This window comes from Glycine soja, chromosome 15, assembly GCF_004193775.1.
Source record: "Glycine soja cultivar W05 chromosome 15, ASM419377v2, whole genome shotgun sequence".
NCBI lineage: Eukaryota > Viridiplantae > Streptophyta > Magnoliopsida > Fabales > Fabaceae > Glycine > Glycine soja.
Window position 1 is genome coordinate 7,194,729 of NC_041016.1, and position 72,089 is coordinate 7,266,817.

Here is a 72,089-nt window from a genome sequence, read left to right on the forward strand (position 1 = left end):
AGTCAGCTGCCTCCTTTTGGCCTCATTTTCGTTTTTCCCCTTCTCTCAAAACCCTTTCTTTTTCCCGCAGCCAACCAAACCAGTCTCAGAAAAACGACGATCTCGAACCCGTTCACCGTTGGATCGTCGTGAAATTTGAGTATCATGTTCGCAACACAATTCCGAGCATTCTCACCGTTGGGAATTTCGATATCATGTCTGAACTGAGAGAAAAACCCTTCGCATTGTAGCCTTTTTCTTTCCCGCAGAAACCCAGAGCTGTCTTGGTAAAACTACGATCCCGGTTTAGTTAACCGTTGGATTATTGTGAAATTTGGATATGTTGTTCGAAATTCAATTCCGCACGCTTCCACCGTTGGGATTTGCGAGATAATATTCGTGGAGGGAGAAAAAGGAATCGTATGAAGACAGTACAAGTGGAGGTTTCAATCTCTTCTCCGTCTCTCTGACGTTTGGGAATTCTATCGGAGCAGTCGGATGAATAATTGAAAGAATTTCCGGGAACCGCTAGAGATGTTGCTATCGCTGGCTGAAGACACGTGAACCCGCTTAGAGGTAAGGGATGAGTTATTCACAGTTGGGGATTAGTGAGAACATGTGTAGGGATCCTTAGAGGATTAAATTGGGATTTTATTTTGGAATGTTTGTTAAATTGCAATTTTTCCTTTATGATTATAAATAAAATATTGATGTCCTGATGAAAATTGCTTGATAAATTGTGCTCTCGATATTTGTATATTTGGACCTATGATTTGGATATAATTGTGTAATATTATTTGAGGGGTTTTAGTCCTCATGTTGTGATAGTCTTTTATATAAATTGTTATATTGAGGATATGAAATGATAATTCAAATTGTGAGTATGTGATGAATTGTAGAATAACATGTTGCTTTGAGATTATAATATTGTTATTGAGATTGAGTATAAGTGTAAAGTTGAACATGTGTTAATTTGTGAGATACGTGTAAACATGTGATGGTGGATTGTGACACTATGAGATGTGAAATTGTGAATGAGTTCTAGTTGTGGATAAGTGTGTAGTTAACACTTGATGTGAAATTACTTGTGTTGTAAGCCATGAATTGTACAATACCCGACCAGCGTTATCTTGAGAAAAGCGTTGATGCGCAGTGTTAAAGAGAAAATGTAGGTTTCCTATTTAGGAACCAGTGTTAAATCGTAGCGCAATTGTGTTGAACGTGTTTAAAACACGAGTGTAAGGTCGTGAGTATTGTATAATTCATGAGCAGTGTCTGCATGTAAAAAAAATTATTTTAGGGGTTGGACCTGAATCAGGAGGGAGAGGCCCTGACGGACTCTTCGGAGTGTAGGCCTTGGGGGTCACCGGGTTTGAGTGCTCCTTTAAGCCTATGCTGATCTCATATGGTTGGAGCATTCTCGCAAAACATCGTGACCCTGACTGGTCTCCCTATGATCTTACTTAGTGAGAGTGACCTGACAAACCCATTGTGTGGTGTGTCTTGTTATGTACTCCTAAGCGCCCCAGGGTGGTTTTTCACTGACATGGTACCACATTGCATATAGAATTGAGTCTTAGCATAACTATTGCATATGCTTGCTAATTGATGTGTTATTATATCTTGATCGAAGTGTGGGATTCTTGTGTAATGTGATTGATAATTGAAAAGTGAATTTTGAATGACGAAGTGGTGAAGTTACGTGAGCTATGTTTAAGCAAGTGGTATCTCATTTATATAATATGTATATTTAATTGTCTTGTTTCTCTATTAGTTAGGAATGTGATAACTCACTCCCTGTGTGTTGTTGTGTTTGGATCCTGTGATGATCTTGAACTTGTGTTCGGGGGAGCAGATGAATAGGTGGATGACTATGAAGAACCTAATGCTAGAGGACACGGGAACACCACGCTCTGATAGGATGTGACATTAGGATATAGGTTCTATATTAATTGTATGAGACTTATATGACTTTCTTTGAGTCGAGATGACTTTATTATTTATTTGGACAAGTTTGAATATGATGTAGAAGAAAGTGAACGTGAGCCTTTTACCCATTTGAAAAGCTTGTATTTAAAAATGTTTTAAAAATACTTTTAATTAATATTTGAATTTTTATTCCTTTATTAATATATATGTGAGGGGTAGAGGGTGTCACATTTAGTGGTATCAGAGCAGGTCGAACCTTTCGGCCAGTGTGTTATGTGCTTACCATATTCTGGTGTGCACTCTGTGTGGTTACTTATGAGTACTTTTGTTGAGCATGCTTGAATTTTTATTTGTATTTTCTCCTACATGATTAAATAAGACTTAATAATAATGCTTGTATGTGCCTTGCATCCTTAATGTTTGTTATACCATAAATCCACTGTTGAGTCATGAGTTATGAGACTGGCCATCTCTATAATTTGTGAAGTGCGGTTCGACATTATGGTAAGCCGTTAGGGGATGCAAGAAGCCTTGATACTGATGGATAATGCTTTAATGAGCCCTTATCTTCTTGCTTGTATGTTGTTAATAAACTTATTTCTATCTTGATGTGTGGATTAGTGTTGTGAAAACCTTTTGAACCATATATATATCTTGGATGAGTATGTCTTTCTTGATGTGTAAACGCATGACTACTTAACTCACTTTATTTTGTGTGTAGTCATGAATGTAGTAGTTGAAGTTTGTGATTCTTTAATACATCCTTATTAACTATTAAATTCTTACTTCTTATATGTACGTTGTATACTTATTATAAGAACCTTATAATTCTGGGTATGTTAGTAGTATGGTGTTTTGCCTTAATTGCATAGATAGTATGGTTGTTCGTGATTTCTTGTTCTTAGCAATGTTGATACTCTATAGTTCGATGACTCGTATCGAGATATATTTTATATAGAATACTCTTTTGACCATACCTTTTTATTCTAGTGTAAACTATTCTTTGTGTTGCGTACTTAAGTCGAGTAATTCGATTTCACTTGCAAGCTTGAGTATAATTCATTGTTTGTGTTATGAGCCTACATCAAATAATTGGATTATTGATGTTTCTGTCACGATCAAGTGATAGTTGATATCTCCATATGTGCGTACACTGTGATTATGTTTTCGTTTCTAGAATTCATTTGGAGTATCTACTGTTGATTCTAGATGAGTGATCCTTCTTGATTTAAAATTATAGTCTCCTAATCAATCGAGTGTTCATCTTATTATTGGCTGCTCATCTTCCAATCATGTCTAGTTAAACTGCTTGATAATCTTTCTTGTTGTTACTTCTAATACGAATAAAGAGAGACTTCGCCTTTGACAATCATGTTAAGATGTTTTGAGAGGAAATACTTGAGTAGACATGATCATTGTTACCTATAGACGAAAGTCAAACTTAGTAAGACGTGTACCTGTGTTCCTTGAGGATATGCTTAGTTACCACCTAAGTGCAAGATTGAGAATCTTATAAGTGTAGTACCCATAGAAACTTGTAACCGTAGTTCGTGGGAAATATCTAGTGTAGAGTTGTTGGAGAACATAGTCTAGTTGGAAAAGTTATGAAGTATAATTAAGAGGTTTAATGTGGAACCTTAAGAAGAGAGTAAGGTAGTTAGTAAGACATTAATTGTTAAGCATAGAAGGATTCAAGAGTGAGTGTTCTTGCGTAAGGTAGGTGACCTAAAAGATTATTGATGATAGTTGTATGATTAGCAAGATAAATATTAGTTCTTTTTACCTTAATATGGAAAAAGTTTGTTGATGCTTTAAGAAATACCTTAGTACCTATTGTGACCTCTATGTGTACCTGGTCATGTCATAATATGATTGATGTCTATGTGTGTTTGTGGAATGCGTGATAGGATCTCTCACCCTGAGTTAGCTCTTGTTGTGGTTTTGATGATTAGTGTTTAGTATGTTTCCAGTTAAGTTGAATTATGATGTGCATTATAAGGTTGTTATAGACCCTTGGACATCATGTTCCGAGCTAAGAGTTTTGTTATGCATTTTAGTTAGATGAAGATGACCCTTAAAGTATGCTACGTCTAGGTGAAAGATAACTACAAATCCTTCTTGGGCAGAAGTTGTTTTGAGATGAGAGGAAACCTAAGATTAAGATGAAATGCTCTTAACTAGTAGTCGAACCAAAAGGTTATTTTAGGACTCATTGGATTAACCTTAATGCTTGCTGGAGATGACTTAAGTAAGTTTAAGTTTTTGAGTGAGATCCTTGTAAGGAGTAAGCCATAAGTTCATAGAGAAGTCGACCACTGTAAATTATTGAGTGCTATCTTAGTCGCGTAGGTCCTTATTGGAGTAGTAAAATATTTGAAATAATTTTTAAGTTTAGAGGAGTGCTTGTAGGAGGACAAATAGTGATCAATGTTTCTTGACAACTTAAGACTTATGAAAAGATTTATCCTATATGTGAGTTAGAATAGGTAACCATGGGGTTCACCATAATATTTTGGGAGACATTACCGTTAGTTTGATACATTGTGAGGATCTTTGGAGCTGAATCCGAGATAAAAGAGATGTGTAAAATTCTCAAGAATCTTGTTGTGAGTTTAGTTTTAAATGTTAGAACTAGCTTAGTAGTTAGAGTTTGAATAGGAAACCGATGATATGACTAGTGTCCTAGTTATAGAGTTAGATATCGTAAACAACAGTTGAAATCTCAACTTCAAGTGCAAAGTTATAGGGTGACATGATGAGCATAAATGTGTGAAGATTACCTCAAGGTGAACAAACTTACAGAAGTAGGGAGTAATCTGTATTGCTTATCTAATTAGCACCCAGTTAGTATCAAGTAAGCAACCTTAGAGTTGAATCGTTACCATTCTTGAACCTAAGTGAGAGTTATGAGTCAAGTATACGAAAGTGAGAAAGATCATGTTGAAGGAAGAGGCTTAGACTCAAGGGTAGGCAAATCATGTATTCTCGATAGTCATCGTGAACTAGGATTGGTAGAGTGTGAGAGTCTCGAAACTCATTATCTTTCTTGAACCGTCCGATGTTCGAAAAAGAGTCGACCATGTGATCAGTCACGTCTCCTTGTGTTTGTTTGTTCTTTTCAATTTGTCATTAGTGTCTCCTATGATATTATTCTACTCCAAATAGTATGTCATTCACATTCTATTATAGTTGAGATGTCACTCTCGTGAGAAGACTTACTTATGTAATACTATCATTGAGTAAATGAGGATCACCGGATTTAATAGTTAAGTGCAGAGGAGTCTTGTGATCAGAGTAATAGAAAAAAAGTTTCAACTAGACACACATCTTGATATTGAGAATCATATGCGTGATATCTTTTTCTCGATCTTTCGGCAAGTTTCGGGGACGAAACTTCTTTTAAGAGGGGTGGAATTGTAACATCCCAATTTTTCGTAAATAAATTTAAAAAGCTTTTTAGTAATAAATAAATAAATATAGAGCAAATAATAGGCTGAGTACCCTAGGTATAAATAGTTATGTTAAGTCAGCTGCCTCCTTTTGGCCTCATTTTCGTTTTTCCCCTTCTCTCAAAACCCTTTCTTTTTCCCGCAGCCAACCAAACCAGTCTCAGAAAAACGACGATCTCGAACCCGTTCACCGTTGGATCGTCGTGAAATTTGAGTATCATGTTCGCAACACAATTCCGAGCATTCTCACCGTTGGGAATTTCGATATCATGTCTGAACTGAGAGAAAAACCCTTCGCATTGTAGCCTTTTTCTTTCCCGCAGAAACCCAGAGCTGTCTTGGTAAAACTACGATCCCGGTTTAGTTAACCGTTGGATTATTGTGAAATTTGGATATGTTGTTCGAAATTCAATTCCGCACGCTTCCACCGTTGGGATTTGCGAGATAATATTCGTGGAGGGAGAAAAAGGAATCGTATGAAGACAGTACAAGTGGAGGTTTCAATCTCTTCTCCGTCTCTCTGACGTTTGGGAATTCTATCGGAGCAGTCGGATGAATAATTGAAAGAATTTCCGGGAACCGCTAGAGATGTTGCTATCGCTGGCTGAAGACACGTGAACCCGCTTAGAGGTAAGGGATGAGTTATTCACAGTTGGGGATTAGTGAGAACATGTGTAGGGATCCTTAGAGGATTAAATTGGGATTTTATTTTGGAATGTTTGTTAAATTGCAATTTTTCCTTTATGATTATAAATAAAATATTGATGTCCTGATGAAAATTGCTTGATAAATTGTGCTCTCGATATTTGTATATTTGGACCTATGATTTGGATATAATTGTGTAATATTATTTGAGGGGTTTTAGTCCTCATGTTGTGATAGTCTTTTATATAAATTGTTATATTGAGGATATGAAATGATAATTCAAATTGTGAGTATGTGATGAATTGTAGAATAACATGTTGCTTTGAGATTATAATATTGTTATTGAGATTGAGTATAAGTGTAAAGTTGAACATGTGTTAATTTGTGAGATACGTGTAAACATGTGATGGTGGATTGTGACACTATGAGATGTGAAATTGTGAATGAGTTCTAGTTGTGGATAAGTGTGTAGTTAACACTTGATGTGAAATTACTTGTGTTGTAAGCCATGAATTGTACAATACCCGACCAGCGTTATCTTGAGAAAAGCGTTGATGCGCAGTGTTAAAGAGAAAATGTAGGTTTCCTATTTAGGAACCAGTGTTAAATCGTAGCGCAATTGTGTTGAACGTGTTTAAAACACGAGTGTAAGGTCGTGAGTATTGTATAATTCATGAGCAGTGTCTGCATGTAAAAAAAATTATTTTAGGGGTTGGACCTGAATCAGGAGGGAGAGGCCCTGACGGACTCTTCGGAGTGTAGGCCTTGGGGGTCACCGGGTTTGAGTGCTCCTTTAAGCCTATGCTGATCTCATATGGTTGGAGCATTCTCGCAAAACATCGTGACCCTGACTGGTCTCCCTATGATCTTACTTAGTGAGAGTGACCTGACAAACCCATTGTGTGGTGTGTCTTGTTATGTACTCCTAAGCGCCCCAGGGTGGTTTTTCACTGACATGGTACCACATTGCATATAGAATTGAGTCTTAGCATAACTATTGCATATGCTTGCTAATTGATGTGTTATTATATCTTGATCGAAGTGTGGGATTCTTGTGTAATGTGATTGATAATTGAAAAGTGAATTTTGAATGACGAAGTGGTGAAGTTACGTGAGCTATGTTTAAGCAAGTGGTATCTCATTTATATAATATGTATATTTAATTGTCTTGTTTCTCTATTAGTTAGGAATGTGATAACTCACTCCCTGTGTGTTGTTGTGTTTGGATCCTGTGATGATCTTGAACTTGTGTTCGGGGGAGCAGATGAATAGGTGGATGACTATGAAGAACCTAATGCTAGAGGACACGGGAACACCACGCTCTGATAGGATGTGACATTAGGATATAGGTTCTATATTAATTGTATGAGACTTATATGACTTTCTTTGAGTCGAGATGACTTTATTATTTATTTGGACAAGTTTGAATATGATGTAGAAGAAAGTGAACGTGAGCCTTTTACCCATTTGAAAAGCTTGTATTTAAAAATGTTTTAAAAATACTTTTAATTAATATTTGAATTTTTATTCCTTTATTAATATATATGTGAGGGGTAGAGGGTGTCACACTATCTAATAATTTTTCCTAACTTTGACAATTTGAACTCGAGCATATAATTAAATGTTTTAGAAGAGGGTACATGTTAGCAATATGATCTTTCACTATATGGTCATGATATGCAATACCATATAGTTAGCCCCATATTTCAGGTATGAATACGTTTTCCCTTGGTCTCAAATTTCAGATTGCATGACATGTGGCGTTCAAATTCTTTGGATGAGTTTGAATACAGGACTACGCCACTCACTAAGTGGTTGCCGTTCACTCAAAGAAATAAGTTCTGTCCACATTTTAAATGTGATGGCACTGCACAAAATTTGCCGTTCACTCCTTTTCTTTTCAGCAATAATTGATCCATTTGGCCCCTACACACCACGCGGTTCGAAAATTGGTTAATTATAATTGAAATAGACTTTAATTCCAAATAGATTATGTTCATAATGATAGGGTTTTGAATTCTAAAATTCCCAGTTTTTATTTATTTATTACCCTCCACTAAAAATTGCGTGACAATTGATTTTATTATAAAAAAACTAAAAAAGTATTATATATATATATATATATATATATATATATATATATATATATATATATATATATAAAGAAATCATGAGCAACTTTATTTCTATTCCTTATAATAAGAATTGTATAGAAAGATATGGAAGAAGTAGGAAGAAAGAGTGCCTTGAAAAAAAAAGTAGAAATAAAAAAGTTATGCAAGGAAATGAATCATCTCATTTTCGAATTGCACTCTATTTTTTTTTTATCTTGACATATATTATATAAATAGTGTTTTATGAAAATTATATAAAGAGAGAGAAATACAAAATTTACACATCATTTCTTTTGTGGAAATTCATCATATAATTTACATTTTTGATTCACGTCTTAGGAGTATTTTTTTAATTTAACTCATAACAATTAATAATGTGTTTTTTGAATAATGTGAAATATTTTCATTACTAATACCAATAATAACTATTTATAATTGGAAATTGTAATTAATAATTTCCATGAAACAAAATTATTAATTATATTTTCTAATTTCTGTGTAAAAACCTTAGTGGAAAAAAATGGAGGGAAGAACTTAATTGGAGAATAAAAAATTATTACCATAATTAAAAAAATAATTTTATATAAGATTTTTCTCTCTCCCTTGTTCTAAAGATAATAGAAGATGAATTAGATGAGTTTGACTTATTTTGTTGATGATATAATTACGCATCTTATGTATATATACAGAAATTCGTGTTAACAAAAACATTATAAATATTTGTTTAAAGCAATAGGTTCTCCACCTCTTAAAATACAGTATAGTTTTTTTATAATGAAATAATCTTTTATTGCACTTTTGTTTTTAATTTTGTAAAATGATTATTGTTTAGTTATTTTCTTTTTTCTTTAAAAAATATTAAATTATTGACTGCTTTCAAATGTATTTATTTTATTTTTCTAAATTTTAAGTGTTTATTATGTTTTAAAATATATTTTAGTCATTTTGTTTGTCATTTTTTTTTCTTAAAATATCAGATGTTTATAATATTTTTAAATACTCATGTAATATACTAAACTTTTACCATCTTAGATATTAAAACGTAATATTTATCGATTTTATCATTTAATTTCAATCGAAGAACTCCATCTTTAACAAATTAAATTTCTTCTTTCAATCACCTAGACCTCTCACTTAATAATTCGAATCCAGTTTTAGTGAGAGCAACTACATACTGGTGAAATATTTACTAATCTAATAATTGATCGTGTAGAAGAATATTTATATGTCTTCAATCAAAACACTGAATGAGAGATGTAAAGAAAGAAAAAAAAACCTTGTATTAATAAAGAAGAAGAGAAATTGAGCAAAGAAATAATTGGTGTGGATCTAGCTAGCTTAAAAATAAGCTTTGTAAAAGAAGTATTTACAGCCTGTAAAAGAAGTACACGATAGTACAAAAATCAATATTTAAAAAAAGGCGTGAAGTAGTAAACCTAATAATTAAGGATATTAAAGAAAGAAAGAAGTAATTAATTCTAAATAGAGTCTCTCCTCTCATACAAGAAAACAATTTTGATGATCAACTAGTGACGGTATGGCGATGCTTCTTGGACCCGATTCCTTCTCTTCTGAAGGAACCTTTGCAACGATTTTCTCATGGAAGGGCCAGTGCCAGGACTATACAATTGATTATTAGATTGCATCACTGTTGGTGAAGATGGCTCTGACCCAGTTGGTGTCCTCACTCTTTCCTCCAATTTTCTATTTGCAAGCATTAAAATCGATTTGGCCTGCACGTAATTCACGTATAAACCAACTTAGTATTATTAATTATTTTATTCCATGTATAAGTAAAAGAATATACACCTTATTAACTACAAAGAATTGACGTCATGCACATGAAATTCATCACACAGCGGTCTACTAATTTAACCGGTTTGATCTTAATTATTATTATAATAGAGAATATAACACAGCGACTTGAAAAAATAAAAGCAAGCACCAAGAGTATATGGTAAACACAAGTTGCGTGCAATTTTTTAAGTCAAAGAACAAGTCTACGGTGGGATTCGAATCATGAAGTTTCAAAGAAACTTTACAAGAGTATCAAATCAAAGTTGGGAGATATTTGTGAACACCAAACTTGCCCAGTTTCACATCAAACTCGTTCGAAAATGTCACCTACCGTTTTCTTTATCCTTTTGAATATCCTTAATTTTTCTTCTACTGGCTAATTTAACACCAACTTGTCGGCAACTACCATATCTTTTTAAAAATGTTTATGTCTCTCTCTCTCGGGTAAAAATTCCGTACCACGCGGTTTCAAGTTTCATGTGATTAATGCCCTTGTTTAGCATTATATTTATGATCATTTATATATTCTTAACTTTAATAGTGCCTGATTTGAAATAAAAAGGAAAAGAGAAACAGGAGTAAAAAATTTCTAAAGTTAGATTTTAAAAAAAAATTCATTAAAAAATTAATCTTTTAACAACTCATTTTACTTAAAATTCTATATGGCTTAATATCTCTTTCTAAAGTAAAGAGAACTCTTCAAAAAAAAAAAAGTTAAGAGAAGTATAAAATAAAACGCACCATTAATTTTTGCTTATGTGACTATAATTTGGAACTCTTAATTAAACACTCCTTTGCATCCTTTAAATATAAGTGTCCTTAATTTAATCTTCAAAACAATTTAGTTATAATTTTATTATAATTAAGTGTTATCGGATTCTTTTTGTTTGACTTAGAGAAATGAATATTGTAATTAAGCGACTAAGTTGATAACATTCTTACATTGTTCATAGGCTAAATCAATACTAAATCTTTTAAATACTAAAGTGGGGGAGGGGGGGGGGGGGGCAATAAAATTAATAACGGACAAATATGATGATGTTTAACATGATTAAGTGACTAAATTGGTAGGCTAAATCAGTACTAAAAATATTTTAAATTCTAAATTTATAAATTTTGTGGAACAAAATTTTGATTATTTTAGAAAAACAAAATTTAAATGGTGCTTGCATTTTTTTAGAGCACAAAATTCAAACCAAAATACTTATAGCTTAGAGTGCACCTACTTTGTCATTAGAATAAACCATTAAGTTCGACATAAAATAAATAAACCACTCAGTTGATCCCTGAATTTTTCTAACGCATATGCCTATTATATACTTCACACCTAATTGTAGTAATAATTCCCCGAACCTGATTTATTGGTCCAACTAGCGATAGGGTCTAATTACTAATTAACAATCACTACTAGAAAGATTAAAATTGATAACAAAATAATTTATTTACATTTAAAAAAAATCCATTAAAACTTTAATAACCCTAAAATTAGTAAATAATAATAATAATAATAATAATAATCACTAAATTTTATCACTAACTCTGAGTTTTTATAATGAATCAATGATGGCTATAATATACGTCTCCTTAGGAGCCAAGTCCAATAACAACGGCTTCCATTGTTCAGTATTGAGTAATTGTATTTCTAGATGAGTAATGATGGGTTATCCGTACCCATAATGGCTTACCAGAACATGACAACACATGCATTATCTATATATATCTGATTACATTGGTGAAACTATAGATATATCTACAATAACAGCTGATAACTATGGTGGCCTAATCCTATGACTTTTCATGTAATTACCCAAATGAGTTAGAAATACCAAAAAATTACACATACCTACGTAATAGCCATATACTTACTTAATTAGTATAACCACAAACAAATTAAGGTCGGCAGACGGATGATTAAGTGTCACAAAAAAAAAAAGAAGAAGTAATTTCTACATAAATATATACCTGAAGCTCTGTGACATCCGCAACACAAATCTTTCCATCATAGAAAATGGTGAGCGGCTGTTGCTGTTCCTGGCGGTGGAACAAATTTTGCATTGGGCTGATTTCACTAGCCTCTTCTTCAACGTTGTCAACCCTTCAATGAAGAAAAAAGCCATACCAAAAACAAAGTTAATTTTCAATACCCAAATGGCGCGCAGTTATTATAAACATAAATTAAATAAATAGAATGAAATGAAATTAACAAATTAAGTTGCTTACATGGGGGGGCCAGAATCAGAGGGAGGAAAAAGGGCGAGTTCCAAGTTGCAGTTCCTCCTCATCTCTTTAATATCAGACAATTAAAAGGGCTTGAAGGGTTTTAGAGAGAGATAAATCGAAGATAACGTTAAAGGTATAATATATAGAGATGGAGATATCTTTATATATAATGTATGCGAAAGCTGAGAGATATTGAAGAACACGTAAAGCACAAGGAAAACAAATATCGGCGGTGATGGATGGATGTTGAGAAAGGGACTTGGAGCGGTGTCTTGTGTTATACAGAATTGGAGCACGTGTTCCACGCTTTTTTAACATTTTCAGTCACATATTACTGTTCTCTGTGATTCGTGTCGCTGCCATGCTGTCACCGATTCCAAAATCGAATATAATCGTGGATCAAATCCAAACCGCTACTGTATTTTTTCTTACTCCAGGACCACGCACTTAACATTTTAGTTTCAATACATTAATTAACCAGGACCACGCACTTATATAACATTTTAGTTTTAACACACTAACTAATATTACACGGTCTCCTTAATCATTAAATACATGTTTAAACAGTCATTTTTAATTAAAAAAACGTGTTATTTATCAATTTTTTTTTATCATTTTGGGGCGTTTAATGCAAGAAGTATTTCCTTCTCGATTATACTAATTTAATTTAATGGGAATGATGTTATCAAACATTATATTTTTTTTAAGAGTAATTATAATGTACTACATTTGTTCCAAGATAACTATCGTTCTAAGTTGTTTTAACTATCATTCTAAGTTGTTTTACACCAATAAATAAATAGAAAAGAATAATAATTTCATAAAATTAATTTTATATCATTATTAATTCATTTATAAATTTTGTTATTTATCATTAATATTATAAGACATATAAGTAAAAAAAGACGGCCAATATTGTATTAGAAAGAAAAAATCACAATTATTTTAGAATATTTTTTCTCTTATATGATAACTATAATGAGACGGAAAGAGTAATAGGAATAATACATGGACTAAAATATGTTTGAGATTCATGTAAAATTTAAAAATTATTCATTTTATTCTCATAAAATAATTAGTATTAATTTGGTCTCTTTATAAATAAAACATATTTTAATGATCCTTAATGATAATTTCATCAAACTTATATATATAATTTGATTACAAATGAATTAAATAATTTGTGACATCTTCTCAAAACAAATTAAATAATTAACAACTAAACACTTCAAAAATTACAATTTTTTGTTATTATCTAAGTGATTTTTTTTGCATTTTTTAATAAGATTAGGAGAACGATCAAACAACAATCAATTTTTGCATCTTTTGAGGATGCTTAAGAAGGTAGGCAGAGAAAATAATTAAATATATTAGTTATAAGGAGCAAATTAATACTTTTTAAATTCTATAGTCGTATTTTATCTTGATGTATTTATCATCTATTATTAGATAATTTTGTAATTTTACACTTAATTAATTATTATGAGAAAAAAATATTTCTATTTTTTAAATTAATGTTATTATGAATATCTTTTTATTTCTAAAAAAAATATTTATAAAATATATAAAAAAAATATTCCTATATATTTTCCTAGAAATGTTAAAACATTTCTTACAATAAATGTGAACTTCATAGAGTACGTAATTGATAACAAAACCATTCGTTTATTTTATGTTCTTAATTACCTGGGATGATGATGAATTGGAAATTTATCTGATTCTTCTGGTTCTAGAGTTATGGACTTTAATATGAATCTATAATCTATGTTTATATATATATATATATATATATATATATATATATATATATATATATATATATATATATATATATATATATAAATTAAATAGATATAGTTTTGATAATTATTATATATTCACGAAAACGATTTTTAAATAAAATGTTTACACGTGCCTTTCCTCATTGCTCTAATTAATTTTAAATCCAAATATTGATTAATTAATTGTATTTATTTTTTTATAATTGTTATAAATCATATTATCTAATTAATGACTACCAACTCTATTATCCATTAAATTGAAATACATGTCTAGGTATTTTTCTCCAAATGATTAATTGATTGTAATCAATTTTTTTATAATTGTAGTTATAATTAAAGTAATTATTTGTTATAAATTGTGTTTTATAATAAATGACTGTAAATCATTTTTTATTTTATTTTCTCATTTAACATAATTTCACAATCATCGACATTGGAGATATGAGAGAAGAAACTCTGTATATAGAATCAAATTCGAAAAACGTAGAATTCTTTTGAATTTGTCTTCCATTGAGGACCTAAATTGTAAAACATAGAAAAATAATTGTTATATTTAAAAGTAGTAAGAAAAATCAAAACAATAAGAATTCTAATGAAGAGAGAAAGTAGACAACAAATTAAAAAATGAGGACAATTAAACAAATGAAATGAGAACTATAAAATATAAAAGTGATAAGAAAATAGAAGCCTCTCAAATGGAGAAAAAGACAGAGATAAAGAGAGAAAAGAGGAGAAATGGAGTGTCTGTTGAAACATGTAGAAAAAAAATATTAACATTGTAGAAATGAAAAAGAGACTCTATAGATAAAATTAATTCAAAATAAAAGTAAAGAAATCAATTACAATTATGGGGGAAAAAATACTGATAGTTTTTATTTTATATATTTTTCTCCAAGACATTGGAATTATAAACTACAATTTTGAATGATCAAGGGAATGCCCTTGGTTTTTTCATGTACTAGTATGAAGTTATCATGAATTGGTATTAGAAAAACTTCCAGCTTATCATATTCGGTTTCCTAAACAGTATTTGCGTACAGTGTGAATCCACTTTATTCATATATGATAGCTAAATATGGTATGTTGATGAATTCATTTTGCTAAAATTTCTGACAATAACATCATATCGAGAGAGAGGAAAAAAAACGTGTTATGAAAAGTACACCCCATAAGTTATGACATAGAAGTTTCATTTTTATTTTGTCAATTTCTCGTATATCGTGGTTTTTTTTTTCCTTCTTCTGATAAGGACATGAAAATACCAAGTCTACATATTATAATAATAATAACCATTTTTCACATTGCAACAATTTGAGAAAAAAAATTGGGTTTAATTTTAATTAATATATTATCTTGGTGAGGAGAGATGAAAATACCAAGTCTACATGTTATAATTAATATATTATTAAAAAAACACGTGTACAACAAGATTATATATTAAAAGTATTATAAACACTGGTATGTTATTTTTTTTTATAGAAATTACATATTTTCGATCAAAAAAATATTTATTAAGAGTGATTATTGTGAATGAAAAAAGTTACTTGACGCATCTATATGTTTCACACATCAAGAGTGATTAGTTGTTAAATTTATTATGTAAAAGAACAAATAATTTCATTAACTAGTTCCTTTTCTTTCTTGATTATGGTTTAGATAGCTAGTTGACTATGGTTATTGGTTAGCTAGCTGACACCAAGCTCATGTGGCTGAGAGGCCATTGCAATATTGTCAAAGAGGTGGCCTAACCCTAAACCATAAAAGACAAAATATGTTTAACCAAAAGAAGAAAAAAGATAACATTGGGCACATGTTAGAAATAGTGGCTCATAGCGACTAGTGACTTCAAAAGTAAAGCACGTGTGCCTCTCTAAAGTGGAGGTTTTGCCGAATACAGCCCTATTTTGATTTGTGGGAACAGACTGCAAGTGGAACGCAGCAGCAACCCATCATTATGAGACTAATTTTACTGTTCTTGTTTGTTGTTTTTGTGAGATTCCAAAATATTCTTACAATCTTCTGTCATTTGAACTCATCGTAAGACTAATTTTCCTGTCCGAGATTTAGTTACTTACTCAAAGATACAAATATGTTTTTTTTTAAATAAACGAACACTTAAAAATTAAAAATAATATTAATATATTTTTCATATTTATAATAGATTTTTTTATAGTAAATTACATTAACACTTTCTGAATTTCTTGAAATTTCTTACAAACCTCTTGTTTGTTTAATTTTTTTTAATGTTTACGGTATCTTTTCTTGTGGGGGTATATGGTGTAATATTGTTCAAACAATTAAGAGAAATCAGTGTAATATATTAAAGATGTCTATGTAATATTTTTCAAACAATTAAAAAATTGACATAGGGATAAAAAAAAGAGAAATAAGGAGAAAAATTTGACAAAACCTCATGAGTTTTAGTGTAATTTAGTCTATTTTTTTTTAATTATATCTAATTGGCGTGATCCCATTTAAAAACCAATTAGTATTTAATTATGTGACACGAGCATCTCAATCAAGTGTTGGAAGTGCGTCAAAAAACATGTGTTAACTAGTATTTATCTTCTTTTTTTCTCCATGTTCTAATCTTTTTGCATGTGACCTTTGTTTGGTCGTAATTCCGTCAAACCGTGAGATTTCATTCAGTGTGGCATGTCATCTGCATACATAAATCTAGAAAAAGGAGATAGACGTAATTAAGTTATTAACTACAAACTTTCCCGGATCCTTCGTGCTGGGTTCAACCTAATTCGGTTTTTTGTTTTTCAATTCCACAAAGTTAGGCCATTTGATTGCACATGACTTTGCAAGAATTTGAGTTTTTCTTTTTTTTGCTTTCCACTTCTTCTTGCATACGTTATTGCATGGAAATTATGGGATGCATGCATTTAACATATGATCATTTTATGAAATTAACTATTTTTTTAAACAAATATTTTAGTTGTTACTGGTGTGGTTTTAGAATAAAAAATTATACTCCCTTGCTTTGAGTGATGCTTAACTTACACGTATAAATTAGATTTTAATTATTTTCAATATATATACATGAATTTTTTTAATAATGATAAATAATTGTCAAAGCATAAACTTTATACAAACACTCCATATGTATAATTGTCATTGTCAAGCTTCTATTATGTTTGCTAAGATCTGTCATGGTAATTTGTTAGCACCTAGCAACTCAATCAATCTCGCTTTATCACTAACCAGCAATTATCGCAATCCTAGAATGTGTATTTGTAAAGTCTTCTCTTATTACTATCCCTAACCGTAAGCACTCGAATTTGCCGTTTGTAGAGAATAAAAAGAGGATGAGAAGGAATAGCTTTCTTTACTTGTGTTTGCATTTATATAGGCAAGAATGTTATAAATAATAAACCTATACAACTAGCTTCTAACTACGATAAAAATTCTTACGATGCAAATAATCTTTGGCAGTTGAAATATTAGATAAGTTAAAAAATTATTTACAGTTACAGTTAATAATTATTTTAAAATATTTTTAAAAAAGGCTATAAATAATGACTATCAGAAATTTATTTTCAACAAAATTTGAGCAATTATTAATTAATAATGACTTTCCATCATTACCAACGATTTTTAACTTTCATTAATATCAAACATTCTCAGTCTTTAGAAAATGGCTAATATAAAAAAAAACTTAAATATACTTTTTCATCTCTTATATAACAACAATCTCTTATATAACAACAATTTTGTTTGACTTATGTTTAATCCTTGACAAATTAACAAATTTTATATTTATTTTCTAATAATTTTTTTTCATTTGTTATTAGTCAAAACTCAAATAAAATTTATTAATTTATTAGGTAAAAATAAAATTCGTTAATTTATTATGAACTAAAATAAAATACCAATGACCAAAAAACAAAAATGTTGTTTCATTAGGAAATAAACACAAATCAAATATTTATTTAAAATAAAAAACATATTTAAACCTAAATTTTTTTTATCATTGATATAATTTCATCTATTTTTCAAATAACAAAACTAAAAATTGATTCTATTTCATCATAAAATATCAAAACAAAGAAATGGTAACTTTATTACATTTTGTTTTACTACATTCCTAGCTCTAACAAGCCAAAATCAAACAGATGGGAAAAGCAATGATGGCTTTGGCGATAGGGAATGAGGATGAAAACGTACGGTAGCTCAAAGTGGAAAGGAGATGAAGCTTTAAAATGAGTAATAATAATTGTCAACATGTTATAATTAACAAAAGAGTAATCCTAAAGAAATAAAGGTAATCGTAAAATGTTTCAATTTTCAAAGGCCGCAACTAGTAACCTTAACATGTTTCTATGACCATGGCCACTTGGCATCTCTCCATCTAAACCACCGGTTTTGGGGACTTGCTTCAGCTAAACAACCACAACACTGCAGTTTATTGTCCCGCATCAAAGCTTCATCCTTATATGAGGGAATGTTATATCTAGGGTGTTGGACAAAACGCACGTTTTTCCACCAGAGTTTTATAGCCTGCAGAAAACAAGATTGAGGAAGATAAATATATTGCACAGTACAATCATAAATCAATTCCTAAACAGATTGATGGTGTTCAAAAGGTTATTTAAATAAAGCAAGCAAATGATTCAGTTATAACTTATATCCCCACCAAACTAATCGCTTTTTAGCATATATATACGGAATCATTTGGTTTTGAAGGAAGTAAAGATAGGATGCATTTCACAATTCAAATGCAAAAATTGATTATGACTTGCAGCCAAAACTGGTATTCTAGTATCCCAATCTCAAGCAATTATTTTTTTCAAGTTTACTGTTATCCTGGAAGAAAATGATGATGTCACACCATCAGGTGCCACCAATCTGAGCCACTGAAAAAATATTTAGTGTTCACCTAAAAAGCCTGAATGAGGAATCTGAGAGCATCATTATGTAGTTGATACCATTCCAGCTGCCCCCAACCCACCAGAATATATGGCAGCTGCAGAATCAAAACTCCCTAGTTACTATAACTAATAGACAAAATACCAATCCATAGCATGTTAGGAATTGGGATAGCTCATTAGTTTGGAAGAATAGAATGAGTGCAATAGTATTTTCCTTACACTGTATGTCTATCATGTACTCCTATGCATCAATGAAGATATTAATTTAATGCATATAACTGACTAGAGAAGATTGAAAGTCATATGCTTTCCTGCTAACGGCATCAATTTATTCCTTACCAAATGAAACCCACATAAGTTCATCCTGTTAGAGAATGTCAAAAAGTATATTATTAACATTTATCTATAAGTTCTGTTTCCAAGAACCGTGCACACAGCCAAATTTAAGTTAAAAACTATTTGCAGGATAACCCTACTTTTGTATGTCAAAGCAATCATTATTCAAATCCAAAGGAGTACACAATTATTATATATATATATATATATTTTAAAAATATCAATTTCAATCAATTTCATAGCTTTTCTATAATGTACATGTTTTTATCTATCAAAAGTAAAAATATATCAGATTTTAATTCAGGTTGAAATATGAAACTGTTAGATATAAAAGAACATTAATAAACCTTCAAGTACTAGCTTAAGCTTTTGGAAAAGTTCATACTTGAGCTTGAAATGGTAGTAGTCCCTATAATGTCATGGTCAATAGTTTAGTCCCTAATCCCCATTTTTGTTCAGTACAGAGGGCTACCTCTGAGTGTAAGGAGCTGGTCTCAGTAAATTTCAGCTCCAATCACATTTCAAATTCCAGTGATGTAAAGTTCAAACCTCTTAAATTGCTTGCCAAAGAAAACTTATCATAGTCTGACAACATTTTCACTAAACAATAAAAACACAGTAAGAGGAAAGTATAGCACAAAAGAAACTTACTTGCCAATATATCCATACTGCAACTTTATGAGGCATCAACCAAAAGAAAACTGCATGATCTGACTCTGGGGATGAGCACAGCTTTCTGGCTTTCAGACTAGCAGCAAAATAGTTTCCATGCTCGGGATGATGAACTGAAATTGATATTGTAAGATTCTCTCCAGGATCATTTGCTTTGATATTCCAACTTCCAAGCATATCCTAGCATAGCTCAAGGACATGCTTATTAATAAAATGCAGAAAAATTATTTAAACTTATTGTGATTATCTAACAAATTAAATTTAACCATGTAGAAAAAGTATCTGAGGCAAACCAAGATATCTATAAGACACTGTAGTATATATAGGAAATGTTCATTTATTAATCCAGAGTCTTCATTACCATCATTTTGTTTCAGTTTCATTCCCCTAACATAGTGAAAAATGCTATATTTACTCACTGTATTCTGAGTATGACAGTATTTTATTTACATCCAGTTGAAAGAGAGAAAATGTAAGAGATGTTGAAACCTTGTGAAGTTTATCCCGTAGCAAGTCTGAGATGTTTCCTCTTAAATATATGGCAATTACATGGCAACCAAACCATCTAAATGATAGTATACAGCAAACTGCCATATAACTCAATCCTTTTCTGGAACTTCCCAGACCTCAACAGGCAACATCATTTCAAGCTACTTTGGGCACACAAATAGGAGAGCACAAGGAGTCCAAAAACAAACAAGCAAGCAAGCTTGCCAACTGATCAAACATTGGTTAACTACTTGCAGTGCTATGTCAAAATATAATATTCCATGTTATTTCTTCAAAAATATAGTTTTTTCCCTACCATTTCTATAAACACAAAGAAAGAGAAAACTTATCTCTTGTTATCTATATATCAGTGCAAATAGACTCAATGTTAAGTTCCGGAAGATGAACACCAAATGGAAGTTGCAGAACAGTGTAAACCAATTCTCAAGAACCAGAAGAGGAAGAAAAGAAAATTACAAGGGTAGAGTGGAACAGAGGAAGTAACTGTTGTTTTTTCAATCTGGATAAAATACAATAAAATAGAACAAATAGTAGTTTTTGTGAATCATAATTTCGTGATCCCTAAATGCTGTAAAGAAAAAGGCATAGTTTACGTACCATAAAAGGACTGACATGCAAAGCCTTGGCCACTAGATCAGAGTGTGGGTTGAAAAGAAAAGATACTCTTTCACCCCATGGTGTATTTGTCACCTGAAAAAACAATCAGCAGTACTGGCAGCACAGAGCAAAAAATGGTGAAAAACATTGCATCTGATAGTAAGATAACAAAGGTTTCAGTAGATTCCTAATATTCTACTTAGAGACATTATTAATAGAATTGGAAAAAGACATGAACACTCTTCATTTATCAAAATATCTGAAGTTCAAAATACATATCCGCCCCCCTCTCTCCCCCAACCCCCCAAAGAAAAAAGACTATTTCTGATTCAACAAAGAGAATCTTATAGAAAGAAATGAAAGCTGCTAATGTGGTATCAATTACTTAATGTCAAACAGAAGAACACATAAACTATAGGCCCAATTCTAACTGGTTTGAGCAAGTTGAATGGAGTTGATGGTGAGAAAAGATTACTCACTAATGACTTAGTCAGGAGGAATGAAGCATAAATTAGAAAAGTCACAGAAACTAAGAAAAGAGAGCATAGTTGCCACACACCTCAGCAATGCACTTCTTCAACCATTTAGTAGAGCCTTCAACAGCATAGCAATAATACACACTCAAAGGATTCTGTTCATAACCCACACTAGGAGGGATTGTCAGGAGCAAACTGCAGAATTGGGTTCAACATGAAGCAATGCAAGTCAAAACTTCACAACAGACAAAAAAAATCATCTTACATCCTCCGTATATTTATCCAGAAGCACTTATAAGAACAGAAAATAAGAAACACAAATGAATTGGGTTTCTCTTATAAACTGAAATCAACTTACGCAGTCAACTTTTGTCGAAGCTTTCTATCAAACTTCTCCAACAACAGACATGCATAAATTGATTTTAACATTCGAAAACAAAAACTAAATTCATTTTACTTTCTTATTATCTTCTTTTAAGAGTTCACACAGTTAAGTTTACCCAAACAAACTCTAAGCTTAACAGTCGCTGAAAACAAAATTGAAACGTCAAGGTGAAATTTTGCATGGCTCTGAGAGAACCCAGTGGGCAAAAATTTATAAATAAAGAAGAATTACATGGGTCCATTGGTATCGGTAATTTGGCGAGCTTTATCGGTAGAAAGATGGTCGTGAGGCTCGCGAGGTGCACGGTCGAGGTCAATGAGCGCGTAGCGGACCCGGTATTGGAAGGAATGGTTGACGGGGTGGCGACGTTGGTGCCACACTGTGCCTTCGTAGAGAGATATGGGTTCAGCTTCTATATTGGAGAAGGAAGAAGCGGCGCGTGAGGAATTCCGCCGCCGCAGTAGCGCGTGAAAGGTAAGAACAAGGGATAGAAAAAGAGAGGTGAGGGAAGTGGAGACGATAGAGCAAAGGAGATAAAATATTTCCATCGTTACTTTCTTTTTTAAAAAAAAAAAAGAAAAAGAAATCCTTTGATTCTATAGTCTTTGCTTGGCCACTCAAGTTTCTTCTTTTAGTACTACCGTCGTCCCAAAATAGTAATAATTTTATATGATTTTATACTGATCAGAAAAAAAATGAATAGATAATTTTTTTTATAAAATTAATTTTAAATAATTAGTAATTTATTTATTTATTTTACTATTTTCTTATTAATATTATAAGAAACATAAGTAAAAAAATAAGTAATATTATATTAAAATATTAATATAATATTTATTTTAAGATAATTTTTTTTCTTAACGACAATTATAAAAAAAAAGACTTTAATTTCACTACTTTGGACTCCAGTTATCAAATTTGTTCTCCTAATTGTTTGACCTTGCATCCCACCGCATGGTGGCTACTGGCTCGTGTATGTAGAGTATTGTTTATTGAAGAGGGATTGAAAAAATAATAAATTTATTAGGGATAAAATAAATTTATTATTTTATTAGAGATTTAATATAAAAAATTTATCACAAAATAAATATAAAATTTAGATGTTTATTAGAGATCGAAAATATATTTTAATCTAAAAAAAATCAAATAATAAAATGTGAAATATTTAATGTTACAAAATTCACACAATTCATTAGGAGCTGATATATTGAGATAAATTATTATCCCTTCCAATTTATGATAATTTAATTCTTGTGTTTTGGGCAAAATCTAATTAGTTAAGAAATTAAAAATATAAAGTATAGTATTTAATTTTACCAATATATTTCTAATATCTTTTAATAAAAACATTATTGTAACTATTTCTTAACTAGAAGAAAACTAATTAACAAGATTTATTAATTTATTCTCATTCCTTAGCAACCAATTGAATATAATCTATTTTTTCCAATTTAAGATTATTCAATCCAATTTTTACATAAAAGAAATTAATTTTATATATAATAAGTTTATATATATTTTTTAGTTTGAGTAAGTTGGACCAGAGGCATAAATAAGATGCATGATTACCCTGAATTAACGCGTGAAGCGGTTCAAGTTTTAGATGATTAGAGATTAATGACTGTTTTTTGCTTTTCCCGAGTGATGATAGTGATGAATGAATAGAATAAAAAGGGTGGTACAGTACAACCTGAAACAGTAGAGCGTGATGCCACGGCCATGCAATGTTTTACATTTTTTTTTGTTGCGTGTCAAACCAAAAACCCCAAAAGCGCGTGGTTTTGTCTGCATGAATCTGCACTACTGGCGTCATGTTTGCCATACAATAATCAAATCTTTCTTTGATCAAAACAATCATCAAAAACGGGTCACCCTTTTTCTCTTTATCCCCTAATCTTGTGCTAACAAAAAGCAAACTCTGCCCCCTCAATCTCATCTTCTCCTTCTCCCTATCCTCTTTACCACTCCCTTGATTCTCTCTTGTAAGTCTTTGTTTTTTGTCCACTTCATTTTTTTTCCTTGTTGTTTTTTTGTGCCTTTGTTTGTTTGGCTCCAATGTTTCTTCCCACTTTCATAAATTCCGGGTTGTCTTGATCTTAATCAGATATTTTAAGGGTAATCTCTAGTTTGAGTTTTTGGTCTTCTTCACTGGTATTTCAGATAAAGCTGATATTTTTATTTGCTGCTTATGAGGTGTTTGTTGTTTTTGGGAGACCTGTGAATAGGGATATTTGAAGTTGGTGCAAATTAAGGATTTTTGGGTTCCCTAAAGTTGAAATATTGATGAATCTCAGTTGGTAAAGGTGTTGGCTTTTGATGAACAGAGCAGGCCCCCATATCTGTTGTGTGTGAAATACTTTTATAAAGTTGGAGATTTTAAAGAGGGGAATTTTGTGTCTGTTGTAATCCTATATCAGCTTTTTAGATCATTGTGGAGGAGGAATTAGTGCTTCTTCTCTTTATTGTGGATTTGATTTGGGGGATTGCTTTTATTTCTCATAAAAATCTACGAGGGAATCAGTTGAAGTAACTTCGGAATAGATTCTTTACCCCCCCGGATTGAAATTTTGGTGTTACTATTTGGTGGGATATTGTTCCAATCCACCTGAACATGAACTAGAAATTTGAAATTAGAGAAGGTAAAGTTTTAGTGTTTTATCAAGGGTTTCAGGTGTTTATTTGAGATTTAAAAGATGCAGCGTGTTAGATTTTCATCTCAGCAGGCACCAGTACACAAGCTAGGAGATCCTCAAATGACATTATCTCCCAAGTTTAGGTTAGCTGTGATCCAATCTTCTTTGGCAAATCCATCACCTGAGTTAGAGCTTTCTCTCAGAGAAGAACCCTTAATTCCTGGCCTTCCTGATGATGTTGCTCTCAATTGTCTTCTCCGGCTTCCGGTTCAGAGTCACTCATCTTGTAGAGCTGTGTGCAAGAGGTGGCATATGCTACTTGGTAACAAAGAGAGGTTTTTCACCAATAGGAAGCAATTTGGTTTGAAAGATCCTTGGCTTTTTGTTTTTGCCTACCACAAGTGCACTGGGAAGATCAAGTGGCAGGTGCTTGACCTCACACACTTTTCTTGGCACACTATCCCTGCAATGCCTTGTAAGGACAAGGTTTGCCCTCATGGTTTTAGGTGTGTTTCGATCCCCTGCGACGGCACACTGTTTGTTTGTGGTGGCATGGTCTCTGATGTGGATTGCCCTCTTGACTTGGTGTTGAAATATGAGATGCAGAAGAATAGGTGGACTGTAATGAATAGGATGATCACTGCCAGGTCATTTTTTGCCAGTGGAGTGATTGATGGGATGATATATGTAGCTGGGGGAAATAGTACTGATCTTTATGAGCTTGATTCTGCTGAGGTGTTGGATCCTCTCAATGGGAGTTGGCGCCCTATTGCCAACATGGGAACAAATATGGCATCTTATGATGCTGCAGTTCTCAATGGGAAACTTCTGGTGACTGAAGGGTGGTTGTGGCCTTTTTATGTCTCTCCAAGAGGCCAGGTCTATGATCCAAGAACTAATAACTGGGAAAATATGGCTGTTGGACTCAGAGAAGGGTGGACAGGTTCGAGTGTGGTTGTTTACGGGCACTTATTTGTTGTTTCTGAGCTCGAAAGAATGAAGCTAAAGGTCTATGACCCTGAAACCGATTCCTGGGAAGCCATAGAAGGGCTTCCTTTGCCCGAGCAAATACGCAAGCCTTTTGCTGTGAATGCTTGTGATTGTCATATTTATGTTGTGGGTCAAAATCTTGTGGTTGGTGTTGGCCATATCACTAGACTGAACCCAAAAGAAAGTTGTAAGGAAAAATGGAACTTCAGTGTTCGATGGCATGTAATAGATGCACCAGAAAGTGTGTCTGATCTGACTCCTTCAAGCTCTCAGGTGCTGTTTGCTTAGTTTTTCATAATCCTGTAATATTATGCTCATGAATGTTGTATCAATAAAATGTAATTAATATAATTATTAGAGATCTAAAAGTTGTAATAGCTGTGTGAAGGAACACTTCAAAACAGTTTTTTGAATTGTATCAGTGATAGTATCTTCTCGTGGTTGCTTGGGCAGTGTTAGTTGTACATCAATAATTACATCGATATTTTGTCCTTGATGAATATCTCTATGACTTAATTCCATTGTCAGAAATTACACTTGTATTTGTTTCTAAAACCATATCACATGCAATCTTTCAAAGGATATAAGCAGGATAGTACTTGTTTGTATAAGGCCTTTTTCATTGATATGGGTCCTGAGGCTGGAATTCCATCGTGTTGTATGGTACCAGAATGAAATGTTAAAAAAATTTGTTCTTTAATTTGGTAATATTACGTAATTAAAAATCCAAGACCAAATTGTTGGTCTAACTTAAAGACAATGGTATGATAGAGAATATGTATTAACATCTTTACATATGTCGGCTAAAACTATTTGTGGGGCTGGTAGAGTAGATTGTGGGGTTATATTATACTCTGTATGCAGCAGCCGATTTACTAACACACTATAAAGAGTTTCATCTGTTATTCCTATTCTTTATTATTGTTCAGTTAACTTAGACATTGTTGACAATTTTCAGTTTTATCTAGACATGTATATGCCACTTTCAAGTGAATTTTGGTTTTTATTCCATCCTTGTATATGTGCATTGGATTTGGGGTTTCCACAATCTGTCTCTTTTTGAAATTGTAGTTGTTTGTTTCCATATTGATCCTCTATTCTAAAGGCACAAAGGCTCTACCTTTATCACCTCGTTTCTTTTGATGGCAGTCACTGTCAATTGAGTGATATTATGACTTTTGATTTTGGAGTTGATATAGTTGATGTGCAAGTGGGAGGAGTGGTGCACCTCTAAGTGCATAAGAGCAAGTCAATGCAAGTTGACCAAAGGGTGAATGCAGGTGAGTGCACGCCAAGCTTAATATGAATTAGGTGGGCAAATTCTTGACGCTACACATGAGAACGTTCTTCTGTGCATTTAAGGGCATATGAGAAAAAAGGAGAGGTACTTGCTTTTTATGATGGATACATATATAGAGTAGTGGTGAACGTGAATGCTGCAGCTTTTTAAGTTGGGGCGAATGATTAAATTAAAGGGCACGATTTTTATTTATTTTTTATATGCATGATGCGATTCTTGTCATGTAATTATAATAATATGTTCCACGTGCTGAAGTTCATTGCTTGAAGATTTTTTACTTTTATTGTTTTGATATTTGAAGTTTTTTTTTTGGGGGGGGTCTTCATAGGTTGAAGAATGAAAATATCTTCTATTGGAGCCACTAAACAGTTTGCGCAATTGGATCCCCCGTATTGGAGATTTTACTTTGTTTATCTTAAACTTTTGGGTGAGATGCGTTTTTTCTTTTTTTGATTGAGGGGTATGGAAAAGAGAAATTACCGCGCCAGAAGGCGAGATAAAGAGGAGCTTCTGGCATCCACATCAAGAATCAATCTCAACATGAGAGAAAAATGGAACAATAAAGTAAAACCAATGAGAGCAAGGTGGCCATATTCGAAATATGATCAACACTCCGGTTGGCCTCTCTATAGATATGCGATATAGGGCATTGGCAATCTTGTATGAGATTCCTAAGATAGTGAGGAGGAGCATGTGCCCCAAAAACTCTGCATTAAATTTTTTACATTGTCAATGAGAAATTATAACAGGTATCGGTTAATAAACTCTATCATACATATTAACTTACATGTCAACTTTAATTGAATGATAGTCTAAAAAATACTTACATGTCAACTTTAATTGAATGATAGTCTAAAAAATATTTACATTGTTAATTTATGAAATATTTACTCGTAAGCTATTTTGGATTATTTTCATTCAAGTTTGTCCACTTCATGGTGAATGACCAGGGGTGAACTATAGAACTCAGATTTGGTTTAATCAAATATTTGTAAAGTCAGTACAATCATATATCAGAACCTTTAGAATTTAGATAAAAATGGAACGGTTCTGATTTATTTACATTATGAACTAATTGAGTTATAATAATATAAAGCAAAACGCAAGATTGGTCCAACCCCAGCTATGTCAAGGGCTTGCAAATCAATGAATGTAAAACTAAGGGCGCATTAGGTTGATCAAATAGAAAATGAGAGTCTGATTATATACTCTCTTTTTTTACATGGTTTAATCAACAATAAATGTTTAATCCGTTAAATACAATGATGTTAATAAATATTGAACAATTTATCTCGGCTAGGAGTACACTTTAAAAAAGGAACTGATAATCAACCACTTTCTAGTTTCTACATATTCCACGAAAAAACATAGTTATTTGGATATTTGTTTCATTCCATTCTTTTTTTTTGGTGAAATATTATTTTTCAATTGAAAACAAAGAAGAAATAGGATTTCCAATGTAACGCATCATTTAGGTCTATGCTCAACACCAAGTTGGGTAATTCTATTCGCACCAACCCTCCTTTTCTACTCTTCACCCACGCTGTATGTATCGTGATTTTTAATTGGTTGGCAGTGTATATGTATCTCAAATTTCTGATTTCGGAGCATATAAAAATTAAAGTCTTATTTTTGAAATTCTAAAAACTGTTTTGTAAAATGTAAAAGAAAAAGCTGAGTGTAAATAGAAAAGTGAGACTAGTATGTTGGGATGATGTTTCCTGCACTCTTTTCAGAATATATTTTTGACCTTCCGGAAGCCAAAAAGAGTGTGTATTCCGAAATGTAATTTTACATTTTACAACTGGGATTGGCTATTCTGAAAGGCAAAAAGGGAGTGCAGGAAGCAATAGTCAATATGTTGTCTGTCCTTGGGCCCAGATAGTGGCCCAATCGGAACCAAGAAAAGAAGACAATGGCTTACTTTAGCATGAGACATTCATTGATTGAATTCATCATCGTGAGTGTGTAACAGTGATAACAAGTTTGAGATTGAAAGGTGAAATGGGTGCGATAACGAGCGCGGTGATAGCAGTGGTGGGAGTTCTTCTAGGTTGGATCACAATAGAGATTGCATGTAAACCCTGTCTTCAACAGGCTCGCCAAGCCATCGATCGGAATCTCAATCCAGATTACGATCCCGACGACGACGACGCCACCGCCATCCGCGCCCCACTCAACCCCGCCCCCACAGCAGCTTCCTCCGCCGCCGTCAAAGCCGTTTGAGAATCGATGTCCCTTCTTCTCATGTTTCCGCCTGGTATTCTATTCGATGTCTAAATCAAAAGGCTATTTTTTTTTTATGTGTGCATTTGCTCGTTTTTGGTGGCGAAATTAGGATCTAAAATGTGTGGAGACTTGTTATTGTATGAATGGAGATTGTAATTTACCTCAGTCATTGGGGATCGTAATGTTTTCTTCATCATTGTGAATGTATAATTACTTATATTTGTTAAAAGGGATTAGTATTGGATCAATTGGTGGGAATTGAAAATAATGCTCTTTTTTGTTGGGTTGGTTGGTGAGAAACAAGAAACAGTAAGCTCTAACAAACAAAATGGTCATAGAATCAGTGTATGGAGCATCTTAACATTGTTGGCTTCACGCCGAGAATCCCTTAACTCGCACTCAACTGACCCTTTATCTCCACCAATAACTCCATAGATAGAGATAACAGATGATCCAATATGATACTCAGATTGTTAAAGTCGATGATATTTAGTTTTTTTTTTCTTTTTCAAAATCTCTAGTCTTTATTGTTCAACTGAAAAAACACAAAATAACTTTAAATCTATAGTTATTAAATGAAAGTTTTAAAGTTGAGAAGAAAAATATGAAAATAAATTAACTTGAATTAAAACATATAATCTTTATTGATGTAATGTATTAAAATTCAAAATACAATTAATTAGAATTTCAATAATTTCAAATATAGTTCTTTTTTTTTTTTTAAAAAAAGATATCTTCAAATCAGTAGTATGCGAACATCTAAAATTTCAAATTAAGTTATAGTATCTTAAAAAATAAAATTAGACAATACATGAAATGTCGTGACAATGAGAAAAAAAAATATAACTTCAAAATACTCTTCAGAGAGGGATAGGAATCCTCCACTGAAATTTAGAGAAGAAAATATCTGGTATAGTTTTGAAAAATATTCTCAGTATTAACTTTTTAATTTATTTTTTATCAATTCACATAGAAAAACATGAACATATAAAACAATTTCTTATACTTCTGGAGCAAAGAATAAACTAACCGGTGTTCTCTAAGTATTTTACGTGTAGAGGAACATTAAAAATTAGGCAACGGGGAAAAACTATGACCTGAGTCCTTGAGAAGAAACCTACCTTGTTAATCACCAATTCCTTTTTAATTTCTCGATCATTTTTGGGAACAATTTTGAATTCTCAACTAAATGAAAAGAAATTCAAGGGGGAGAATATGCTTTACAATTACAGTACAACGGTCCATAAATGAAAGGAAAAGAAAAAAATAAAGGGGAGTGGGGAGAATCCGTTGTTACTGTACATATATGACAAAGGATTAAACATCGAGCTTTACCCACATCATTTAAGAAAATAAACTATGCCAGGTAATTGTATATTTGAGGGTTGTTCTTGTCTCTCTCCAGATACTCCCTGTCAATCAGGCTTTCGATCCTTTTCTTCAAGTCAGCTGGTTTTATTGGAAATTTGAGCTGTTCACACAAAAAAATTCACTTCCTTAAATTAGTATTAACTTATCAATCAGAGAGAAAACAGTCTGTATCAAAAGAGATCACTTGTATTGTACACAACATAAGGAAGCATAACGTATTTTAGAACATTATCGGTAATCATTCCATAAAGTAGCTTTATGAAACCACTTGGGTGTTCACACAGACTCCATTTGAATTAAAGAACCGAAAGGTAATAATGTCACCTGTTGGAAGAGTTCAGTAATAAGAAGCGTGTGACTAAGCACTTTCCTAGTCTTCATTATCCTCACAATAGCAGCATCAACCTGCAAACCGTGCCAATAAGAATAATATGTCACAGTATGTTTAGTACATAGACACTCAAAACACCTAAGTATCTTGGATACCTTTATATATGGGATAAATATTAATTGCCTATAATAAGAGGCCCAACCAAAAGGCATCTTCCTTTGTTTGGTTACAGTCAACAATCTTAGATATTCAACTTTGAATATCTAAATTATCATTTACCAAATTTGTAAACAAAAGATCAAATATTATATTTATATCACGATTTGTGAATTTTAATAACATAATAATAATAATTAAAAACCATTTTTAACATTTTTTCTCATTAATATATCTAGAGAGTTTAATGTTCGTCCCAAATAGGGATTTTGATATAATTTATTATGACACAGATATTTAGTGAAATAAAACTTATGAGTGTAAACTTGGCCCATTCATGAAAATATCCTGCATGATGCCAAGCATATTAGTTTCTAACAGATTTAAGGCACATCATATTCCTTTGTGCATTAGTGCTCAGAAGTCTGAGCTAAGTGGAGGGCTTTGGGGAAAAAGAAAATTGACCTGATACTGACGGTCTTGGAAAACTCTTTCTGTGGTGCTTGTGTTCTCCTCCACTGTCTCCTTCAACTGAATTGCATTCACCTACACTCCCCAACATCAAATTAGTTGGAAAAAGAATCGCATAATCATTATTTAGAGGAGGGCTAAACTATGGTAACTGCAACTAAAACGCAAATGATATTTTAAGATTCACTTAATCTGATCCCTAATGCTCCTAAGCATCGGGTATTGTACCTTTATACGATAAAGAGGAGCTGTAAACCCTTCATTAAAAACAAATGAGTCATCATCCTCCACATCTCTACCCTTTGGCAACTGTTGCATGTTCAACAAAGGGAATCAACATTAGAAAATTAAAAGAAACCATAGTAATTAACAAAAATTATAAACTGGTAATTCTCCAAATGATTACAAACACACCTTTTGTAGGACACGAACTTTTCCACATGCAAGTGATTGCAGAGTCCTTCTCAATTCCTTGCCCTCTATACCAGTAGAGTCCTTGATATCTTGAAAGCTTAGTTTCTCAGCATCATTGAATAACATAAGAACAACAGTCTGGAGCACAATCAGGCATGCAGAATTAATCACAGAAACATGTGTGCAACACAAGATAGACTACAATAAAAATGAAAATTTTAAAAGAAAAACAATGGTTTATAACAGGCCAACCTGAAATAGGGAGACAGCCAACTCCTTTTTCCCTTTAGGAAACTCTGCCTTTAGGACACAGTGACCTAATGAATTTTGCCACATCAGACGCCTCCCACTATATTTGCTTAGATAGAACTCTTTGAAAATATCCTGAAGGAAAAATAATGGAAAGGAAAGGACCATGTCAGGGAAGTCACTCAAGTATCAAGGACACCTGCAGTTACAAGAGCATTCATGGTTTGTGCTGAACCTGGTAAACATTCAATTCATGAGGAAGTCTAACATCCATGGGTGGATATGTCGGCCAGTACCTGCACTCATCCAATAATTGCAATTAGATTCACTGGAAAGAAAAAATAGTACATAAAAATTATCAATAATGAGAAAGGGAAAACACGGTTTACCCAGTTGTCAAGACATGAACACTCATTTCAATCCCTGATGGGAGTTTTGTCCTAGCCTGGGATGACTGCTTGAAGGACTCGTTTATTTCTTTTGATAATTCAATGTCCTGAATTAGGAAAAAAAAAATAACGTAGTTATAAAAAGCAACAGATAAATAAAAGCTATAATAATTCATAAAGCTTGTCAGATCATCATTACGGCATAGTTGTACAAAACTACTACCTCCGGTCTTATATATAAGAAACAAATATTTAATTCATCAAGAGCATTAAAAGTAGTTAAATTAGATCATTTTAATTAATAATGCCATAAATTTTAATTTTATTCTAAATAAAAGTACCCATAGAATTAAATGGTTTAGGTGGGAGTTATATTTAATGGCATTACTAGTAATTAAAAAAAACTAACATTTGCCAATTAAAAAAGAAAAACTAGTAATTCAAGATTTTTTTAACTAATGGGTGTGACTATGTGACTTACCTAATGAATGCATCCACTTTCATGGGAAATGAATGAAAGTTTTGTTAATAGACTTCACAATAAATCAAGGGTATAAAAGGAAATTAGCAATTAATACATTTGAAAGTAGGTCTACGTTTCTTATAATTAGGACCAAAAAAAATGCTCTCATTTGTTTCTTATATACAAGACCAAAGGTAGTATAAAACCCAAGCACACTATCAAGCATCAAAATATAGTGGACTTTTTATCTAAGAAAGATACCAAATCCTTATCCATTTCAGTGAGTTTAAAACAGTGTTATTACATAGCGGCCATGGCACCGCATTGGTGGAATGGCATGGCGAATATTTTGCCAACTGACATGGGCAATTTGTGAAGAAAGACCTGCCATAAGGCGCAATGGTGTGTTTATATGGCGGAATTTCGGTCTTCCGCCATCTGCCATTGATAACACTGGTTTAAAATACATTTAAATGAGTGATAGGCCATTTGATATATCTAAGATAAATGCTTAATTGATAGGGAGAAAACCACTAAATTGATGCATATCATTGCAATGCTATAGATTTTATACACATGCAAAAGTACAGATCACGAGAAGAGTAATTTTCTCAACTTTTTTGAAAGTGTGTCAAATATTGTTTGTTGCCTTTTCAATTTAGAATTACAATAAACTTATTAAGCAATAATATTTCAGTTGAATGAAATGAATATTTTCCACAGATATTCACAAGTCTATGTACAATGTTTATATGAGCCTAGATCAAAAAGTAAATAATAAATCTGATAAAAAGAAGTATATAATAAATCCAAATTGATCTTATAATTACAATGACTAGAAAAGCCTCATCAGTTCTAAGTATAGTAAAAAAAATTTAGGCAAAAGAGGTTAGCTGAGGCAGTTCTAATTATAGTAACTAGGAAAACTAATGATTATAATAAAATCAGGACTAATAATAAGGAAATAATTATAACCAACAATTTCATATGACCAAAAAGGAATTTATAAATAAAAATCCAAGTTCAACCTTACTATTGAATCTTAAATGTAACCAAAAAATTCTAACCAGGTTCAAATTCCCAGTGAACTTCCAAGCCAAAAATAGAGATTTAGAAAAAAGATGAGGTTTGATTCAAATATGTGTACCTTAAACATCCCTTCTAGTTTGTTTGTGAACTGGCTGCCGCACTCGGTCTTCAACTGTATTAATGAAAGAAAACTTTTAATATTACTAAAACTTATGTGAAGAATCGATTAATTATTTCTGAAGTTAAATGAGAAAGAAAAACCCTAACCTTGGAGATCATAGATTTCTCTGCATCAATAGAAGCACTCTTTCCTAACAGTAGTCTTTTTGCAAGATCTTTCTTATAAAATGCCTCAAACACATCCTTGCCCTTTAACAACAAAAGGTCAAGTAATCTTGACAATATCAGTATGGAAGATAAAGATCAGTAGAAGTGCATGATAACACCATGAGCACAAACAAAAAGTACAGGAAATAAGGTGTAATTGTTAGCTACTCCACCAATGAAACATCCATCAAGCATACCTGAATGAACCTGAATAAAACCAGGACTTTATCAAGTGTACCCTCCAACTCTTCTTCTGAAGTGCCTTTGTTACCTGCACGAAGTTTCTCATCCAAAAACTTGGCAATCAACTCTGCAGGCCGGTTCTGGCAAGGGGGAAAAAATAGAAGTCAGTTGATTGCAAATCACATGTAAAAATAAAAACCTAACCCAAGGATTGAAAAGCACATCACAACTATTTCACAAGTCCACTGATGGACAAAGTATAGTATGATCAATCAACAACTTGCACAAGTATTCAATAACAAGAATCGGAATGGCCAAAATGGATATTTTAAGTTTAACACACTAGGTATAAGAGACAAGTTAAAAGGACTGTTTCATCATCACTGGTGTTGGCTTATCCAAATTTCACTCTTCCATTTGAAATAGAATATGATGCAAGCGACAAAGGAAAAGAAGCTGTTCTTATGCAATGCAACAGAAGCAATCTTTTGCATTTTTCAGTGAGGCAATTCCAGGCACCAACCTCAATAAACCTGTCTATGAAATAATTGATGGCTTTAGTTTTAACCAAAGTTGTCAAACTTGAGCTCCAACTCAAACTCATTTGATCAGTTTACAATCCCAAACCCCCAAATCGATTTAACATGCTTCCAGATTCCTTTTGCTGGTAAACTCAATCAAACTCAAGTAGAGTTGCACAGAATCGCTCAAGCTCGCAAGTCAAAGACCAATTATGCAATTCCACCCTATGCCCCATTTCAGACCAAAATGACAAGCTTTTTTTAGCCGTTTTGATACACGATTAAAACTCATGTTAGGTCTCAATTTGAAGGCACCGTTATCTTTGTTCGCTTGATTCTCTCACTCTCTGTTCGCTTTTGAAGGTTACTCAATAAAGTTCAAACACTCTCAGATCTCATCGGCATTGCATTTGTTTGAAGGCACTGTTCCAAGTTTGAACGTTTTCTAATAGATTCCACAAAGCTTCATTCTCCCAGAAGCATTAGGGCTCATTTGTTCAAAGCCTTTGTTCCAAACTCAATTCCACAAACCCATTCAATGAATTCTCCTATTCAAAGCTCAATTCCACAAACTCATGTGAGACCATTCTCCTCCATTCACATTTTTGTGTGTATGACATAATTGGGTTTTAAATGAGTTGAAGATATTGATATAATCTCTTTCTTTGGGAAAAGAATCTCTGTATTTAATTGTGATATAAACTATGATGTGCTATATGTGTATGGTATTATAAATCATGATATAATATATAATTTCTATTGCATATTGGCTTTTTAATATCAGGTGAACTCTTACAAATTTAGTTTACAAAGGCTCCACAAGTTTAGATAAACTCTTGAGTTTGACAACCTTGGTTTTGGCCATCCATCATTGGAGACATTATTTTTTGGGGAAGAGGATTTGTTGTTCACACAGATCAAAAAAGCTTAAAACATTTGCGGGAACAGAAGATTACCACTGCTGACAAACAATGTTGGATGGCTAAGTTATTAGGTTTTCACTGAGATATTGATTACAAGTCAAGGAAACATAATAGTGCAGCATATGCATTATCAGAAGTACAAGAAGAAGCGGATCTACAGTTCATCATTTCTGCCTCAACAAAGTTGCAAGGAAGAGACATTTATGAAGAAATATGAAAAAATCCAGAGTTGATGAATTACAGCAAGAAGATATAGTATAACCCAAACAGGTTTTAGACAGGAGGGAAGTCAGGATAGCTGGACAACAGGTCAACCAATTTTTTGGTTTGTGGAAAGGCAAACATTAAAATTACCTTCTGGGGAGGTCCGTTTGATATCCAAAAACTGCTTGGCAACAGTCGGACAAGTGAGAAATGTTGGAGTAAACCAGAAAAATTTAGGTAGAGCCGGATCTAAATGTTGGCTAGGTAAGTGTCCTGTAGTAAGAGGAGTAGTTCTGAACCCCTTGGACCATCCGCATGGGGGTGGTGAACGAGCAATTGAAGATGCTACAGGGGAGGATGAGCTCACCTTGCAACGCCAGTTTCCTACTCAGCCTTGGGGACAAGGAAGCATTTATACCAGGAGGCAATGATGGATACCAAGGCCCAGACATGGCAGAAAATGAAACACTAGCAAAGAATCCAAGTCCAAACAAACCACCCATTTGGAGAGTTCACTCCAGGAGATGTGGGCAGAGTGCAACAACTGCCATGCATGAAGCAGTTATTGTTAGAAGTATGGCAGTTATCCTGATAGTATTTTCAGAATGTATAGTGCAATAACTAATGCAAGGCAATTATTGTTAGGATTTTTAGGATGTTTTACAGGAACAAGTAGGGAATCAGATTTAGTGCGTAGTATTTTGAAATTTAGGGCTGGAAGTCTCTTGTAATGTAAGACATTCTGCAGGAGCTTTATGCTCTGGATGAGCCTTGGCGCAGTATTTACTGAATAAAATCAGTGTTATTGTGGAATTCTATCACCTGGTTTGGGATTATTACCAAACAGTGGGTATGTACCCTCCACTTGAGTAATTTCTTATGTTAAACTTGAAAGGCTTTGGCAAGAAAAGGACGGTTTTTATAGCAATGCGCAATTGATGGCAATGCTGTTGCATTTGGTTGGAGAGGAATGACATATTTTAAAGGATTTTTTCCCCTTATTGCTGCAGGAGACTTTTCTTTTTGGGTGGAATCTTTTTAGCCTGGAAGTCACATAAGGTGGATGTGGAAGTAGTAGAGGACTTTCAATTCATTCATCTGTAACTCATGTATGGGAATGAGATTAGGGGGTAATTCACACTCATATACACGAATCCCAGGGCAGAGTTGAAGAAAGGTCTCTAGGAAAGGCTGAAGAATCTCTTAGAAGAAATGAGGGAGGCTTGGATGACGGCACGATACCTAAATGATATAGCTGAGGAATAATATCTGTAGAAAGAAGTTAATCGTTCAGGGAAAGCATATAGAACTGTGGGCTTAGGGGTGGTGGGGACCAGACCAGACCAGACAGATACACGGATCCCCACCCCTGCTCAAGATTTGGAAAGATTTTATGGAAGACTATACAGAGCTTCAACAAATTTAGAGTATGGATATGTTCTCAAGTTTCTTCCCACAGTAATGTTCTCAGACCACCACCCTATCTTGTATGAGATTTGTATAGAAGACCAATGAATCAAGAAGTATTACCATGGCATCAGAAAGCCAAAACCCAATGGATAAGAGATGGGAATTAAGAATACTCAGTATTATCACATAAAAAGTATTTCCTGATGGCAAATAAACACAATCCTAATGTTGAGTAGTGATGCAAATGAGGAATGACACACGTGGAGAATTTATAAAGGCTAGCCTCAAGAGAAATATAAAATTCTATTGCTAACGAGCAAAGAAATTGGAATGCCTTATATTTTCTTCAAACATATTGTCTTAATCTTTTCTCTTTTTGGAGAATTTAACATCCTCCACTGCTAAACAGCTCTACTTTTTCTAAGATTTTCTCTTTTTTAGGATTTGTCCTCAGCACTGATGTACATGCTCTCTTTCCATTAATGTATATTTTAATTAAATTTTTTTTAAGGTGGCTGCTACACTGCCGTAACATGTAGACAACAAGGAAAGGAATTCAATGGCCAGAAAAGGATATTAATTAGCTTTATTGATCTTTGCAGCAATGACATATATCATCATCAGATTCCAGTTTTACAAGGCTATAGAAGGTATATTTAGGTAGAGGATAAATTATTGGCCTTCCTTATAAAATTACTACCTCAGAGACACGGATTCTGTTGTTGAGGTCATTTAGCTAGAAACTTGGAAGTTGGAACAAGAACTAACATAATTTAGCTTCGAATAATTTAAAAAAAAAAAACAGAAAAATCAAGTAAACTTAATTATCTTTTACAGTCGTTATGTTTGCACAATTAGGATTGCCAATAACTATACATAATCATATAGCAGATAAGAATTTTTGTTTAAGTTAATATTAGGTTGAGATATTTCCAGAAGATTGGTTGGAGCTTTCTATCTTGAGAAATTTATTAAATTTCAGTATCAAAACTAACCAACAAAAAATGGGAAGTACCTGACGAAGATTGATGAGATGCTCAAATGAATCTTTAATGGTGTTACAGAATGCTTCATTCTTGGAAAAGCTTTCTTCCCATGTTGTGTCAAGAGAAGCCTTAAATTCCAAGAGGGATGAAACCATATCTTTATCTTTCTCCTCATCCAAAACAATGCCCTGACCAGTTCTCCTGATGTATGAACTAATGGCCAGCCTCAGTGACTCGAGGGCATTGACCCTTGAAAAGAGTAAGTACATTCTCTGGAGGTCTTCAATACGATTCCCATCCATAAGCATTGCGAAGCCCTATTATAACACAAGAAATAATATTGAAGCAATGGGGAAAAAAACAGAAATTACCAGATCAAAATCCAGAAGTGATCAAAACCTTATCAAGAATGGCAGGTATATGACGTTCAAGAAGTTGCTTTTCTGCCGTTGCTATCAATGGCTTCCTAGTACTTGCATCCAAGTAGATCAAACATCTTTCATGTTCTTCTTGCAATCTTATCTGCAGAAATGAGTACCCAAAAAATCCCTGCAGTAAGTATACAATGTGGACAAGGGAAGGATAGACAAAGATAACTTTTACAGTCAGAGTGTCAGATAAAACTGAAATTGAATGACACAATCCATTTATTAAAGAATCACCAAAATAACTGAAGCCAATATGATAAAATACAATGGGTTAAGGAAAAGAAAACACCTCCACATGCTTCAAGTAATCTGGAACATCTGATTGCTGCATGTATTTCACGCCTTCAGCAGCATAAAATTCAGATGTGCATTCAAGGAATGGCTTCTCAAAGCTTTCTGCATAAATTCCCAGAGCAGTAAACATCTTCAAAAGATGGTTTAGAAGAGTTCTATCCACTGCTTCACCTTTTCTGAAAAGCAAGACATATAAGTGAAAAATCTAAGGCACAACACAGATGGATCTGCCAGCTAATTTTCCTATACTGAGAGAGAAACTATAATTGCAATCAGAAAATGAAGCCTTATATTTTATGCAATGGATGTAAAAGATCAAAGATGTTAACAAAAACCCAAGCGTTTGCATATTCCACATGCAAAAGTTGCAATAGTAGATATGAAAAAGGAAATAAATAACAGTTGACATTCCAACATAATCTGATAAGATGCCCTGTTGAAGTGATTACATAGACCAGTACAAAATTTTTGGTCAGCCTTAAATGTCTAATGTGATAAATTGATATATAAAAACTCATCCATAACAAGAATCCCATTCTAACCCATCTATACCTCTCCAATCCTACCCTTTCATGTGCAAGTGATTATTCCCCGCTTTTGGGAATAAAAAGCATTAAGAGTGGCCATCCTAGTACATTTTGTTAACCTAAAATTTAAACGGCCACTCCCTGGAACTAGATGCAGATTTGAATAGCTAGTCCCACAAGCAAAACATGCCTGATTAATATTCTTCCTCGTTAATTAACTTTGAAAATCTGAAGAAATATAAAGGAAGGGGAATGTGTTTATTCCTGAACTTGAATAGAAATGAATTTTGTAATTTTAGTATGGAGAATGATATTATCAGTTATCACGATCACTAATGGCAAGTGTATTCATTTCACTAAATACAAAAATAAAATTTGAAAAGAAATGGAGGCACAAACATAAAAAACTAAAATGAAAGCAAAGAGAAGAGCCAACAACACCCCCCCCCCCTCTCCCCCCGATCCCATGGATGGAAGTGTGGAACATTTAAACAACAAGCTGCATGCATATAAAGGTACAAAATTGAATTGCAAACAATGGACTTACCTTTCACTTTCAATCATTCGTAGAAGACCTGTAACAGTTTTGTGTTCTACTTCCGGAGACAATGAAAGATGTTTGCGGAAAAGTTGTAAGCCCATGTCCCATAATGACCGGACATTTGCAGTTTGCTTCACATATGTCCTATCCAGAAACAAGGCTATACCACGGATCATCAACATTTGGTCACAAAGATCCTGCCAACATCTCTCAACTAGAGACAGAAAAACAACCAAATCCGGGCTTTGGCCAACCAAAGACTGCAGTGCTGCAGATATATGTGCTTCACACTCCTTTTCAATTCGTTGATAAAGATTTCCACCCATTTTATAAAGGCAGAGATCATTCACAGCCTATGGAGATTATGAGTTCACCATGAAATGCCAATAAGTTAGTGCAAGATAAATATTCACAGGGTTAAATCAACCATGATAGAAAAATAGTAATAATTAGAGGATTTCTATGGTTACCTGATAAAGCTTCTCCAAATCACAAGAGTTAGGTTGCTTCAAAAATATAGCACGAATGGCAGACTTTAGTTTTGCCCATGTATCCTCCTCAAAATTTGTGGGCAATGTTGGTTTAGCTACAAAAGAAAAACAGATATTGATTATATATACTTCCATGTCAAATTGTCCATGGATTTTCAACAAAAAAGAATGAAGCTAGAAATATATGCTAAATAAGGAAAACAAACTCACAGTACAGCCATGTTTAACAGGCACATTCAACATAAAAATAAGACACACATAAGGCACTTAAAGTTTCAGACACAGAATCTAGAGAGGGAAGTGATAAAGGATCTCTCAAAATTAAATAAGATCGTATATAAAAGAGCTAACTGTAAGTTTGTAACCCAACCTATAGTCATTATCTTGGAAATGCCAATATGCTATCATGCCAACAACAAATAAGCTCAAAACCAGAAGGACATCATTTCTCATAATAACAGAGCTTTCCACAACCGAAAGGTTCACAAGACTCACACTCAGTAGCATCTACAAAACAGAATTTGCCAAGGAAAATACAAAATACATACAGAATTCATAAAAGCTGTCGTATCTAAATTCTCCAAAAGCTGAAGTACATAACTTAATTTTAGCATACAGAAAAAGCTCAATTCATCCTCGTTTTCCTATTTTCTTCTCCTATTAGTGTTCATTGAGAAGCTCATCCAAGCAAAGCCTATAGGAACTGCTTTTAGCTCCGCTTGGGGTTCGAAACTGAAACTCACTTAGGTTACTAATTTTTGGCACTCTAGACTCCAGAAATAACAATAATAAGCTAGAAAGGAAGCTCAATTCGATGCAGAAAAGAAATGGAGACGAAGAATCATGCGAAGCAGTTTGGGAACAAATTAATTACAGATCAATAAAAGGAATTGAAATGCTAAAACCTAATTTAAGCAGCAAGAACGAAGAATTGAAGAAGAGGAAAGGAAGGGATATTGGCGAATCGGAGAGAGAGAAAGAAAAACGCTCTTTTAAAGAGGGGGAAGGGTTAGTTGAATAGGAAGAGCGGACCTTTGTGGAGCTTGATGAGGAGCTTCTTGGCGGGTTGGGGCGGGGTGGCTTTCTTGCGGGCGAGATTGGCGGCGCGGGCATTGGGGAGATCGTCGTCGAGAGGCATGGAGGAAGGGTCCAGAACGGCGTCGGAGGAGGAGGAGGAGTGGAGGAGGAGGGACTTGGCCTTTTTCATAGGGGGTGGCGGCGACGGGGAGGAACCAGCGGTGCCCGACCGTTTGGTGGGGAGAGACATCAAATGGAAAGAGAGAGAAAAGAGACTGATCAACACACCATGGTGTTTGTGTTTGTGTTTGTGTTTGTGTTGTCACCCGAACCCAACTCAAGAGGAAAGGAAAGGGTAACAGAACACACACCCGAACCAACCCAAGCTAAAGCTCCGCTTGCAAGAAGCTTACATGCTTCAAATGGCACATAGGATACACACAAACCACAACCTAAACACAACTCTCTTTTTTTCATTTTAATTTTTTTTCTTCATTCTATTGTCTTTGATTGAAATTTTGAATTAAAATTTGGATAAATTTTAATCATTAATATGTAGTTTTCTTTAATTGAGTGAAGATGACTTTGAGGTAAAAAAAAAATCATTTTTCTAATAATTTTTTTATAAAATGGTATTACTCTAAACAAAGTAACAAAAATTTATATTTAAAAAACTATTAAATATTTTTATAAAAATTAAATATGTCTACTTAAAAAAATTAAGGATAAATGTATTCCTATCATATATTTATACTGAGATTGATAAAACTAATAGTTAAAAATTGAAAAATTAGTTGATAACTCGAAACTGAAAAGATAATCTATTAAATTATAAATTTTTTATCAAATTAATTATTAAAAAATAATAAAATTATAATTTATTTAATTTAAAAAGAACAATCAGAAAATTAAATAAAAATAAAAGAAAATATAAAAAAAATAAAAAGTAGCCTTTTAAAAAAATATTACTTGTACCATGAGTAACACATTTCACAAGCATGTTTCTCTAATCATAAATTTGTGATAATGCTTTTAAAGGTTTATTCGAAAGAAAAAAAAAAGTAATGTTTTAAAATGTTAATTTTAGACAATTTTTTTAACAAAAAATTACATAGATGATTGTTTACTGACATAAAACTTATTTGGATGATAAAACCAATATTTTGCTTTAAAAGGTATGTCCAGAAGTAGACATCAGTTCAGAAAAATATAAAATAACAACGTAAGTGAAAAAAAATGTAAATTGTAGGATAAGATATTACAACACAAAATGTTTATACAATGGTTGATGTACAAATCACTTGAATTAAGTTCCAACTTCAACAGAGTTTTTGCATTGTAATCAACTTAATTATATTACACAACTATTCTTTCTTATAAGCATTCATAAGCTTCTTAATACCAATATTCTTACCAAAGCCTATTTAGGTTCGATAACACAACCCATTGGTTGTTCCACCATCACTCTCTGTTTGGTAGAGATGCTAAAAATAAATAAAAAAATATAGAAATAAAATGAAATTTTTTAAAAAAATAATAGAAGATGTGGATCCACACAATTTTCACTCTATTTCTTTTCTCATCCACCTTATCTCTCTCCTACCAAGCTAAGCATAACACACTCAACTAGCTTGGTTCCACCCTCTAACTACACTAATCCTTACTAACTAGCTTTTGGACAAGCATAATTATGCTTCAAAGATACCAAATTCTAGATTATATGGTCTTATACACTTAAAAAGTAGATACACAATAAACTATAAAGTTGGATCACTCCTTAAAATATTACAAATGAGTGAAATTAAATTTTTTTTTTTTTTATAATCATATTATTGGTACATAGTATTTATCGGTTTTATCAATAATTAATTTTCATTAGAAAATTAATTAATCACCATTAGTGTAATTTCTCTTTCCAATCATAATTTTACATCCACAAGACTCAAATTTTAAATCATACTTATATAATCAAATTTAATATCATTTGGACAGATAACTTTTTGGTATTAAAATTGGAGTATACATAGGAAAAAGTCTCTTTTGATAAGGGAAAGAGTAGATTACACTATTACTTTTGAGTTTTATGACATTGCACACATTCTCAATTTTTTTACGTTTACAATATTCTCCCTTATAGGGTTATATGATATAATATTTTTTAAATAATTAAGAGGCGTCACGGATAGAAGGATGAGAGGAAACAACACATGAGCGGGGAATATGCATGTAATCTGTGTAGCAATGAATCTAAATCATGATATGCATTAAATATGTGTAGTAACTCTAAAATATCAATTTCTTCACTCTTCGTACGTATCAATAGGTCAGTTCCAAGTTTGACGCTCTGTAAGGTAAAGACAGTGAAAGCCTTTAAGATCACCACATTCAATTTTATCTTATCATTTGTTCCAACTTATACTAAGGCATTTGTGATGACTAGAGTGAGGGCAGGATATACTAGCCAAGATCCCAAGAATGACTGGTGTATTCCTTTTTCAGTGTAACGTATAAAAGATTTAGTATGGGTAAAATTTATAGAAGTTTTGCTTACTTAAGTTTGTTATCAACTTATCACGTGGCTGTTATCAGTTTTATAAAATACGAAAAACAAAAATTGGGTGACTAGCTATCAGTTTTATAAAAAAAAAAAGTTTGAAAATCAGTTTTATGAAACAATTATCTGGTTTTAAAATCAAGTTTGGTTATTGAAATCAGTTTGAAACCAATTTAATTCAGAGCCGGTTCTTCAAAAACAGTTTAATTCTGAACCGATTCTCTAATAAAGCAATTTGCATTTTTGGTTTAATAAGAACCTAAAACGGTTTGATTTAAAAAAAAAAAAAAAAAACTGAATTTACCCCAACTCCCACTATAGTTGCAAACCATGGAATGGAAGGGGCAACTCAACTCTGCACGTGTATGATTTTCTTTTTGGTCAACGAAACAGAACATATTATATATAAATGGGCATAAGAAATGGCAAGACCAAAATACATAAATAAGTAACAAGGCACAGGTTACACTCTATTTGATTGATGGAAAGCTGGCTTCGGTGGTGTTCTATAAGGCATAACTTTTATTTTAAGGATAAAAAAAAGCTAAACATAAATTAAATTGCGCTAGATACTTCCTTAATTTCATCTTTTTGACTGAAATGAAATATAGGCAAAATTAATTCCTTTATCAGAAAGTTCAAATCGTCCAAAAAGAAACTTGCATTAATTATTCAGTAAAATCCTGGACGAGACCGATAGTGGACCAAGGCCCAACCGCATGACATGAAGGGGACATGCTAGGTGCACCCAACAAGTGCACCCAGCAATTAAGTGAATGGACAAAATTGTCCTTGCGTTAAAAAAAATAATTCTTCTTCCAGAAGAAGGTTCTTCCGGAAGAACAATTTGTGTTCTACTAGAATAACCTTCTTCCGGAAAAATAAATTGTTCTTCTGGAAGAAGGTTCTTTTAGTAGAACACAAATTGTTCTTCCGGAAGAAGGTTCTTCCGGTAGAACACAAATTATTCTTCCAGAAGAAGGTTCTTCCGAAAGAAGAATTATTTTTTTAACGTAAGGGCAATTTTGTCCATTCACTTAATTACTGGGTGCACCAGCAATGTTGCTGGGTGCACCTAGCATGTCCCAACATGAAGGCTTTACTGGCTGAAAGAGGGAAATGCTTGGGGCACCCAGCTTTTTTGCTGGTACATCCAGCAGCTTTTCAAAATACCTAAAATGCCTTTATTGGTATTTTTGGTTACAAATAACATATTAGTTTTTCATTTTTGCAATGCCTTTTTTCGTAAAATTGCACTCTCTTGCTATAACTTGCTTCCGTTAGCATCCTTTTGTAAGTGTTTGTTGTCGCCGGTGGTGCACGTGCATTGTTTATAGATATACGGTAAAGTTTAACGGTTTTTCGTCATCGGAGAAGAAGAAATGCGTATTAAAAAAACATACAGATTGACAATGAATCATATAGATTGTCAATACGTATATTTTGAATTTTTTTAAATTATAATTTTTTTATACATTATTTTATTTACAAAATTTGATAATTAAACAAATTTGATATTTAATTGGATGTTGTATTTAGATGTTTATTACAATAATTAATAGTTAAATAAATTTGATATTTAATTGAATGATGTATTTGAATGTTTATTATAGTGATTGAAAATTAAACAAATTTGATATTTAATTGAATAATGTATTTAGATGTTTATTACAACAATTCATAATTAAATAAATTTGGTATTTTTTTACATATGTAAATTTTTATTAAACCTATGATTTTTATTTACAATTTATATATGTAAACAAATTAATTATCACAAAATTTATTATGTAAATTTACATGTGCATTAAATATATATTAAAAATTTTAGTATTATATATAGTGACATTAATTATTTTATAACATAATTGGTCTATTAATCCAATTGGTTAAAGTGTTGTGAAATTTTTGAAAAAAAATCCATATTGGACCCACAAATTGTCAATCCGTATTGGGCTTACAAAAGGACAAAATTGACATTTCCCATGTTATGCTAGGTGCCCCTAGCAGTTCCCGCTGAAAGACTTAGACATTTGAATCCGCATCTCCTTTATTGTATTTTGTACCCCTATAAATGTTTGAAAAGACTAACATACTCTAATATCTCCCTCAAACTAATTAGAGTTCTAACACCTACAACAACACCTCCCTCGTAAGCATACTGACATTGCAATGACTCCTGCTTTACCCTCCTATGACGATAGCGTTCTCATCCTCCACACTGTGCCACCTTCTTCACCCTCCTACGACGGTAGCGACCTCGTCCTCCACTACACTAGCCCGTCCTCACGACATCGCATCACCACCTTCCCCCTCCTTCTTTTGCGTGCCAGGTTTCTGGTGCAAGGAGGGACATCTATTGTGGAACAACAATTCCATAATGCCCATTCTAGAACAACCATTCCAAAAGTGATTTTTTTGACTTACGGAAAGGTTATTCCATAATAGTTTTAGAGTACTTTATTATGGAATGGTCATTTTTGAAGGTAATTTTTATCTTGTGGAATGATTTTTTTGGAATACTTTTGGAACACTTATTTCCATTCGAGAAGGTAAAAATTACCTTTTCAAATGACCATTCTAGAATAGAGTGATACAAAACTATTATGGAAGGTAATTTTTACTTTCCAAAATACAAATAAATGCTCCAAAAAGTACTATTTTGGAATGGTCATTTTGGAAGGCAAAAATTACCTTCTATAATAGTTTTTGAATACTTATTTCTATTATGAAATATTTATTTCGGAAGATAAAAATTATCTTTTAGAATGATCATTCCGGAATAGTTTTGGCGGAATAGTTTTGTATTACCCTATTTCGAAAGGATTATTCCATAATTTAATTTTTACCTTTCGAGATGACCATTCCAAAATAGAAATTCTTGGTGAAAGGATTATTTTTGTCCGTACCCATAAAATGGGAAGTGCAAGATACAAGTTGGGAGTGCAGAATTCAAATGCCTTATACTAAAATAATTGGGCCCAGATTAGTTAGTTTATCGTTCGGGCCCTAGTTAGGATTTAGTTTTCTTTTCCCTAAATGCCCGAGTGTTTTGTAACACGTTAGATCCAGTAGATGATGAGAATAGGTATATTAATATATGGTGAATACGCACATTTTCCCTTCCTTTTAATTAATTAATTATTTGTTGCGTTAACCTTAATCAGTAATGACTCGTCCAATAAACAACTTCAGTTTAAGTCATGCCTACGAAAAGTCAGTTTTCTTTGTGGAAGACAAGATATCGTCGGCATGCAGTTGGATTTCACTACAAACATGGAAAGGAACAAAGGCAAGATGATAATTAAATTAATTAATTGGTAATCATCTTAATTAAACACTATCATGACCCTAGAAACATGGAATAAGTCAAATGCAAGACTGTAATAATCTTGAGCTGTGTATTGGCTTAATTTTGTTTCAGAAATACCACTAATTGGAAAATCATAGATTGGGAGTTAAGAAAAGCTGTAAAAGCTCAACGTTTAACATTCCAATTTCTTGGTCAAGCACTACTCCAAAATACATCTTTAGCGACAAATATATAATGGCAATCCATGAATTATTGCCGGTATTGTATTATCTAATTAGTAATATTTACTACTAATAATAAGTGCAGGTAAAAATCTTATTAAAATTTTCCATGTGATCTTAACTTTCACTCTATTGACCAATCAACCAGAACTCTCAGGTCATCTTAAGAAAACAAAAGAGAACTCTCCAATCAATATAACAAATTCAAACAAATTCACTCATTCACACACACACACACCAAAAAAAAAGAACACTCATGTTATGACCTTTTCAATTTATCATGCCCCACTCATTGTAGTTTGTTATCCACTTCTCCGTTTTAATTCTCAATTTGTACTCTCTCTTCTCTTTTGTTTTTTTTTTATATTTTTTTTTTAAGATTTGAATCAATTCAGTGATCTCTCTTCACTTAGCTTGGTCAATTTCATCATGCTTTTGTCGTTTAGGTTTCTTATTTTTCCTATTATTCCATGCTCTAGTCATTTAGGTTTTTCTTTTCCCTATATTCTGAAATGTTTAGGTTACCATACCATATGGCAGATCTTGTTCTCTTTTTGTTAATGGCTAAGAATACGAAATATTCAATTTCAATATTTTTCATTCGTTATTTTATTATTTTAATCTTTTCCGTTTTTTCTTGTGGTGCAGAAATGTCTTCAATTGACCTACTTTTCCGTCATCGCAAAAGTCCAAGAAAAAGTAGTTTTATAAATGATTAGCGACAAATGCTTTCTCCAACTAGGATTATATAGGAATGATCGAACGAGCTTCTAGAGTTTCATCCTTAGTCCAATAAATTAACCAAATAATAACACCTTAAAGAAGAAGAAAAAAGTAATTAAAGGAGCAAATTCCGTTTAGACACATGACTTACTTTTTTCCGAGTAAATCTGAGTATTTTTTTCTGAGAGTTAAACGATGATTTTTTTTTCTTATATTCATGAACATGAGTTCAAATTTCTATCACATTTTTTTTTGGATAAATCAACTATACTACAGATACTGAATACATGATGATAGACTTAAATGTCAAGAAAATAAAAACCGAATTTTCGTGGCAAGTGAGAGACTAAGCAAGGAAACACCGATTATTATTTGTATCATATATATAGTCTCTTTCCTAGTACCTGCATGTTATACCCCGTAATAAATAATAATCAACTTGACCATATTAATGCGTGCTAGCTGACTTAGACTCCAAAGGTTCAATCGACTAATCTCTTTAGACTGCATTTCTGTCTTCTCTGTCTCTCTCGTAAATGTCAAACTTTACACTTTTGGCAGTGTGAAACCCTACCTGAGACGTTCTTTCTTGGCCACACCTTTCTTATCGGAACTATATATAACCCCCACATCCACATGCATTATTTCTCAACACTCTAACAACACACATACAGAGTACTTCAATTAATTAAGAAAAAGTCTTCAGATGGAAGCACCGAAGATAGTGCAAATCGAAACGAGGTACGTGCAAACCGATGCTGTGAACTTCAGAGATGTTGTTTAGAGCCTCACGGGGAAGAACTCTTCCACGGATTGGATAGGACAAAACGCTGAATCATCATCTTCAAAAAGAGGAATTGCTGAGCCAAAGAAGAAATTAATGGGTGCTACTACTGCATCTAATAATGGAACAAAGGAAACTACTACTCTCTTGCATTCTTTTTCCATGCAAATGAACAACGTTTGATGATTCATGTAATTGCCTCCCTTCGAGATGATGCCATGGTCATACAGCTTCACAACAAAATTTGCGTATCATCATTCATTTGGCCCTTTATTTCAATTCATTACATATTAGGCAGTGTTAGTTTTTTTGAATTACAATGTTAGTTTTAACACTGAAAAAGTGTAAGAGAAAAGAGAAATGATAGTTTCTTCATATATACCACGAACTTTCTTTTTTAACTTTTTTTTATTATTAGATATAAATTTTTTTGTGGGTCTGGTTAATAGGAATAGGATCGATGCGTGTAATTAAACAAGGCTCACGTAAATTTATTTAATAATAGAGAATATAAAAATGTACTAGTTTGGTCAGTGTATTTCTATCCGACATCAACGCATCTTAGATTTTGACTGTAGTATCTCTTTTCTCTCTCTTTCATGGTTAGTGAGAAACCAAAAATAACGAGATTTCTATAACAATTTCATGTAAGGGGTGGTTTAATCGACCCCAAATAGAGAATAAGGATGAAAGAGGCACTTTATATTGTATCAATCGAGATTTAGGAATTAGTTCCATTGTAAACGGGGAAATCCTCTGTGAATAGGAGATTCTTGGGAAAAAAAATCTCTTTCCCTTTTCTATTATTTCTAATCAATAAATAAAATCACTCTTTTACTCCATTTTCTTTTCTTGGTTCTTCACATTGATCCATTGCCCTTTATTTTCATACTTCTAAAATAAAGGCTTCATATATATACTTGGTGATGACTAGGAATTTTGTAATTTTGAGAGATTTATAGTCAAGATGTTTATAATTTTTCGTTTAAAATTATATTGAGCCATTTTCATAATTTATGTGAAATATTTCAAGCAATTTTTCATCTAATTTCATGATTCAATACAATTTACAATTAAACAATTAGGTTGACAATCCATAATTTGAATTGCTATTTAATTACTAAGATAGATATATATGTCTTGCAAATAAGCATTCTTCCATATGCTATCCTTGTATAGCTTATCTTGCATATAAACCTTTTTATAATGACATTGAAGAAAGAAAGTAAGAAACATTAGTAAAAGCTAAATTATTTATGTACAACACGTCAAGCATTCTGCTATAATTTATCTTCATTTAAAAGTATTAACCTCAAAATTCTGTAGAGGAATTAGAGAAGCAACTAGTGACTTAGGATTAGGATGCTTTTGGATTTAGATTGCAAACATCATGAGGCTATACACACTAATTCAATCCCGTTATCATTTGTAAGCTCTCCTTCTAAGCAAAAGTTTAATAACATTTGAAGGTTCTTGTCTTAGGTCCGGTCAAAGGCCTGCAAAAATTATGAAGCTAAGTGTATGTAATTTTCACAGGCCCTTGAAAAAAAAAATCCCCAAAATAATCACATTCAAAACATACACTTCAAAATTTTTGGAGTCCCTTGACCTAATTAGAAATAAGAACCTTCAAATGCTATCAGACTCTTGTATAAAAGGACAGCTTACACATGATGATAAGATTGAATTAGTGTGTCTCACCTCACATGTTTGTAATCTGAATCACAAGAGCGTCCTAATCAGAAGTCATTGGTTGCTGCTCTATTTCCTCTACCGGAGGATTCTGAGGTTAGCTGGTTAATTTTAACCCATTTAACATAATTTACTTTCTGAGACACAAAGATAGCCAGGGACCTGTTTACGCTGGAATTTGGTAAACAACCGCTAGTCTAAGTTAATTGCTTGCGAGACCAACTAGTGAATCTCAGGAGCATGTCATTTGCGTGTTTGCTTTAAACATAAACCGTTAATGTTCATCATTGCAACAAACACTCACTGGTTCGAAATTTGCAGAAAGTAAAATTGTTTAACAGAAATCGAAATGCTGGAAATAACTAGGCAAGGAAAAGAAAATTCTTTGACAGAATCGAAAGGCTGGAAGTAAATTAACAAGGGAGGAAAATTGCAGAATGTAAAGGAGCAGTAAGTTCACTCGATCGAATGAACCATTTAAAAGACAGGAATTCTAAAGTGAAGCGTAAATTGCATTGCATTCGAAATGTAAAGTTTGCAGAAATTTAAAATGGTTCACAAACAAACATACATTCTCCTTGTGTACTCGTTTCTCTCTGCGCTGGATACTTTGAGTGTATAAGGATTCTGTAGAAATGATTTGCGACCCTGAAATCTGACTAAAAAACTGCTATATATAGATTTTCGAAAATAAACTGCCCTAACGGTCGAACGCTATCCTAACGCCAAGTGTCCTGCTACGTACACCTTGCATAACCGCTTCCTAGAACGGTTATCCACATTACTCGAGATCGAACTGATTTGGTGAAGATTTGTTCAGAAATTACGCTAAGTCCAGAACTCTTGCTGCCTCGACTTCGACTCGTCCATACACCAGTTCGAATTGCCCAATAGCTCGAAGTCCTCTTTCTTGTCTTAGCTTTGTACTTCGTAAATACTTCTTTGAACCTGGGAATTCCTTCTTAAAGATTCTCCTCTCTTTTCGATTCGAGCAGGTCCTGACCAGACTCTTGCTCTGTAATATGCTTCGAAACTCGAGACGACATCTAATGCATACTTAGAGCATATTTTAGCTCGTCGAAAATATGGGCTAACAAATTGCCCCCAAAAAATGTCCGCTTCGATTCGAGATCGAAGGAAGATGAGAAGTTGACATTTTTTTCTCTTCTTCTACCAGCTTTCCTGAAACGGCGACATGATGGCACGTTTAATGGTAACCGTCGCCTCGATCTCCCACTACCCATCATTAATTCCACCTTTCTAGGCAGAGTGGGACACGTGTCACGCTGGGGAGTCAAAAGGGAAATCTGATGTGATTGATTTCTGACCCTTGATTCTTATTATATTATTTTCCCTTTTTTAAAGTGAAACCTCCATAAATAGCGCCAAAAAACCTCAGAGAAACCCCTTTAGCTTCTTTGCTTCCGAAACCCCGAAACCTTTCTTCCTCTTTGCTTCTGAAACCCTTCTTCTTTGCTGATTCGTATCCATTATCTCCGGCGAGGCTTCCTTATTCTCAGATAACAACTTGCTACTCCTTTCATCATCAAACTCACCGAATCTCTGAGCTTTGCCATTGTTCTTCGTGAACCCAAGCTCTCACTCACTGATTCTATCAGTTACAAAACCCTTCGTAAGAATCATCCTCTCTCAGATTTTACAATGTCGCAAGGACAAGCAGTTCTGTTTGCTGGGAAATGGCACCGTTTTACAGTCAGGAACGACGGAGAGAAGGTGGTTCCAGAACCACAAGGTGACGCCGAACACACAGAAATCTGGGAATCGGAGGTGATGATCCCTTTCGCAGTAGAAAGGACAGTTTATGCTTTCGGTGGACCTCTGCCAGACCAAGAGTCACTTTCGAGTTCAATGAACAAGGTATTTCCCTGCTATCCAACTTGCGAACCCAGGATTTTTGATAGTGAGCCTTACAACTTTAATTGTTTAAGCAAACCCAACAAACTCTTTCGATCCGCCCCGTCAATAGCCCATAGGGATTACCTACCTTGGATTGATAGAGTCGAACAAGCATATGAGGATTTCTGGAAGACATATGGCATATTTGACTTGATACAATTCTCTCGATTTGGTCCTGAATATCGACCAGAAATGCTGATAGCAGCTATGCATTTTTTCGAGTCTTCTACCAACACCTTTCAATTTAAATGTGGTATGATGACCCCTACTCTCTTAGATGTAGCTGCCCTCACAGGCCTTAGGCCTAGCGGAGAAACGTATGATCCCACTAAATCTAGTGATAATATCAAGCTAGTATATAAGGAGAACACCTTTTCCAAATATATAGCTGAACACAAAGGATCGGTCGAAGAGGAAGTCTCTGATGAAGAGCATGTAGCCTTCCTGACCCTATGGCTATCTCACTATGTCTTTTGCACAAAATCCTTGCAAGTAGCCAAAAGATTCATTCCAATGGCAATACAAATTCATGAAGGTCAGAACTTTGGATTTGGACGCCTCTTGTTAGCAGTGCTATATGAATCACTTGGAGAGGTATGTGATGACCTGAAGAAATCGAAGGATGGGTCTTCCTTCTTAGTATCTGGGCCTATGTGGCTTCTCCAGTTGTGGCTTAATGCCACTTTCGAACAAGAAATGGGATTAATAATCCCACAAGATTATGCTGAAGAAGTTGCCAATCGCTCGATCGAAGGCCAGAGAGCACTTCGATTAACACCCAAGACCTTCGATCAAAATCCACAAAAGCTGTTCCTCAAGTACATGAAGATTTTTCTGAGTTTTGACAAGTTTCTTCCCCAACATGCTCCATTCATTAGTCGAGAGGTCGGCCCGGCCTGGTTTACTGACGATTTTCCTGCTGTCGATCCGGACAATGAAGAAGAAGTGAATGAAATATGGTCATTTTACTTGAATCCACAGATCCTGTCCTGTCGTACAGGTGTTCAATCGAACTATTTAGGCCTGGTTGGATACCAACCTAATTTGGTTTCAAGACAATTTGGCCTTTCGCAGATCCGTCCCAAAAGCTTGTTCGAAGATCCTAGAGACGTCATAAGAGGGGCCAATCTTTCAGAAAAGACTTTCAAGAAATTTTTGAAGATTTCTCTTGATGAAAACTATAACCTGCATCCTTTTGAGTTCAACCATTCCCACTTCTGCACCATGGGATTTGTTACCTGGTGGGAGAAATATTATTCGGGCCGTTCGGTTGGAAACACAACTATCATGATCTCCAGACTTGAGAGTGGTTTTACACAACCAACGGTCGAGAATATCCGCTCAAACCTTCAAGCTCGAGGTACTAACTTACTTTTGATTTTTCTAAATTGATATGTATTTTTGCCTTTTCTAATATTCTTACTTTCAGGCAAAACAATCATGACAAAGAAAATTGCTGAAACGTCTCGAGCTGATGTGAGACCCAAGAAACCCACTGGGGTGAAGATCCAAGAATGGAAACAAGAAGAGAAGGTAACTCTTCTGAACTTATCTTTTACTCTTAACGTCTTTGCCTCATATTTCTTTATTTTTCAGAGTCATAAGAAAGATGATAGCACCGAGACTACCACGACCTCAAAACGCTCGAAGCGTGTGGTCATCGAATTCGACGAAGAAAAAGATGCAAGTCTTATTTCTAATGTCAATATTATAATTCTTTTAAGTCTATATTCTGACATTTCTTTACCCTCATAACACAGGAAGAAGAGGAAAGACCTCTTGTAAGAAAAAGAAAATCACCTGAGACTTCGACCAAATCTGCTGACCAAACAGAGGCAGGCGATTCTCAGGCTCAAATGCCTAAGAAGAAAAAGAAAGTGAAGCAGATCGAGCCTGAACCTTCTGTGACGGTCGAGGGTGGTGAGCCAGTCAGGAAGAAAAAGAAGAAGACCAAGTCTTCAAAAGAACAAGGTGAGAATCAACCTGTTGACGTCCAACCACCTTCGACTGATGCTGGCGGCGCTGAAACAGAAACTACTCCCTCTATTGCTGAGATGGGCAACCTTGTCGAACAACCGGACTTACCACAAGAACACCCTACCGTCGAGGTATCATTCTTAATATGATTTTAATCATAGCTAATACGAAACTATTTGTTAACATTTTCCATGACAACTCGAATCAGGTACAACAAAATGTTTCTATAGAAGAAATACCCTCATGTGCTCGAACCTCTCCTGCTCCTGAGACGGATGCAGTGAATGTTGAGGAACAGGGTGAAGGTCAAGGTATTGGACCCAGCAGTCCTCAGGGGTCGAGTCAAAGAAGTTCATCTGAAGAACACTTTTCCGATGAAGAGGCCATACAAGAGGCTGAAGCTGGAGGTTCAGACATTTTCCCAGCGTCTTCGACATCTAAGCTTTCCGCTAGCATAGGGATCGCAGAGGATACATTCATTCAAATGCAAGACGAAGACCCTGCTGCAGCCCTTCGACTCCTGCTGAACACCAGTCAAGCCAACACCTCAAGTGAAAAGAATCCTGGTGCTTCGTCCTCATCTGATGCTGATATAACCTCTACAGTACGCCAAGATTGCCTGCTTTTGAAGTTATCAATGGAATACGCACGGGCAGACGTACTTAAATCCATTGAAGAGAACCCTTCTGCTGCTTTTGGGCACCTGAACTTTTTGAAGAAATTGCATAACCCCCTTACTTCTGATGAGATTCTGGGTAAAGTTATACAAATCGAGTCCATTATCGATCAATTTGCAAATACTGTGCAGAAAAAACGCGACAATGGCGCCAGACTCGATGCCCAGAAACAGGCACATATCCTTCTGCTCGAGAAAGCCCGAGCGGCTCAACGTGAAGCCGAGCGTCTCACCAAAGAAGCGAAAGAAGGATCTTCTGAGATCAAAGCCTGTGATGATAACATCTCCTCCTGGGAGGCAACTATTACAAATTTGCTGTCTCAGGTCGATGATCTAAGGCAGAAAATTGTAACAGAGCAGGCCAAACGCAAAGAACTCCAGGAGAAGGCTGCTGATTCGATTCAGAAGCTGGTTGCCGAAAAAGGGAGGGAAGGCCTGAAGGCCTTTAGTGCATCTCAAGCGGTAGCAGATGAGGCGAGAGCTATGGAGAGTGCTGACCAGGTTTTGAGCAAAGAGATGGCCACCTTGAAGAAACTATATGAGGACTTAGTCCTGCATTAGTAGAACTTATAATTTCTTTATTTCGAATTCTGTATTTCGATTCTACTTTTGATGTAATACTGACACATGCCCTTTTGTGGCAATTTTACTGTTATCGCCATTTTTATGTTTCCATTATTTCTCTATTCTATGCTTATTTTAACTTCGAGCAATGTTGGTTTATATTTTTTCAAATATTTACCATTTATACTCAAAGTACGTTTCTGAGGGGTTAATTCCTCTAATTCATAAGCACCATTCGAATAGATCTGAATTATTTTAAACGGTCCTTCCCAATTTGGGGACCATTTGCCCAAAGCTCGATCCTTACTATCCATGGGCAGGATAACCTTCCAAACTAAATCTCCAACATTAAAAGTTTTCGACTTCACTTTCTTATTATAAGCTTTAGCAACTCTTTCTTTTTGTTTAGTCAAGACTTCTAATGCTCTTAATCTCTCCTCGTCTAAATCAACTAACTCATCTGACATCATTTTCCAATAATGGTCGATCGGAATGTCCATTTGTTTTTGTACTCTAGCTGATTGCAAATGTATTTCGACCGGAAGTATAGCATCGTGCCCATAAGTCAGTCGAAATGGGGTAGTATTAGTTGATTCCTTAGGAGAATTTCTACATGCCCATAGAACTTGATCTAACGTTTTATTCCAATTCCTTGGCTTTTGGGCAATGTGTTTTTTAATCAAGTTAATTACAATCTTATTGGCTGCTTCGACCTGACCATTTGCTTGCGCGTAATATGGTGTTGAGGTTAATAATCGAAAGCCAGTTTTTTGGGCAAATTCTTTCATTTTTCGTCCAGTAAAAACTGAACCTTGATCAGTGGTAATTGTTTCGGGAATACCAAATCTATAAATAATATAATTTTGAATGAAACTAATTACTGCTTCCTGATCAACATTTGGCAAAGGGACTGCTTCGATCCATTTTGTAAAGTAATCGATACCAACTATAATATAACGCTGGTTCTTAGAAGAAGCAGGCTTGATTTCGCCAATTAAATCCAAAGCCCATCCTCTGAAAGGCCAAGGTTTGATTATGGAGTGTAACTCACTAGCAGGTACATGCTGTATCCCTGCATGCTTTTGGCATTCCTGACAGCCTTTAGCAAATTCTATGCAGTCTTTTAACATCGAAGGCCAATACAAACCTTGTCGAAATAAAAGCCATTTCATTTTATGGCCTGCTTGGTGTGATCCACAAGCCCCACTGTGAACATGGGAAACTGCTAAGTATGCTTCTGATTCATTTAGACATTTTAACAACACTCCTTCTGCAGTCTTTTTGAACAAATCATTCCCCACAATCACGTAATTTAAAGCCCTATATTTGATCTTTCGAGCCACATTGCCTATTGGATTTTCCAAATATTCAATAATGGACTTTCTCCAATCATTATCTAACATATTGTCAATGGCCAAAATTTGAATTTTTTCCTGAAGATCATTCATACTTTCATCTTTATTATTTTGTGGTGTACTTGCCCCCACAAGTTTTGGCATTGGCAATTTAGTGCTTAATGGCTCTAGTAACACCAGTTTATCTTTTATTTCGATCAACTGAGTTAGTTTTTCCTTCGACATTTTGTACCCTGAAGCTATTTGGGCTAAATCATTTGCTTCTTGGTTTTCTAGTCGAGGTATATGCTCAATGTTAATGTAATCGAAATGATTCAGAAGAGAACTGGCCATAACAAAATATTTTGCTAAGTGTTCATTAACACATTTGTATTCTTGTGTTAATTGCTTCACTACTAATTCTGAATCACCCCTTATGTTAACATTTCTTGCCCCCAGGCTAATTAAAATTTCAAGGCCTGTAATTAGAGCCTCATACTCAGCCTCATTATTAGAACAAAGCCCTTTGATTTTATATTTGAATTTAGTTGGAACTTTATTGGGGGATATTATTAAAACTCCAATTCCAGTTCCATATTTGTGTTTCGAACCATCGAAATACAAAATCCAAGGCTCTGTATCGACATAGTCTTGCGGCATTTCGATCAATGAGTGATCTACAATAAAATCAGCCACAATTTGACCCTTAACAGATTTCAAAGGCTTGTATGTTAAAGAATATTCTGTTAAGGCTAAAGCCCATTTTCCAATTCTACTGTGTAAAATAGGTTTTGACAACATGTGTTTAATAATATCATAATGAGAATACACATAAACATCAACAGGCTTTATATATTGCTTAAGTTTTGCACAAGAGAAATACAGACAAAGACAAAGTTTTTCTATGGCCGTATATCTAGTTTCTGCATCATTTAGTACACGACTAAGATAATAAATTGCATGTTCTATGCCATCATCATCTTCCTGAGCCAACATGCTACCAATGGTCTTGTCAGACGCAGCAATATACAACTTCATAGTCTTGTTTCGACTAGGAGGCATTAACGCAGGAGGCTTGATCAGATATTCTTTAATTTCATCGAAAGCCTTTTGATGCTCTTCATTCCATTTGAATGGTTCATCTTTCTTGAGTCGAAGTAATGGCGAAAAAATTTGAGCTTTGCCACTTAGATTCGAAATGAATCGCCTCAAGAAGTTGATTTTTCCTAGCAAAGACTGAAGCTGTTTTTTGGTCGAAGGAGGCTTCGTCTCAAAAATAGCCTTTGTCTTATTTTGATTTATCTCAATGCCCTTTTTATGTACCACAAATCCCAGGAAATCTCCTGCACGCACACAAAAAGCACACTTTAATGGATTCATTTTTAATCCATGTTTCCTCATTCGTTCGAAAGATTGCCTAAGATAATCCAAATGGCTATCTTCTGAGGAGGATTTGATGATTATATCATCAATATAAATTTGCATAAATGTGTCAATAAAATCATGAAACATGGAATTCATGGCCCTTTGATAAGTGGCCCCAGCATTTTTCAACCCAAAGGGCATAACCACCCATTCATAAGTGCCTAAAGCACCAGGGCATCGAAATGCTGTTTTCGACACATCATTTTCAGCAATAAATATTTGGTTATAACCAGAATAACCATCTAACATGCTCAAAAATTCGAAACCAGCTGCCGAATCTACCAACATTTCCGCTACTGGCATAGCATATTCATCTTTAGGTGTAGCATTATTTAAATCCCTAAAATCTATGCATACTCTAAGAGTTCCATTCTTTTTAATGACAGGGACTATATTTGCTAACCATTCGACATACCTGGCAGCCCTGATGAATTTACACCTCAGCAGCCTTTCGATCTCTTCCTTAATCTTGGACATGATTTCTGGTGCGAATCTTCTTGGTAGTTGTTTTACTGGTCTTTTTCCCTCCTTAATAGGTAATTTCATTTCGACCATTTCTCTGCTTAACCCAGGCATTTCGTGGTAGTCCCAAGCAAAACAGTCTTTAAACTCTCTAAGAAGAGGCACCAGCTTTTCTTTTAAACTTGAGGTGATATTGGCACTGATATAAGTTGGCCTTTTAATCGAGCCATCTCCAATATCAACCTCTTCCAAAGGATCTTGAGCCTGCATCTTTGGCGCCTCACTTATGGGATTTTTCTCAAAACCCAGCGGCTCATCATCATAAATACAATCCAGTCTTCGATCCTTTGTTTCTTTGTTTTCATGATCTTCGATCTTGGCTTCAACTGCCATATTTTGTTGAGATTCAGCCTCAAAGGCCGTATTTAGTCTATTTTCGGCCATATAAGCCGTAATTCTGGCCCATGCAGTGGCCTCAGTCATATTAATCTTCATATATATTCCACCCAGTTGGTGGAATGACTCCATCTTCAGAGGGAACAGCATTAATTTCCTCCCTCTCCCATATAAACCCATAGGTAGGATGGAGTTTGACAGAGTGGACAACATTGTCACTCGATTCGACAACAGCCTCCTTGTCACCACAAGGCGCTATGTTAGCCAACTTTTTGTCAAAGGTTTGTGCAGTAACATTATCGACCTCTGACTTATAGAAGCTTTGATCCGCCTCTATATTTTCCACAATCCCATCCTCCCTCCAGATAATGAGCTTCTGGTGAAGGGTAGATGGCACAGCTCCAACTCCATGAATCCACTCCCTTCCTAATAGTAAGTTAAAATTAGCCTTAGACTGTATCACCAGGAAAAGAGTTGGTCGAACTATACTGCCTACAGCAACATCTACTTGAATGGCTCCCAAAGAATAGCCAGTTTTACCCTCATAATTCGAAAGCACAATGTTGTGGGCAGATAGATCAGTGTCATGTTTCCCGATCTTGTAGAGCATAGATCGAGGCATTAAGTTGACAGCCGCTCCTCCATCAATGAGCACTTTGTTGATTCCAACATTCTCAACTTTTGCTCTGATGAAAAGAGGTTTGAGATGACTTTTCATCTGAAAATCTGGCTTTTCGAAATAAGCTAATTGCTCTTCCACACAGCCATTATTCATAACATAGTAACATACTGGCTTTGGGTCAGCCATATCAAAATGATCGAACTCACTTTCGATCTCAGTAACTTCAGATTGGACATCATATTCAGATGGCAAGATAGATACCACACAGATGACATCGAAATCTGGCTCAGAATCCAGTAGATCTTCATCCTCCATCTTGTCTTCATCCACTGGAGGCAGGAGTCTCTCCTTTACCGGCCTCCTAGATACTTCTTTATACTGGCCCGTTTGTAGATTCTGTTGGGCCAATTTCTTCTGACGCTGGAACCTGCGCCATTGGGTCCTCGTCATAGGATTCTTTCCTTTGTAATTGTTCCTATAAGAGTACCTATTGGCCTCCTGTGGGCCAATTTGCTTCGTTCCACTCGAACCACCTACTTCCATAATCCCTTTGTTGAACCTTATAAGTCCCTGGTGCATCCATTTTTCGACCGGAACTGAACCAGGAGGAGCGAAAGTATTCCTTCGACCAGATTTCTGATTAGTATTCGACTGCACCATAACTCTTTTACCTTTATCGAAACGTTGGTTCTGCTTTGCCCCCTTGTTAACAACTTGGTATTTCTTGAGGCCCTCAGTAGCCTCCTTATCACATACTGCACTGCAGCGAGGGCAGAGCATCACAATCTTGTTTTCGAGTTTGCATCTGTTCAAGAAATCAATTAACTCCTCCTCAGCCTGAGGATACACAACCTTCATTTGTTCGTTGTAATCCTCTTCAGATACGTCCTGAACTTGCACATGGGACACCTCCATTGTTTCGACCATCATTATTTCTTGGGGCTCCGCATAGAGAGTTTCAGCAGCTTTGGATGTTTCAGCATTTGCCTGAACAACCCTTGGTTTCTCACCAAATTTTAGCCTCCCTTCGTCAAGAGCCTTTTGAACCAAATCCCTGAAAAGAACACAACGTGAAGTTTTATGGCCAAGGAAATTATGAAATTTACAATAACCCCTTTTCTTCTGTTGTTCGATTGGGGGTACTTTCAAGCCCTTAGGAACAACAATCTGGCCATCTGTGACTAATAAATCAAATATTTCATCACATTTAGTTATGTCAAATGTATAAGTTTTAGACACAAATTTATCATTTTTAGGTTCAACAGGGTTTTTTCCATTGGAAGGTCTAAGGAGTTTACAAACATAAGGAGGTCCAGGTTTTAATTCTGCTAAATCAACCTCACTGTCTTCGATATCTTCATATATAATATCGAACTCCTGGTCACTGTCATTGGTTTCGATATAAGCAACCTTTTCCTTCTTGTGGAATTTAGAATTTCTAGCCTTTTCGGCCTTCAACCGTTCGAGTTGTCGAACTCTATCAGCCAATTGAGCCATATCCCTTAAATACTGGGTATCTAATTTCTTTCTAATCGAATAGTCTAGGCCACCAGCAGCCATTTCGACTAATTCATGTTCAGGGACTTGGGTGAAACACCTTGCCTTTAAGAGTCTGAATCTGTTCAAATAATCTTCAATTGATTCAAGTGCCTTGCGTCGAACGCTGGCTAACTCTTTAAGGCTGATCTTAGACTGTCCCATATAAAATTGCTCATGGAAAATCCTTTCCAATTGGTTCCAATTATGTATGGAATGAGGAGGAAGGGTTGTAAACCATGTAAAAGCATTTTTAGTCAAGGAACTAGGGAAAAATTTCATCCTTAAATTTTCATTATTAGCCAAATCCCCTGCCTCGACCAAATATCTAGCAATGTGTTCGACAGTTGACTCATTTGTCTCTCCTGCAAACTTAGTAAACTTAGGGATTTTCACACCCCTTGGTAATTCTGTCTGTAACACATACTCAGATAATGGAGACACAAAATTAGGCCTGTGTAAGCCTAAGTTCAAACCATTCTGCACCAAAATCGTTTCGACCATTTGGGCCAGGTTATTCTGCCTATCGAAACGGTTTTGTTGAATATTCCCTATTACTTCATCAGCATTTTGGTTCCTATTTACCAATACTATACCAGGGTTTGGTTCGACCTGTTGGACTGGTGGCTCTATGCGTGCCGCTGGTTGTGGTGCTTGAGCCATTTGCATCCCGGGGTTATTAGGCATCTGTATCTCTTGGACAGGCGCCTGTATTTGGATCTGTCGAATTGGTGGTTGTTGTATGGGTGGTGCCCCAAAAAAGTCAGCAATTCGACTTATTTGATTTGTTAACGTTTGGTAACTGTCATTTGTATTTTGAATTAAAGGGTTAATAACAGTTCCTATTTGTTGTGTTAACATGTTAACCATATCATGGTTACTTTCATCCATTTGTTGTCTGAGTGACAAAACGGATGTATTAGTTAAATGTTGCGGAATTACCCTACCTTGATTGCCCGCTACAGATCCTGATGGAGAGGACATATTAAGATTCTCTATGTTTGGTTGAGAATTTTGCAACCCTACCATCAAAGATGTAGGCATGCCATATAGAGGGTTTTGAGGCGGTCGAAAGGGACTTCCACTGGGATTCCCTAAACTAGGGTTGTTCCAAGGGGCAAAAGCAGACGCTGACGTGGTCGAACTTGCCAACGTCATGTTGGTCATGGGAGAGGTTACCCCTGTCTGATTCATAACCGTCGAAGCGGTTGAACTAATCGTGCCAACAGTTTGGTCAGGAATTGGTCCTATACCAGAATTTATATTGGCATTACTGACAGATGTTTGCGTTGGTTGCCCCTCCATATTTGGAAGGTCATTGTTTCGATTGCTTGGGGGTGGTCTAGCCATCCTTGTACGAGTTTTGAATTCTGTTAAGTGTGGAACAGATTTCCCACTTCTTAAATGCATACAAAAAATCAAAACAATTAAGAAGGCAATAAACCAACTGCAACAAACAACTTTAAAAATAATTTAAAATCAAAACACGCAATTGACCGGTCCCACCGGGCGTGCCAATTTGTTTACGCTGGAATTTGGTAAACAACCGCTAGTCTAAGTTAATTGCTTGCGAGACCAACTAGTGAATCTCAGGAGCATGTCATTTGCGTGTTTGCTTTAAACATAAACCGTTAATGTTCATCATTGCAACAAACACTCACTGGTTCGAAATTTGCAGAAAGTAAAATTGTTTAACAGAAATCGAAATGCTGGAAATAACTAGGCAAGGAAAAGAAAATTCTTTGACAGAATCGAAAGGCTGGAAGTAAATTAACAAGGGAGGAAAATTGCAGAATGTAAAGGAGCAGTAAGTTCACTCGATCGAATGAACCATTTAAAAGACAGGAATTCTAAAGTGAAGCGTAAATTGCATTGCATTCGAAATGTAAAGTTTGCAGAAATTTAAAATGGTTCACAAACAAACATACATTTTCCTTGTGTACTCGTTTCTCTCTGCGCTGGATACTTTGAGTGTATAAGGATTCTGTAGAAATGATTTGCGACCCTGAAATCTGACTAAAAAACTGCTATATATAGATTTTCGAAAATAAACTGCCCTAACGGTCGAACGCTATCCTAACGCCAAGTGTCCTGCTACGTACACCTTGCATAACCGCTTCCTAGAACGGTTATCCACATTACTCGAGATCGAACTGATTTGGTGAAGATTTGTTCAGAAATTACGCTAAGTCCAGAACTCTTGCTGCCTCGACTTCGACTCGTCCATACACCAGTTCGAATTGCCCAATAGCTCGAAGTCCTCTTTCTTGTCTTAGCTTTGTACTTCGTAAATACTTCTTTGAACCTGGGAATTCCTTCTTAAAGATTCTCCTCTCTTTTCGATTCGAGCAGGTCCTGACCAGACTCTTGCTCTGTAATATGCTTCGAAACTCGAGACGACATCTAATGCATACTTAGAGCATATTTTAGCTCGTCGAAAATATGGGCTAACAGGACCTAGGGTTAATACTTTTAAATGAAGATAAATTATAGAAAAATGCTAGAAGAGTTGTACATAAATAATTTAGCTTTTACTGTTTCTTACTTTCTTTATTCAATGTCATTATAAAAAAGTTTATTAGCAATTATTAGCTATAGCAGGATAATATATAGAAGAATGCTTATATATTTGCGAGGCATATTTGTCTTAGTGATCAAATCGCAATTCAAATTCTGGATTGCCAACCTAATTGTTGAATTGTGAATTGTAAATCGTATTGAATCACGAGATTCACAAATCTAAAGAAAAATAGCTTGAAATATTTCACATAAATGATGTATAGTGCTGATCATCAATATAATTTTAAATGAGAAATGGAAAAACATCTTAATTATAAATCTCTCAAAAACAAAATTTCTAGACATCACTAAGTATATAAAGCCTATATTTTTGAGGTATGAAAAAAGGGCAATGGTTTAATGTGAAGAGCCCATAATGGAAAATAGAGAAAAAAGTGAATTTGTTTCTTGATTGGAAATAATAGAACATCGAAAGAGATTTCTTTTCCAAGGATCTTCTACTCACAAAACATTCCCCCTATCTACAATGGAGCTAATTCCTAAATCTCAATTGATACTACGCAAAGTGCCTCATCCATACTTATTCTCAGCAACTGAGTAATTATTTACGTTATTCTATGGCCATTTAGACTTATGCTAATGCAAAAACTATAAGAGAATGACTATGGGTACTCTTTGTATGATATAGGTCAATGACCTATAACTTCCAAGTCATCCTGGATGCCCCAAATTTGAAAACTCGATAGGGAAATTTGATTGAAGTAATAAACACAAATAATGGAGAATTGAAACCCTAATTTGATTTAAACAAACCTTAAGATCGATGAAAGGATCAAAGAGGATGAATGAAGCTCGTGGTCACGGTGTTGTGGCTAGGTTATAGTGACTCAATTGTTACATGATGCGTTCCTGGTGCTTGCGGTCCTTGTGGACGGCACGATGGTCGATGGTGTAAGGAACGTGTTAGCGTACAATCGAAGAGAGTACAAATACAGAGGACGAATGAGTGTTGTCGAGAAGGTGAAAAAGAGATTATGCGTGAAGTGGTGACAATGATGAAAAACAAACAGAGCCAACAAAGTAAAAAAAATAGGAGAGTATATCATTAGTCAAAGATTTATGTTTATCTATCGATTATGCTGGATCTGGATCTTGTTAATTGAGAATTTGATGTCTTTAATTCTTAATAGTGTTGCTTTAGCGATATTTTTGTAACGTCACAGTGAGATAAAAATGTTAGTGAATGAAACCTTAAATTAAAGACTTTTAAGTTTTATGAAAACTGATTATAAAACAAAACTTAAAAATTTACTTAAGCAATTTTAATTTTGATAAGTATCAAGGGTCATACTCTCCGGGTGAGTGTGACCTAAGTTCAAGCTCCACTGAGCCTATGTAGAGCACCGCCGTTAATTTAACGAATGAGCCCAAGACCAAGAGTCCCGAAACCGTATTACTTTCTGCTAAGCATTCGTGACTTTAGCCAAGTTTGGATCATTGGACGTGAGAAAAAAGGAAGAACTAAGTTGAAACAGGCAAGCGAGAGGAAAAAAATAAGTAAAAATTGAGTAAACTTTTAAGTTGTTATTTAATACTAAAAGAAGTATAAAAAAAATATAGAAAAAGGGTTGAGTTCTTTCTCTGATTGCTTGGTTAGATAAAAAAGAGAAAAAAAAAACTAATGTTTTATTGTTATAATTACTTTAGGAAACCAGTCTAAACTAACGTTAGCCTTAATTTGTTATACGGATTATTTAGTAAAATTTCAATTTTGATTAAAAAATAACACATAAATCATATAAAATATAGCACTGGCTCAAGTTTTATCCTTAGATTAAAGAGAGAATAAAATTGAAATACATTTTTTTTTCATTTTCCGCCCCCAAAATATTCTAAATAGATCAGGTGATCAAACATCCAATCGAAAACATAAACATGTGATGTGCGTTAAACATTTGCCGTGCCTTAACTTGTCTTTGAGCAAACATATAATTATATAAACATGTGATGTGCGTTACAATTCCCTTTTAGTATGCGTATAGCGTACCTCCCATACCCTCCACCGATGCTTCCTTTTGAACCAAATATTAAATTGTCTTTTTAACAAAAAAGCATGCTCTTTATCGAAAAATAATCTCTTTCAATATTCTCTTACACATGCATATTCATATTCCATTGGATGCATCAAGGGGAGAAAAAAGGTAGCATTCATGATCAGCAAACAAACAAAGTATATTTGATACACATGCAGTTCTCCCTTGGATTTGATACGAATGAATTTGAAGATATAGCCTTCCCTATAAAGTATATATGCAAATTCTTTTATATAACTTTTCCCCGGGGAGGAGAAGGAAGAAGACGTACATATATTGACCATAATAAACTACTGCTATATCTATTAATTCACATTTTTGAATAATAGAAATCTATATAACAAATTACCTCCTTTTACACACACATGTATATATATATATATATATATATTGCATTAGAAGTTCGAATCAACAGTGACAACATCAATTTTCTAAATGAAGACTAATTTCAAGCTCATAGAGTATTAACATTTTTATATTTTAAAAAAAGAACCTTAAACATCAAGTATCCGCTGAAATATTGGAGTAATTTCATTAAAATTTAATTAATTTTATACGGATAAAGACAATGTGGGCACTTTTAATCAAAGGACCTTTAGAGTGCGTAAGCCTTTCTTTTTTTTTTATCTTTTTTTAACAGTGAGATCACATGCAAGGCCTGGCTAGGGTGATGCCATTCGTAAGTAAAGTGAAAATTTTCAACAGCAACTTTTTCCACTCTTTCGGATCAAAAGCGAATATGCAAATTAAAGTGCAAGGAAAGATCACTTATCCAGTGGACAAAACCAATAGCATAATATTAATTAGCACACCATATCTATCGATTCACATCAGCTAGTTGATAAGTGATAATACCTGATAATTTTTCTAATAGTAATCTTAGATCAAAACCAATATAAAGACAAAAATCATCACATGTTCTATGCCAACCAATAGAGAGAATTAATGCATGTACAAGAAAAATTGAATCTATCTTAGTCGATGTTTTGATAGAAATCTGAGAAAAACTGAGAATGAGAGAGAATTGTCTTCTACCTAACAAGCATACATGCAAGATTTTTACCAGACCTGTATCAATCAAATGAGCAGTTCAACCCAATTACAAACTATTCATCTAGAAAGCTCAATAAGATATTTACAAGTTGCTTATGTCTTATAATTATCCATGATTAATATTATTTGATAATTCAACCAATTAAACAAATGAAATGCAAAACTTTAACCCTTGCACAACATTATATCCGGTAAGGGTGAGGATAATGTTAGATAGATTAAACTGCATAATATCCACTGGACAAGACAGAAAGGAAGTTTTGAGGTTTTTGCCACTTAACTCGGATCAGTCAACAGGCAAATGATTTTTGGATGTGGAAAGTCTAAATTAAAGAATGCGGAAATTTTTTTTACCATCCTATTTACAATAAAAATTGAATAAAATAAAAAGTATAATCTATGTTATGATAATGTAAAGATTACATTCTCAATCAATTACAGAATATCATATATGACATAAATTTGTTAAAATAATAATTAATTTAAATGTCATAGTTACCTATCATGATTGTTTTATTGATTTACACTAATACATAAAAATTAAACTCTAAAATATAGAATAAAAATACATATTACAAAGGATTCGTTAGATATGATACTAATTTAATCACACAATTAATGCAAGTTCATCAAAAGGAAACTTATTTTGATAACCAGATTTAAGATAAACTTCTGGGTGATTATTTTTTAGATTTTTAGTGAATTTTATCATGATTTTAATTTTGTGAAACTTATTTAATTCCTAATTTTCACCTAAAATTATAGCAGCTCCAGTTTTTTTTTTTTTTAATAAGAAACAGCTTAGTATATTTTTTTATTCTAATTATAAGAAGCACAGATTCATTTTCAGATGTATTAATTGTTAAAAAAAATTATATTCACAATTTATTGTGAAGCCAATTAATACGATACTCGCTCGTTAGTTCTTCATGCAATTAAGTAAATGTATTTATTGTTCTATTAACAATATAAGTCATAATAATTTTTTAGTATAATTAAATATGACCATAATTTAAATCATTTAATTTTATGAATATTTATAAAAAAATAAAAATAAATTATGATAATATTAATTAAAGTTAATCAGCTTAATTATTTTCATTGGTATTAATGAATGAATTATTTATTTCTTATGTAAGAGATCGAAACTAATATCCGGCTTACAAATATCTAATAGTTTGGATGACTAGGACAGAAACATAGCAAAAAGCGTTCATTTTTAAGATAATTGAGAAGAAATCTCAAGTTTTAGGAGCATGTCTGGTCGTGCATATTAATTCGCAAGCCTAACAAGAAGTTGCTCAACATGGTGTTCTTTTTTTTTTTTTAGTGAAATGCTCATGAACATGATGTTGAATTATCTACGATCACATGCATGATTGCGCAACATTAATGTTTTCAACTGGCTTATGTCGAATTGTGCATGGTTTTATGTACAATTTTATTTAATAATGCACCATTCGACGTCGGAAGGTATGCATAGGCGTGAAACTTTTTTTTTTTTTAATCTGTGGTCATGGTCATGCTTGTGTGGATAAACAAATTCAAACATGAAACAATTGATTTTAGCCGTGTAAGATGGAATTTCGAATGTGTTGTTTAAGTCAACCTAATTAACATGTTAGAAAGATTTTGAAAAATCCTCCAGATGAGAATTTTGCTAATATATTGTAAAAAACCTCCAAATAATGTGTTTTGAAGAAATGTTTGCTAATTATATGTATCTATTCTTTTTCCGGAACATTCTTAAAGCGATATCGATCACTTCATCAGGAATTCGCTGATTTTCGAATATTATAGTCTTTCCTTCCCTTTGCTTTTATTGTACTCAGAAATTTATTTGAATGATTGATCAACATAAGTTTAACAAGTTAATAAGTTTAATGATCATAATCTACTTTGCTTTATGTAATGTGGGTAATGAGAACGCTAAAAAACAATGACGTACATATGAATCTTTATAGTTTATACAAAAGAAATCCAAGAATTTTTAATACACACGTAACACACCGTATATATCTGTAATTTTATTTTATTTCTTATATTTTTACGTTTAACTTTAACAAAAACGAATCTTTGGCTTCCGTAACATGAATTTACATTGGCGTTTCTCAGTATAGTATACATGCGCAGTTGGTAAAAGATTTAACATGAATTTACCTGTCTCATGCTTTGTATCCACCTCAAATCCTCAAGTATTGTTAAGAGGTAAAAGTGGTGGCATGAGTCCCAAGGTGGATGCTAATATTCCGACCTCAAATGTTTAGTCATCGTTAAAATAAGCCATATTGTTTATTTTAATTGGTGTTGATTGTTCGTCATGATTTTGTCATTAAAATACCTCATATTGTTTAATATTAAAGAGGAGGATGTTTAATATATTCTCTTTGGCCTCGGAATGATGTGAAATTTTGTGATATAAGATAACATGCTAAATGTTTTTGTTATTAAAATATGTGACAGCTAAACGAATATATGCACATACATAATTGCGTAACATTTTACACTGTTGTGTTGAAAGTAATTTATAATCTATAGTACTGTGTCTCAGTATATGTCTCTATATGGTTTACTGTATGATATCCTTTCATTTGCATGGAATGGGAAATGGATCAATCACATCCACAAACTTTGTAGCGATCTCTAATAGGAGGGAGCAAATAACTTTTTGCTAGGGTGGTTGTCTGATCCGAGCAAGATTTTTTGTGGAAGAGAACATGAATACTTGTTTTTCATTCCATTAATTTGACCACCTATTTTGGCCAAAACTGAACTCATTCAATGAAAAACAGAAGAATGGCTTTCTGTCCATGACCCCAAATATTAAGCATATTTCAGAAAATCTATGGATGAACCCAGAAAAGTTCCAAACAACTTGCCGACCAGGCAACAAGGTTTTTGAGCAATGACACGCACATATCCCACTACTTTTTCTGTTGATTTAGATTTAACATATTATGACACTTCAACCAGAAAAAAAATAAAATAATGTGTACCTTCCACCTCATATATATATATATATATACAGGTAGACTTCTCATTCTGTCCCCTTGCTTTTTCAGTTCAAAGTTTTTTGGAAGGTATATATCATTTCATAAATAATACCAATTCACGAGTGAAAGTAGTAATATGTTAAATAATTATCATTGTCGATCGACATATATAGTCCAAATTTTCTGCATGTGATCACTTAGAAATTAAGCATCTAATCCCTTTCTCAATAAAAATATATAGTATATACACTTCTAAATCTTCTTTTGCAGTAGTCATCCAAGATCGATTTTCTCAACTTTATAGTATATACACTTTTCTTGTAGGTTATGTGTCAAACTAAAACATTGGATAAATGGATACTGATATTGGTGTTTTAAGCATGTCTTTTTTAAAACGCGCGCCAAATTCAGTTTTACTTACGAATCAATATTATTGACCCGTATACAGGATATAGGATGACGGGGGCATGCACTTAGGATTTTCAGATAAATGATACACTACAGTCTACAGTACAGAAGGAAGCAGGATAGTAATAAATCTCCTGGCTAGTAGCATACGGTGTTACTAAATTTGTGAAATTATTATTATTATTATTATGATGATGATTATGAAATGTTTATATCCATTGATAAGTTAATTTTTTTTGTTTTAACTTTTTTTAAATAATTAGTTAAACTAATCAAGTTCATATGTTATTCTTTGACTTTTTGGAAGCTGTAATTGGAGTAGACTGTTCTTGCTTAAGAGATAATATAATAATTAAAGGTTAAATATGCTTAGTGAAACTAAAACTGAATCTTTTAAGTAAAGTTTTAGATTTAAATATTGTGGGTAAAAAAATATGATTGAAAATTAAGAAAAATTCAACTAAAAGTGACTTATGTTAAAGATTAATTATTAATAAAATTAATAAATACTTTACACCTATAATATAATAACATAAAAAAAGTTAATTAAGTATGCATGCAATCTTAAATTTTCAGATTACTTTAAATATTGGAACAGTAAAGTATTTAAGGCGTTTGGTATAAAAAATGTTAAACCTTTTCTGAAAAAGTGACATAAGAATAGAAGTTTCTCATATTTGATAAAATAGAATAAAATTGTTTTTCAGGACATTCTTAATAATACTAATTCATGAATAAATGAGAATAATTTTTTTGTGATAATCGATAGCAAAATAAATAAAATTTAGGTAAACATATATTTTTTTTTAGAAAAGTTGAGCATTATTTTTTTTTTAAATAGCAAAACTTATTCTTACAAAAATAATTTTGTTCAAAATGAAAGTTTTCCTTTAACTAAATATCACCTTAGAGAAAATCATGCCCTAATTACGCTAAATTGGTGCAGGAAAAATTGGATATCCTTATCAATGAAGAAGAAGAAAAACAAGCAAACAAAATTTTCTTCTACATCAACAAATTAACAAGTTGGTTTGATGTCTACTGTACACCGAAAGCATTCCTTATCCACTAACGAAGACTGCTTTTTGGTGTTTGTTTTAGGCCGAATTTTACTATATGCCTAAAAGTTTTTACAGTATCGGTGCATTCTAATTAACCTACAAATCATTCAAGAAAACCTCG

The 72,089-nt window shown here is 33.7% G+C and overlaps 5 protein-coding genes across 7 annotated transcripts; 2 read left to right on the forward strand and 3 right to left on the reverse strand.

Moving 5' to 3' along the window:
- Positions 1–9,418: 9,418 nt before the first annotated feature.
- LOC114386556 (protein TIFY 5A-like) lies at positions 9,419–12,337 on the reverse strand. Its single transcript, XM_028346583.1, has 3 exons — positions 12,134–12,337; positions 11,876–12,008; positions 9,419–9,849 (listed from the first exon to the last, which is right to left on the reverse strand). Exons 1-3 carry the CDS (start codon positions 12,193–12,195, stop codon positions 9,643–9,645), a joined length of 402 nt encoding a protein of 133 aa, XP_028202384.1. The 5' UTR covers positions 12,196–12,337; the 3' UTR covers positions 9,419–9,642.
- A 5,583-nt stretch (positions 12,338–17,920) lies between these two features.
- LOC114386666 lies at positions 17,921–22,358 on the reverse strand. Of its 3 annotated transcripts, XR_003661136.1 has the most exons (7): positions 21,999–22,358; positions 21,466–21,577; positions 20,907–20,999; positions 19,779–19,979; positions 19,011–19,155; positions 18,800–18,886; positions 18,404–18,420 (listed from the first exon to the last, which is right to left on the reverse strand). XR_003661136.1 is itself a non-coding variant. In XM_028346697.1 (6 exons), exons 1-5 carry the CDS (start codon positions 22,313–22,315, stop codon positions 18,800–18,802), a joined length of 810 nt encoding a protein of 269 aa, XP_028202498.1. In that variant the 5' UTR covers positions 22,316–22,356; the 3' UTR covers positions 18,279–18,420. The 3 variants fall into 3 exon arrangements, 2 of the variants coding, with proteins under 2 accessions (XP_028202497.1, XP_028202498.1); XM_028346697.1 differs by lacking the exon at positions 19,011–19,155 and having other exon boundaries at positions 18,279–18,420; positions 21,999–22,356; XM_028346696.1 differs by lacking the exons at positions 18,800–18,886; positions 19,011–19,155 and having other exon boundaries at positions 17,921–18,420; positions 21,999–22,353.
- Positions 22,359–23,529: 1,171 nt separating this feature from the next.
- On the forward strand, positions 23,530–25,921 carry LOC114387927 (F-box/kelch-repeat protein At1g30090-like). The gene has a single exon (XM_028348204.1). It carries the CDS (start codon positions 24,461–24,463, stop codon positions 25,676–25,678), a length of 1,218 nt encoding a protein of 405 aa, XP_028204005.1. The 5' UTR covers positions 23,530–24,460; the 3' UTR covers positions 25,679–25,921.
- Positions 25,922–30,024: 4,103 nt separating this feature from the next.
- LOC114387708 (cullin-4-like) lies at positions 30,025–42,068 on the reverse strand. Its single transcript, XM_028347912.1, has 17 exons — positions 41,660–42,068; positions 40,607–40,722; positions 40,143–40,489; positions 39,064–39,244; positions 38,746–38,868; positions 38,376–38,663; positions 34,317–34,442; positions 34,060–34,161; positions 33,911–33,964; positions 32,301–32,407; positions 32,147–32,207; positions 31,915–32,046; positions 31,663–31,800; positions 31,477–31,557; positions 31,243–31,323; positions 30,615–30,695; positions 30,025–30,390 (listed from the first exon to the last, which is right to left on the reverse strand). The coding sequence occupies exons 1-17, from the start codon at positions 41,892–41,894 to the stop codon at positions 30,277–30,279; spliced, it is 2,367 nt and encodes a 788-aa protein (XP_028203713.1). The 5' UTR covers positions 41,895–42,068; the 3' UTR covers positions 30,025–30,276.
- A 12,389-nt stretch (positions 42,069–54,457) lies between these two features.
- On the forward strand, positions 54,458–56,062 carry LOC114388118. Its single transcript, XM_028348451.1, has 3 exons — positions 54,458–54,535; positions 54,609–54,956; positions 55,034–56,062. Exons 1-3 carry the CDS (start codon positions 54,458–54,460, stop codon positions 56,060–56,062), a joined length of 1,455 nt encoding a protein of 484 aa, XP_028204252.1.
- Positions 56,063–72,089: the final 16,027 nt, after the last annotated feature.

Bases quoted from the DNA above. Each gene is read 5' to 3' on its own strand.
- LOC114386556 (XM_028346583.1), bottom strand. From the start codon at position 12,195: ATGAGGAGGAACTGCAACTTGGAACTCGCCCTTTTTCCTCCCTCTGAT. The intron at 12,009-12,133 runs GTAAGCAACTTA...TCTTCATTGAAG, and splicing joins TCTGATTCTGGCCCCCCCAT to GGTTGACAACGTTGAAGAAG. The intron at 9,850-11,875 runs GTATATATTTAT...AATTACGTGCAG, and splicing joins CGGATGTCACAGAGCTTCAG to GCCAAATCGATTTTAATGCT.
- LOC114386666 (XM_028346696.1), bottom strand. From the start codon at position 22,315: ATGGAAATATTTTATCTCCTTTGCTCTATCGTCTCCACTTCCCTCACC. The intron at 19,980-20,906 runs GTACGTAAACTA...GAGCTATGCTAG, and splicing joins TGCATGTCAGTCCTTTTATG to GATATGCTTGGAAGTTGGAA. The intron at 18,421-19,778 runs GTAAGTTTCTTT...TGTTTTCTGCAG, and splicing joins CAGTATGGATATATTGGCAA to GCTATAAAACTCTGGTGGAA.
- LOC114387927 (XM_028348204.1), top strand. From the start codon at position 24,461: ATGCAGCGTGTTAGATTTTCATCTCAGCAGGCACCAGTACACAAGCTA.
- LOC114387708 (XM_028347912.1), bottom strand. From the start codon at position 41,894: ATGTCTCTCCCCACCAAACGGTCGGGCACCGCTGGTTCCTCCCCGTCG. The intron at 32,047-32,146 runs GTTCAGCACAAA...TTTTTCCTTCAG, and splicing joins ATGAATTGAATGTTTACCAG to GATATTTTCAAAGAGTTCTA. The intron at 31,324-31,476 runs GTACAATACCCG...TGGGGAGTGTAG, and splicing joins CTCCTCTTTATCGTATAAAG to GTGAATGCAATTCAGTTGAA.
- LOC114388118 (XM_028348451.1), top strand. From the start codon at position 54,458: ATGATAGCACCGAGACTACCACGACCTCAAAACGCTCGAAGCGTGTGG. The intron at 54,536-54,608 runs GTCTTATTTCTA...CTCATAACACAG, and splicing joins CGACGAAGAAAAAGATGCAA to GAAGAAGAGGAAAGACCTCT. The intron at 54,957-55,033 runs GTATCATTCTTA...AACTCGAATCAG, and splicing joins AAGAACACCCTACCGTCGAG to GTACAACAAAATGTTTCTAT.